The sequence below is a fragment of the Triticum aestivum genome, chromosome 3B (genome assembly GCF_018294505.1).
Source record: "Triticum aestivum cultivar Chinese Spring chromosome 3B, IWGSC CS RefSeq v2.1, whole genome shotgun sequence".
NCBI lineage: Eukaryota > Viridiplantae > Streptophyta > Magnoliopsida > Poales > Poaceae > Triticum > Triticum aestivum.
In genome coordinates this window covers 569,223,121-569,295,209 of record NC_057801.1, presented here as the reverse complement: position 1 = coordinate 569,295,209, position 72,089 = coordinate 569,223,121, and the positions used below count along the sequence as shown (strand labels likewise).

The following is a 72,089-nucleotide window of genomic DNA, read 5'->3' as shown; positions in this document are numbered from 1 at the left end:
TAGCCCCTGATACACTGTTCGGAGAGGACAGGAACCGGACAGGGGATCAACTTCCCGTCCGCAGGAGACTTAGCTAATGACATATATGTATTTTTGTGAATCAGATGTCTGCAGCAACTGCCTCCTCTCATACTACGGAAGTGTCCGGACTCAAGCAGAGTCTGGTGCAGGCCAAAGAAGAACTCGGCCGACTGAAGAAGCGGCTGGAGGAGAAACAAGGTATGTTTGGAAAACTTTTAGTAAGTTTTGCCACGAGTAAGTAGTTGTGACTATCTTAAAGTATATATATTGCACGCTCCAGGGGTAGATGCCGAAATTGAGGTGCTCAAGAAGGCTGTTACCTTGGCCGAAAAGAATGCTGCCGCGGAGCGGACTCTCTGTGAGAAACACAAGGCGAGGGTCATGGAAGCTGAACGAGAGCTTCAGGAGGCCGTAGGGAGAAACGAGAGCTTGGAGCAGAGTCTATCGTTGAAAGAATACGAACTTTCCCAAGCTCTCCGGACTGCGAGTGAGGCTCGAGAGGAAGCCCAGGCCGCGCTGAAGGATATTCAGGAGGCGCGGAAGATTGCGGCTGGTAAGGTTTTTTTTGTTTTCTCAAGGTGCCTTACGCTTTCGCAGGGAAGATTCATGGTGACCCATTGAATCCTAATTTTTTCAGGAGCATTCGCGGATTTTCTGCGCAGTATATCTGATGCTGCCCAATTCTGCCGAGCTGAGAAGAAGGAAACTGCGGAGAAGCTCTTCTGGTCGCAGTATTTGGCGCTGAACTATCTGGTGCCATTTGTCGACCAGCTAAAACAGTCGATCGAGCTGCATCAGGCGGCCGAACTAGCCATGAAGGATTTGGTTATCCGGCTGTGGCCCGCCGAGCCCATGCCGAGCAGTTTCTTTGCACTCGTGAAGCGGATTGGGAGGGCCTGCCCTCGGCTGGACGTCATTAAGCGATTAGTTTGCATAGAAGGGGCACGAATGGCATTTGCCCGCGCAAAAGTGCACTGGGGGAAGCTTGATGCTGAGAAGCTGATGACTGAGGGGCCACCGGAGGGGAAGGAGCACCGCAAGCCCAAACTGTATTATGATGGCGTCCTAAAAGGCGCCCACCTCGTGGCCGAGGAATGTACGAAAGACATTATTTTCCCCTGAAAGCAATTGTGCTATGCTTTGTAAGGCAAAACAGAGTCACTTATATGTAGGTGCCTGTTATGTGTAAATTTTATTCCTGCGCGGCTGTTTTAATATGTTAGTCTTGAGAGTTGGCCAGTCGTCGACTTCTGCCCCCATGTAGGAACTACGGGGGTGTTCGGGATACACCTGGACACTCTTTATCCCATTCTTGGGTCCATGAAGGAGGTGTTCAGCACAACGAACCAGGCAATCGGACTATAAGGCTTTATTACTCTCACTTAGCCATAGGATTTCGAGTATGGGCGGCGCAGCCCCTGGTGTTCGGAAGACCGCACGGGGGGCTCTAATAGCGCCTGATCGGTGGATCGATCCTTCGCACGCTGCATTTTATTATCGCATTATGCAGAATAAATACTTAAAGATTTGACAACCTCTCGAACAGCTGACCAGCTCTCGTGTATCATGACAGTCCGTTTTCGGCTTTCTCTACCGAGGTGTTCGTCCGGCAGAATTGGGACACAATCGTAGTAGTTCTCCCAGCGCTACCTTAGCCGATATTGCGGAACGTAAGGTACCAATACATGGGGGCCGGACAAACCCAACCAATGACCCAAGACATGATTCGGAGCTGATGCATATAGTGCTATAAGTTCGGGGTGCCAAACGACCGAGAAGGTGTTCAGGCTTTAGACGCCGTAGTATGGGTGCGAGGAATGTAGGGGAACGTAGTAATTTCAAAAAAATTCCTACGTACATGCAAGATCATGGTGATGGCATAGCAACGAGAGGGGAGAGTGTTGTCCACATACCCTCGTAGACCGTAAGCGGAAGCGTTAGCACAACGCGGTTGATGTAGTCGTACGTCTTCACGATCCGACCGATCCAAGTACCGAACGTACGACACCTCCGAGTTCAGCACACGTTCAGCTCGATGACGATCCCCGGGCTCCGATCTAGCAAAGCTTCGGGGATGAGTTCCGTCAGCACGACGGCGTGGTGACGATGAGGATGCTCTACCGGCGCAGGGCTTCGCCTAAACTCCGCGACGATATGACCGAGGTGGAATATGGTGGAGGGTGGCACCTCACACGGCTAAGGAACGATCCATAGATCAACTTGTGTGTCTATGGGGTGCCCCCCCGCTCCTGTATATAAAGGAGCCAGGGGGGAGGAGGCGGCCGGCCAAGGAGGGCGCGCCAAGGGGGGAGTCCTACTCCCACCGGGAGTAGGACTCCCTTCTTTCCTAGTTGGAATAGGAGAAGGGGGGAAAGAGGAGGAAGAGGGGAAGGAAAGGGGGGGTGCCGCCCCCTTTCCCTTGTCCTATTCGGACTAGGAAGGGGAGGGGCGCGCGGCCCCCTCCTGCCTCCTTCCCTCTTCTCCCTCGAGGCCCATGTAGGCCCAGTAACCCCCGGGGGGTTCCGGTAACCTCCCGGTACTCCGGTAAAATGCCGATTTCAGCCGGAACGATTCCGATGTCCAAATATAGGCTTCCAATATGTCAATCTTTATGTCTCGACCATTTCGAGACTCCTCGTTATGTCCGTGATCACATCCGAGACTCCGAACAAACTTTAGTACATCAAAACTTATAAACTCATAATAAAACTGTCATCGTAACGTTAAGCGTGCGGACCCTACGGGTTCGAGAACTATGTAGACATGACCTAGAACTATTCTCGGTCAATAACCAATAGCGGAACCTGGATGCCCATATTGGTTCCTACATATTCTACGAAGATCTTTATCGGTCAAACCGCATAACAACGTACGTTGTTCCCTTTGTCATCGGTATGTTACTTGCCCGAGATTTGACCGTCGGTATCCAATACCTAGTTCAATCTCGTTACCAGCAAGTCTCTTTACTCGTTCCGTAATGCATCATCCCGTAACCAACTCATTTGGTCACATTGCTTGCAAGGCTTATAATGATGTGCATTACCGAGAGGGCCCAGAGATACCTCTCCGACAATCGGAGTGACAAAACCTAATCTCGAAATACGCCAACTCAACATGTACCTTCGGAGACACCTGTAGTACTCCTTTATAATCACCCAGTTACGTTGTGACGTTTGGTAGTACCCAAAGTGTTCCTCCGGTAAACGGGAGTTGCATAATTCTCATAGTTACAGGAACATGTATAAGTCATGAAGAAAGCAATAGCAATATACTAAATGATCAAGTGCTAGGCTAACGGAATGGGTCATGTCAATCACATCATTCTCCTAATGATGTGATCCCATTAATCAAATGACAACACATGTCTATGGTTAGGAAACATAACCAGTTTTGATTAATGAGCTAGTCAAGTAGAGGCATACTAGTGACTATATGTTTGTCTATGTATTCACACATGTATCATGTTTCCGGTTAATACAATTCTAGCATGAATAATAAACATTTATCATGATATGAGGAAATAAATAATAACTTTATTATTGCCTCTAGGGCATATTTCCTTCAGTCTCCCACTTGCACTAGAGTCAATAATCTAGATTACATAGTAATGATTCTAACACCCATGGAGTCTTGGTGCTGATCATGTTTTGCTCATGAGAGTGGCTTAGTCAACGGGTCTGCAACATTCAGATCCGTATGTATCTTGCAAATCTCTATGTCTCCCACTTGGACTTGGTCCTGAATGGAATTGAAGCGTCTCTTGATGTTCTTGGTCCTCTTGTGAAATCTGGATTCCTTTGCCAAGGCAATTGCACCAGTATTGTCACAGAAGATTTTCACTGGTCCTGATGCACTAGGTATGACACCTAGATCGGAAATGAACTCCTTCATCCAGACTCCTTCATTTGCTACTTCCGAAGCAGCTATGTACTCCGCTTCACATGTAGATCCCGCCACGACGCTTTGTTTAGAACTGCACCAACTTACAGCTCCACCGTTTAATAAAAACACGTATCCGGTTTGCGATTTAGAATCGTCCAGATCAGTGTCAAAGCTTGCATCGACGTAACCATTTACGACTAGCTCTTTGTCACCTCCATATACGAGAAACATATCCTTAGTCCTTTTCAGGTATTTCAGGATGTTCTTGACCGCTGTCCAGTGATCCACTCCTGGATTACTTTGGTACCTTCCTGCCAAGCTTATTGCTAAGCATACGTCAGGTCTGGTACACAGCATTGCATACATGATAGAGCCTATGGCTGAGGCATAGGGAACATCTTTCATTTTCTCTCTATCTTCTGTTGTGGTCGGGCATTGAGTTTGACTCAACTTCACACCTTGTAGTACGGGCAAGAACCCTTTCTTTGCCTGATCCATTTTGAACTTTTTCAAAATTTTATCAAGGTATGTGCTTTGTGAAAGTCCTATTAAGCGTCTTGATCTATCTCTATAGATCTTGATGCCCAATATGTAAGCAGCTTCACCGAGGTCTTTCATTTCAAAACTTTTATTCAACTATCCCTTTATGCTATCCAGAAATTCTATATCATTTCCAATTAATAATATGTCATCTACATATAATATCAGAAATGCTACAGAGCTCCCACTCACTTTCTTGTAAATACAGGCTTCTCCAAAAGTCTGTATAAAACCATATGCTTTGATCACACTATCAAAGCGTTTATTCCAACTCCGAGATGCTTGCACCAGTCCATAAATGGAACGATGGAGCTTGCACACTTTGTTAGCACCTTTTGGATCAACAAAACCTTCTAGCTGCATCATATACAACTCTTCTTCCAGAAATCCATTTAAGAATGCAGTTTTGACATCCATTTGCCAAATTTCATAATCATGAAATGCAGCAATAGCTAACATGATTCGGACAGACTTAAGCATCTCTACGGGTGAGAAAGTCTCATCGTAGTCAACTCCTTGAACTTGTCGAAAACCTTTCACAACAAGTCGAGCTTTATAGACAGTTACATTACCATCTGCGCCAGTCTTCTTCTTAAAGATCCATTTATTCTCAATTGCTTGCCGATCATCGGGCAAGTCAACCAAAGTCCATACTTTGTTTCCATACATGGATCCCATCTCAGATTTCATGGCCTCTAGCCATTTTGCGGAATCTGGGCTCATCATCGCTTCCTCATAGTTCGTAGGTTCATCATGGTCAAGCGACATGACTTCCAGAATTGGATTACCGTACCACTCTGGTGCGGATCTTACTCTGGTAGACCTACGAGGTTCAGTAGAAACTTGACCTGAAGTTTCATGATCAATATCATTAGCTTCCTCACTAATTGGTGTAGTTGTCATAGGAACCGGTTCTTGTGATGAACTACTTTCCAATAAGGGAGTAGATACAGTTATCTCATCAAGTTCTACTTTCCTCCCACTCACTTCTTTCGAGAGAAACTCCTTCTCTAGAAAGGATCTGATTTTAGCAACGAAAATCTTGCCCTCAGATCTGTGATAGAAGGTGTACCCAATAGTCTCTTTTGGGTATCCTATGAAGACACATTTCTCCGATTTGGGTTTGCTCTTATCTGGTTGAAGTTTCTTCACATAAGCATCGCAGCCCCAAACTTTAAGAAACCACAACTTTGGTTTCTTGCCAAACCACAGTTCACAAGGCGTCGTCTCAACGGATTTTGATGGTGCCCTATTTAACGTGAATGTGGCCGTCTCTAAAGCATAACCCCAAAACGATAGCGGTAAATCAGTAAGAGACATCATAGATCGCACCGTATCTAGTAAAGTACGATTACGACGTTCGGACACACCATTTCGTTGTGGTGTTCCGGGTGGCGTGAGTTGCGAAACTATTCCGCATTGTTTCAAGTGTAGACCAAACTCATAACTCAAATATTCTCCTCCACGATCAGATCGTAGAAATTTTATTTTCTTGTTACAATGATTTTCCACTTCACTCTGAAATTCTTTGAACTTTTCAAATGTTTCAGACTTGTGTTTCATCAAGTAGATATACCCATATCTGCTCAAATCATCTGTGAAGGTGAGAAAATAACGATACCCGCCGCGAGCCTCAACATTCATTGGACCACAAACATCAGTATGTATGATTTCCAACAAATCAGTTGCTCGCTCCATAGTTCCGGAGAACGGCGTTTTAGTCATCTTGCCCATGAGGCACGGTTCGCAAGTACCAAGTGATTCATAATCAAGTGATTCCAAAAGCCCATCAGTATGGAGTTTCTTCATGCGCTTTACACCGATATGACCTAAACGGTAGTGCCACAAATAAGTTGCACTATCATTATCAACTCTGCATCTTTTGGTTTCAACACTATGAATATGTGTATCACTACTATCGAGATTCAATAAAAATAGACCACTTTTCAAGGGTGAATGACCATAAAAGATATTACTCATATAAATAGAACAACCATTATTCTCTGATTTAAATGAATAACTGTCTCGCATCAAACAAGATCCAGATATAATGTTCATGCTCAACGCTGGCACCAAATAACAATTATTTAGGTCTAAAACTAATCCTGATGGTAGATGTAGAGGTAGCGTGCCGACCGCGATCACATCGACTTTGGAACCATTTCCCACGTGCATCGTCACCTCATCCTTAGCCAATCTTCGCTTAATTCGTAGTCCCTGTTTCGAGTTGCAAATATTAGCAACAGAACCAGTATCAAATACCCAGGTGCTACTGCGAGCATTAGTAAGGTACACATCAATAACATGTATATCACATATACCTTTGTTCACTTTGCCATCCTTCTAATCCGTCAAATACTTGGGGCAGTTCCGCTTCCAGTGTCCAGTCTGCTTGCAGTAGAAGCACTCAGTTTCAGGCTTAGGTCCAGACTTGGGTTTCTTCTCTTGAGCAGCAACTTGCTTGCTGTTCTTTTTGAAGTTCCCCTTCTTCTTCCCTTTGCCCTTTTTCTTGAAACTGGTGGTCTTGTTAACCATCAACACTTGATGCTCCTTCTTGATTTCTACCTCCGCGGCTTTTAGCATCGCGAAGAGCTCGGGAATAGTCTTGTTCATCCCTTGCATATTATAGTTCATCACGAAGCTCTTGTAGCTTGGTGGCAGTGATTGAAGAATTCTGTCAATGACACTATCATCAGGAAGATTAACTCCCAGTTGAATCAAGGATTATTATACCTAGACATTTTGAGTATGTGTTCACTGACAGAACTATTCTCCTCCATCTTGCAGCTATAGAACTTATTGGAGACTTCATATCTCTCAATCCGGGCATTTGCTTAAAATATTAACTTCAACTCCTGGAACATCTCATATGCTCCATGACGTTCAAAACGTCGTTGAAGACCCGGTTCTAAGCCGTAAAGCATGGCACACCGAACTATCGAGTAGTCATCAGCTTTGCTCTGCCAGATGTTCTTAACGTCGTCAGTTGCATCAGCAGCAGGCCTGGCACCCAGCGGTGCTTCCAGGACGTAACTTTTCTGTGCAGCAATGAGGATAATCCTCAGGTTACGGACCCAGTCCGTGTAATTGCTACCATCATCTTTCAACTTTGCTTTCTCAAGGAACGCATTAAAATTCAATGGAACAACAACACGAGCCATCTATCTACAAACAAACATAGACAAGCAAAATACTATCAGGTACTAAGTTCATGATAAATTTAAGTTCAATTAATCATATTACTGAAGAACTCCCACTTAGACAGACATCTCTCTAGTCACCTAAGTGATCACGTGATCCAAATCAACTAAACCATGTCCGATCATCACGTGAGATGGAGTAGTTTCGATGGTGAACATCACTATGTTGATCATATCTACTATATGATTCACGTTTGACCTTTTGGTCTCCGTGTTCCGAGGCCATATTTGTATATGCTAGGCTCGTCAAGTATGACCTGAGTATTCCGCGTGTGCAACTGTTTTGCACCCGTTGTATTTGAACGTAGAGCCTATCACACCCGATCATCACGTGGTGTCTCAGCACGAAGAACTTTCGCAACGGTGCATACTCAGGGAGAACACTTCTTGATTATTAGTGAGAGATCATCTTAAAATGCTACCGTCAATCAAAGCAAGATAAGATGCATAAAGGATAAACATCACATGCAATCAATATAAGTGATATGATATGGCCATCATCATCTTGGGCTTGTGATCTCCATCTTCGAAGTACCGTCGTGATCACCATCGTCACCGGCGCGACACCTTGATCTCCATCGTAGCATCGTTGTCGTTATGCCATCTATTGCTTCTACGACTATCGCTACTGCTTAGAGATAAAGTAAAGCAATTACAGGGCATTTGCATTTCATACAATAAAGCGACAACCATATGGCTCCTGCCAGTTGCCGATAACTTCGGTTACAAAACATGATCATCTCATACAATAAAATATAGCATCACGTCTTGACCATATCACATCACAACATGCCCTGCAAAAACAAGTTAAACGTCCTCTACTTTGTTGTTGCAAATTTTACGTGGCTGCTATGGGCTTTAGCAAGAACCGTTCTTACCTACGCATAAAAACCACAACGATAGTTCGTCAAGTTGGTGCTGTTTTAACCTTCACAAGGACCGGGCGTAGCCACACTCGATTCAGCTAAAGTGAGAGAGACAGACACCCGCCAGCCACCTTTAAGCACGAGTGCTCGTAACGGTGAAACCAGTCTCGTGTAAGCGTACGCGTAATGTCGGTCCGGGCCGCTTCATCTCACAATACCGCCGAACCAAAGTATGACATGCTGGTAAGCAGTATAACTTGTATCGCCCACAACTCACTTGTGTTCTACTCGTGCATATAACATCAACGCATAAAACCTAGGCTCGGATGCCACTGTAGGGGAACGTAGTAATTTCAAAATAATTCCTACATACACGCAAGATCATGGTGATGGCATAGCAACGAGAGGGGAGAGTGTTGTCCACGTACCCTCGTAGACCGTAAGCGGAAGCGTTAGCACAACGCGGTTGATGTAGTCGTACGTCTTCACGATCCGACCGATCCAAGTACCGAATGTACGGCACCTCCGAGTTCAGCACACGTTCAGCTCGATGACGATCCCCGGGCTCCGATCCAGCAAAGCTTCGGGGATGAGTTCCGTCAGCACGACGGCGTGGTGACGATGATGATGCTCTACCGGCGCAGGGCTTCGCCTAAACTCCGCGACGATATGACCGAGGTGGAATATGGTGGAGGGGGGCACCGCACACGGCTAAGGAACGATCCATAGATCAACTTGTGTGTCTATGGGGTGCCCCCCCCGCCCCCGTATATAAAGGAGCCAGGGGGGAGGAGGCGGCCGGCCAAGGAGGGCGCGCCAAGGGGGGAGTCCTACTCCCACCGGGAGTAGGACCCCCTTCTTTCCTAGTTGGAATATGAGAAGGGGGGAAAGAGGAGGAAGAGGGGAAGGAAAGGGGGGGGGGGGCGCCGCCCCCTTTCCCTTGTCCTATTCGGACTAGGAAGGGGAGGGGCACGCGGCCCCCTCCTGCCTCCTTCCCTCTTCTCCCTCGAGGCCCATGTAGGCCCAATAACCCCCCGGGGGGTTCCGGTAACCTCCCGGTACTCCGGTAAAATGCCGATTTCACCCGGAACAATTCCGATGTCCAAATATAGGCTTCCAATATATCAATCTTTATGTCTCGACCATTTCGAGACTCCTCGTTACGTCCGTGATCACATCCGGGACTCCGAACAAACTTCGGTACATCAAAACTTATAAACTCATAATAAAACTGTCATCGTAATGTTAAGCGTGCGGACCCTACGGGTTCGAGAACTATGTAGACATGACCTAGAACTATTCTCGGTCAATAACCAATACCGGAACCTGGATGCCCATATTGGTTCCTACATATTCTACGAAGATCTTTATCGGTCAAACGGCATAACAACATACATTGTTCCCTTTGTCATCGGTATGTTACTTGCCCGAGATTTGATCGTCGGTATCCAATACCTAGTTCAATCTCATTACCGGCAAGTCTCTTTACTCGTTCCATAATGCATCATCCCATAACCAACTCATTTGGTCACATTGCTTGCAAGTCTTATAATGATGTGCATTACCGAGAGGGCCCAGAGATACCTCTCCGACAATCGGAGTGACAAAACCTAATCTCGAAATACGCCAACTCAACATGTACCTTCGGAGACACCTGTAGTACTCCTTTATAATCACCCAGTTACGTTGTAACGTTTGGTAGTACCCAAAGTGTTCCTCCGGTAAACGGGAGTTGCATAATTCTCATAGTTACAGGAACATGTATAAGTCATGAAGAAAGCAATAGCAATATACTAAACGATCAAGTGCTAGGCTAACAGAATGGGTCATGTCAATCACATCATTCTCCTAATGATGTGATCCCATTAATCAAATGACAACACATGTCTATGGTTAGGAAACATAACCATCTTTGATTAATGAGCTAGTCAAGTAGAGGCATACTAGTGACTATATGTTTGTCTATGTATTCACACATGTATCATGTTTCCGGTTAATACAATTCTAGCATGAATAATAAACATTTATCATGATATGAGGAAATAAATAATAACTTTATTATTGCCTCTAGGGCATATTTCCTTCAAGGAAGCCCCTGACGTTCGAAGGCATAACAAGATGTTCGGATGCCATTATGACAAAATGTCGTTGAAAAATAGCAGATAAGTGTCAAATGACTCCACATGCTGTATTTAAGTAATACGTCTATGCGTATGGGTACGGTGCATGTTATAAAAGAGAGGCATGACGGCAGAACCTGTTGGGGTCGGGCGGTGGTTGGCTGTGCGCGGGTCCGGAGGAATATCCGGATTGTGTTCAGGTGGGGTTGACATCCCCCCTATATGCGTCTGAGCTGATTCCAAGCCGCCGCTCCGGTTGTGCGCGAGGGTGAACCTGCAAATAGTGCTTAAGAGGTGTGTGTGAGCAGTGGCTGAGCCGTAGATGTGATCCATCCAGCTTATGCTGAAGGGTCTGTATGATCTATGATTAGGTTGGGGTATCCTGAAGCAGTTCGGACTCCCTTGTCGGTGTGCGGGAGTTCGGCTGTCGAATTTAGGTTCGATTAAAGAAACCGTGACTCGCTGCTTCAGTGATGAAAGTAGCCGAATATTCTTCAGCGCCGAGGCAAAGCTCGGTCTTGACCGCATTTGTGACTTCGTCACGTGGGTCTTGGGTGGTAATGCATCGAGTCGTAGTGTATCCTGTCGGTGCTGAGTAGCTCCTGCCTACGGGTGTTAGACCGAAAGTTGGTATGCCACTTTTGGCTATCCGGAGACCAGCTCCGGGGTGGCGGGGCCTGGATGGCCGTCATGCCTATTTATGATACTCTATAATGAGTTATTTGGTGAGTCTGATCCTCGAGTTATTGGTCCCTAGGCTTGATAATCTGGGCTTCTTCAAGCTCCTTCCGGTGCCGGCCTGCCGATTTGTTTAAAGACCTAGCATTCTCTATTTGTATGACTAGTTGACCCGTTGCGCCAAATGGCGCAGAGACCTGCTGAATACATGTTATCGATGAAAGTAGTTTCATGCTGCAAGAACCTTCAACTAAAGCCATGTTCGCGATGAAAATAGTTTCCTTTACTAAGGACATGCCATGTATATACAGTCGGTTTAGTTGTGGTCTGCTAAATCCATATGCGCCTTGGAAAAAAACATGGTTTAATTTGCAGAGCCTCACGTGTTTCAAGTATGAATAAGAACTACGAACTCTTTTTGTGCGATTCAAACACATTTCCAGAGTTTTTATTTCTTAGTACATGTTGTCTAAAGTAACATTTGCCCAGAGAGATAGAGAAGCATACCCCTCTCTCATTATGATTATTATTAAAAGGTATTAAATTCGGAATAAACAATTTCATTTACTTGAAGCACTTGAAGAAAGAGAACTTAGACATACTTTTACGCAATGCTCATTTAACCTATAAAGGACTAGGCAATGCTCATTTAACCTGTGAAGGACAAAAATATTCCATCATCTCTGAATGATGAACTAAACTAAATAAGAAATATATGCAGTAAATTCATTCAAAGTAGAAAAGGGATCTTACATCAAATAAGGCATTACAACAAACATGGTGTTATCTTAGTAAAAGAAATTACACCATTAGAAGAGAAAAAGGAAGAAAACTGAGGGAGTCCTGGATTAGGGGGTGTCCGGATGGCCGGACTATGACCTTTGGCCGGACTCTCGGACTATGAAGATACAAGATTGAAGACTTCGTCCCGTGTTCGGATAGGGACTTTCCTTGGCGTGGAAGGCAAGCTTGGCGATACGATATGAAGATCTCGTCCCATTGTAACCCACTCTGTGTAACCCTAGCCCTCTACGGTGTCTATATAAACCGGAGAGTTTTAGTCCGTAGGACGAACAACAATCATATCATAGGCTAGCTTCTAGGGTTTAGCCTCTCTGATCTCGTGGTAGATCGACTCCTGTAATACCCATACCATCAATATTAATCAAGCAGGAGTAGGGTTTTACCTCCACCAAGAGGGCCCGAACCTGGGTAAAAACATTGTGTCCCTTGTCTCCTGTTACCATCTGCCTAGACGCATAGTTCGGGACCCCCTACCCGAGATCCGTCGGTTTTGACACTGACATTGCTGCTTTCATTGAGAGTTCCTCTGTACCGTCACCGTTAGGAAGGATGCCGCACCCCGTCTTTAAAGACGACGCTGTCGCTAAAGGAGCTTTGGCTGTCAGTCAAACTCTCCGGCTAGGCAGGTTCTTGATGACCGCCTGTTCGGCCGTCGCGCCGACGATGACCTCTCAGGCCATCGAAAGCAATCTTCACATCAGCTCGGAACTCGCCGAGCAGTTAGATCCGACGGAGCTCTCTTCCTTGAATGAGCTCCTGGATCGCATTGCCGCCCTGGGAGTCGCTACAGATTACGGCCAGATCGGGTTTAAACCCAACCAGAGAGAGATCGACTCTCCCCAGATCACCCACCACGTTGAATTGGTGGAAGAACAATGCGGCGCATCTTCGCCCGCTCTAAGGACCAGATGTGTCCGGATTCCCGACCCCTCCAAGCCGGATACCCGCGGAGGGGAGGATGTTGCCCAAGTCCTGAACCTAAAGTCAGGCAGCAGGCCTGATTCATTGAACAATGTCCAAGAAAGCAAGCTTCCGAATTCGGAAACTTCTTGGCCCCTGAATCTCTTATCGGGCAGGGTTCCGGATTTAAATCCACCCGCCCACCCAACTATAAGGGATTTATCCCAAATACGGCAAGCGCCCGGGGAAACAGTACACCACTATTGGGCCAGATTTCTCCTGGTTATGAACAGGATAAGGGACTGCCGTGAGGAAGAAGCAATTTCATTCTTCTGTAACAACTGCACGGACATCGGAATCCTCAACGCCAAAAGTCGCCGCGAAATTACACGCTTCGCCGACTTGATATCCATAGTACGAAAGTACTGTGCGACAAAAAGCGTTCGGAAAACCAAAAATAAATTCTGGGACAATCCGGCCCTGAATTCAACACGAGTCCGAAACAAAAGGGCGCATTATCGCCAGGCACATGAGCCAAACATCAAAAAACAAAAACCCTCTATAGGGTATGGGACCGTACTGGAGGGATGGCTCAATGGACCCTGTAAAATTCATAGTTCAGGGAAAGTCACACCAACTCACAGCCTTAGAGCATGTTGGATACTCTGGCAGGTGGCCAGAAGTGGCGAGGAGCTTCTAGCTCCAGAATCCGAAGAACACCACCCCAGAAAGGCCAGTACGGTGTCGACAGTCTTCGAGACCTCCACATCAAACAATGCGAGGAAACGAACCCTCCGCAACCTTGCCGAAGTCTACCAAGTAGCAACAATAAACCCATGGAGTGACACGGCTATTACTTTTAATGCCAGTGACGAACCTAAATTCCGGACAGCCGGAGCACCAGCCGCATTGATCCTCAGTCCGATAGTGGACGACTTCTGACTTACAAAGGTACTCATGGACGGCGGTAGCGGACTTAACCTCATCTACGAGGAAACCCTGCGAAAAATGGAAATAGACTGGAGTCGCATTGAGCGAAGCAACACAACCTTCAGAGGAATAATACCAAGCCGGGAAGCGTGCTGTTCAGGAAAAATCACACTGGATGTGGTGTTCGGCACGCCGGATAATTACAGATCCGAGGAGGTCACATTTCAAGTGGCCCCGTTCAGCAGCGGATACCACGCTCTGCTAGGGCGAGAAGCGTTTACAATTTTTCAAGCCATACCCCATTATGGGTACATGAAGCTCAAAATGCCCGGACCCAACGGAATCATCACTCTTGCAAGTGATCCGGATACAGCGCTCCGCACCGAAAACAAGACAGCCGCACTGGCCCTGGAGGCATTATCCGAAGCCCTAGCGGCCGAGGAACTAACTGCGTTGCGCTCCATGGTGGACAGGGACGATGTGATACTAGATAAGAGATCCAAGTCCACCTCTTTCAAACCAGCGGACGAAATAGTCAAATTCCAAGTCCATCCAACGGACCCCACAAAAACGGCATCCATCGGGGCACAACTAAAACCCGATGTAGATGCCGCACTCAGAGAATTCCTGCGAGAAAATTGGGACATTTTTTCCTGGCACCCTTCAGACATGCCGGGAATCCCACGCAGGCTGGCTGAGCACAGCCTGAATATCCTAAAAGGGTTTAAGCCCGTTAAGCAGACTCTGCGGCGTTTCTCCGAACCCAAGAGACAAGCCATGGGAGAGGAGCTAGCAAAACTGCTGGAAGCCGGATTCATCAGAGATATAAAACATCCGGACTGGCTAGCAAACCTGGACAGTCATTGCCACATGGACAGAACCATTCCTAGCCTACCTAACTAGGCAGGAACTTCCCAAGGACGAAAACAAGGCCCGCTGCATAGTGCGGCGATCTATAAGCCTACAAAGTCCACGAGGGAGAGCTTTATAAGAAAAGCACAACCGGAGTCCTTCAAAGGTGTATCTCTGAAGAGGAAGGGCGAAACCTTCTGGCTGAAATTCATGCCGGACTCGGCGGGCACCACGCCGCAGCCCGGGCCCTCGTAAGCAAGGCCTTCCGTACCGGATTTTATTGGTCGACGACCCGGGCAGACGCTCAGGATTTAGTGCAGCGATGCGTCGGTTGCCAATTATTCGCTAATCAAAGCCACATGCCGCCTACCGCACTACAAACCATACCCATTACCTGGACTTTTGCGGTCTGGGGGCTTGACATGGTTGGACCCCTTAAAGGAGGAACCCACAAGAAAAAATATCTACTGGTTATGGTGGACAAATTCACCAAATGGATAGAGGCCAAGCCTGTAAAGACGGCTGAATCCGGACCGGTGATAGACTTCATATCCGGGGTTGTACACCGCTACGGCGTCCCCCACAGCATCATAACTGACAATGGCACAAACTTTATGGTCGACGAAGTTAAACTCTGGTGCAAAAACATGGGCATCAAGCTCGACTACGCTTCAGTCTATCACCCACAAACTAACTGTCAAGTCGAACGAGCCAACGGTCTTATTATGAGCGGCATCAAACCCAAACTAGTGCGATCCCTCAAGGAATCAAACACGCACTGGGTAGAGGACCTTGACTCCGTACTCTGGGGGCTGCGGACCACGCCGAATCGCACTACCGGATTCACACCATTTTTATGGTATACGACGCAGAGGCAGTTCTGCCCTGCGACATAATACATGACTCACCTCGACTGTGCATGTACGAAGAAAGAGAAGCCGAGCTTGATGGCAGGACAGCTTGGACGCATTGGAGGAGGAGCGCGACGTGGCAAAAGCTCGCTCCGCATTCTATCAACAGCAGGCTCGAAGATATCAAAGCAGAGAAGTACGGGCCAAAACTTACAATGTTGGCGAACTAGTTCTACGCCTCCCGGACAAGAAAAAGGACAAACTAAAGCCCAAATGGGAGGGTCCCTTCATAATCGACCAAGTACTGACTGGTGGAGCGTACCGTCTGCGAAACGCATCGGACAACCGACTCGAGCCGAACCCATGGAACGCAGCACGCCTACGAAGATTCTACGCCTAGCGCCGGATTCCGTGTTCGTCTCCTTCCTCTGTTCCCTTTTTTTTTCTTTTTTACATTAGCTGTCCGGGATTTCTCTCCTTCTCCCTACCTTTTTTTCTCTCCCACGCCCTTAGGGGCTTGCATGTGCACTGTTCGCACATACTTGACGCGCCACCCGCGCTCATCATACCTGGGGGCTTCTTTATCAGAAGTTTATATTAAACGGGCCTCATGCCCAAAACATGCGTGACACTTCCGCGTGAACCTTTTATACACCATTATATGCATCGATATGACTTAAGTTTTGGCCAAGCTGGGTTGCCTGGCTCCTGTGCTTACCCCTACGTTCCCGTTCGTTCGGCTAGGTGGTAAAGGGAGCACCTCTGCGATTGTTACTACCGGGTCAGCCGGATGTGTATCTCAGACTGGGTGAAGCCGAAAGCTAGCGTTCTTAAGGGAATATTCGGTCGGTGAAATAAAAGATGATTTTTCTTGTTTATTTATCTGCCCCCAGATGCTTTTCTGCTCTTTTTCGCAGTCCGGACATGCACTTTAGGGCATGCCTCCCAGGGAAAGGAACCCCTAACGGAACTGTTCTCCCTGGAAGATGTTTCTTACTAACCATGTAATATAACATAACTAGTTGGGCACTTATCTGCTAAAGCAATTATGACCCCTACGCCTTGTCTCCATGCATGCTCCGATTCTTACATAATCGAGAGGGTATTCGGACACACTCCGGACTATAGGGTCCGGAGGTCGAAGCGAAAAGGTCCGCAATGGCAAACGATCTACAATCCGGCTAGAAGGCATTTTTCATGTCATTTTAAATTATAGAGTCAATCCGACTCGGTATACTCTTCTTCAATACCATCCAACAGGCAGTCTAATTTACAGTCCCGTTGCGAATACTTTGCAGCCAGCTCTACCTGGCCATATACTAAGCTGACAGGGATCTCCTTTCCGTCAGACCCATAGGGCCGACCTCGGCCATGTGGTTTGGGTCAGCCTTCGTGTACCGTGTCTTCACCATGGCCCAGGCCTCCCTGGCACCTTGACGGCAGGCCGATATCTTCCACAACCGGAAGCGCTGCCGCACTCCCTCCAGCTTCTTTGCAAGCTCCCCAAGGTCTTGGGGGATGGACAGGGATGGCCACATAGCCTGAACGACGCTCTGCATTGCCTGCTGAATTCGTTCGTGCAGTTGCAACAGCTCGGGAAGAAGGTCTCCCGTTGAACCGGGCATTTCCTTCGCAGGACGACCTGTCAGCAGACCTACAGACATAGCTCTGTCAATCGATTTCTTCGCCGATTTTTTTTTCGAGAATTCCTCAAGCACTTACTAAAAATGCCGCGTCGAAGTCGCCGATTTTCCTTTACGGAAGCAGACAGCTGGATACGAACATCCTTTAGTTCCTCGCCCAGCTGGGTATTGGCATCTTGAAGTTTGTTCTTCTCTTGCCTCACCCTTGTCAGCACGCTCTCGCCAGCCTTTAATTGGCGTAGGAGTTGTTGCTTGTCCGGATTTACTCCGGCCTCATCTGTATTGTTATCGTCAGCATTGCACACATGCCGCACTTCGCAATGGAATTATTTTTGGGAGCATACATTACCTGAGGGGTTCTCCTTGCCAATAGCTGAAACGGCGAGTGCGGCCTCGAGTTGGGCCTTGCACTCCGCTAACTCCTGAGACAGTTGCGTGTTCTTCTCTGTAAGACACTGCATAACATATGATACTTAAAATAGTTATCTTAACTATTTCAAGTCTCGGGGGCTACTGACATATATAACTATCAGATTTACTCACCAGTATGTCTTTTACATACTGCTCCGTGGCCCTGGCTAGACCATTTTGAGCGGCACGGAGGTACGCATCTCCTGTATTAAAGGCGTTTAACGCCTCTGGGGAAAAACATGCGTCCTGAAGAACAGTCCAGCGATGCCTGTGGTTCATGGCACTCGCCACCTCTGAATTGGTGGCAGATAGCCCGTCTGCATCCTCTGTCGGAGGAATACCCGACGCGCGCCCCGTGTCCGCCTCCGCTTCCGGACCTGACCTTGAAGTCTGGCCGGTGGATATAGTCCGGCGGGCTCTCTTCTTCCTAAGGAGAACATGGGCGTTAAAATGACTTAAGGGCATAGACCCTAGGCGTGAAATTCGCACGTTGTACCGTTGCACCGGAGTCTTGATCTGGTCCGCACTTCCTTTTTGCCCGCCTGGCTTTAGCGGCCCTTGTTGGCTGCCCACCGCGGGCCCGGCACTCCGCCTCAAGGATTTCCCTTGCAAAACGAAACAATATTGGTCTACAACATTGAAAATAAGGCATGGATGGATCTCCTTCAAAGTACCAGGACTTCGGTCTCGGCTACCTTTGAGGCTGGAAGTAATCCGGGATAGTCGGCCGTAATGGCCACTAAGGTGTTGTCCTTACTCAATTGATGAAACACCCCATCAATTAACTCCACACATAAGTCCGGATCCTATTGGGAATCCGGATCGAGGGACCATTCTGGGTCCTCGAGCTGTGGGGAAGGGCTGTTGATCTCCTTCACCGTCTGGCGTAACTCCTGAGTTAATATCACCAGACTGAATCCTCAATCATGGGAATTTCGAAAGCGGGTAGATAAGTGAAATTGTTCGCTTACCCAACTTGGAGGATTGTACATGGAGAATCCGCCCTCCGGGTTGGCATAGAGGAATTTCTCTTCTTCTCCCTTGTACAAAGCGGATAAAATTCTCGTTAAGGTGGCAGCCGAATCTGGCCCCTTACGACCGCACCGGGTGGCGTCGTCCTCCCCGTTGAAATCCCACATGGGGTGGCCTCTGTATTGAGGCGGCTGCACCCCTGGCGTAATGCATATGGCCATGACCTTGATCATGGTCAGTCCGGAATGAGCCAACAACCTTATCCGGCTCATCAGGTAAAGGACGTCCCTGTCAGTTTCCCTCTGAGGGTTCCGCGGGCGCCATCTCAGGCGCTTCTTCAACAGAGCATTACTGAACTCAGGGAGGCCGATCTGTACAGGGTCCGGCAGGGGGACGTCATCTATATAGAACCACTCTGAGGGCTAGTCCTCGGACGTCCTATTTGGGGTACCGGATAGATATCCGGTCCCAGCGATGCGCCATAGTTCGGCTCCGCCCACTTAATAAATAGACCCCTCCTGAGAACGGGGCACGAGGCAGAACAACCTCTTCCACATCGCGAAATGGGCCTCAACGCCCAAAAATAGTTCGCACAGGGCCACGAAGCCTGCAATATGCAGAATGGAGGCAGGCGTGAGGTGGTGTAGCTGGAGGCCGTAGAAGTCTAGGAACCCTCAGAGAAACGGATGAATTGGAAATCTGAGTCCTCTTATTAAATAAGGGACTAGGCATACCCGCTCTCCTCGAGAGGGATGGGGGATGCTCTCTGCTTGCTCTCCGCCGCTATAAGTGGCGAGCCCAGCTCGAACTGGGACCATATATGCTGGGGGAAGGAGCCCCTTGGATTGAAGCACTACGAGTTCACTATGCGGGACCGAGCATCTCTCCCAATCCCCAGGCTTGGGGCTGGGAGCGCGAGAGGAGGAGCCGCGTCGGCTGTCCATGATGGAATGGATTTTTTGGTCAGAAGTGCTTCGATGAAAGCTTGCGAAGGGGAGATGGTGTGGTTCAAATCTAGATCCCCGTCTCTTTTTATAGACAGCTTATTTGAGTCGCTAGGGGGGGAAATGCAAAAATACCCTGGCTTTTCACATTCGTTCGACATGTGGAAAATGGCCTTTATTTGGTGTGGAAGCCAAGGAGCGCAACATTTATCAGAAGCCGGACACTATTCTACAAGCATATGAAGCTGGAGAAGAACCCGCCTTGCAATGCCGAAGACAATTTGCGCGCCGGACTCGTCGTCATTGAAGCCTGGTTCGGGGGCTACTGAGGGAGTCCTGGATTAGGGGGTGTCCGAATGGCCGGACTATGACCTTTGGCCGGACTCCCGGACTATGAAGATACAAGATTGAAGACTTCGTCCCGTGTCCGGATAGGGACTTTCCTTGACGTGGAAGGCAAGCTTGGCGATACGATATGAAGATCTCCTCCCATTATAACCGACTCTGTGTAACCCTAGCCCTCTCCGGTGTCTATATAAACCGAAGAGTTTTAGTTCGTAGGACGAACAACAATCATATCATAGGCTAGCTTCTAGGGTTTAGCCTTTCTGATCTCGTGGTAGATCAACTCTTGTAATACCCATACCATCAATATTAATCAAGCAGGAGTAGGGTTTTACCTCCACCGAGAGGGCCCGAACCTGGGTAAAAACATCATGTCCCTTGTCTCCTGTTACCATCCGCCTAAACACACAGTTCAGGACCCCCTACCCGAAATCCGCCGGTTTTGACACCGACAAAAACCAAACATGAGATTGAGATTAATACATCTAGGAGGAGGTCGTAGACATCACTGTGTCCATTTTGCGGCCTGGGGAGCAAGGATCCATGGTTTTTATATGCCCTGTCCGGCTGCTAGAGTAGATGACATGGAAACAACCTCTCTACCATCTCGATGGCTTAGACCCAGGAAGCCGGATGCTCATCTCGGCCCTCCTAGCTTCCATCAAGTTACAGAAGAAGCACCTGAAATACTATACTGACAGTTAGTCCGGCACAAAACCTGTACATATTTTAGTGCAATTCACATCCTGTAGGCCATCGTTCTCATGTACTTTGGCCTACTAAGTAGAAAGCATATACAAAGTATGAAAAGGGGATACATATTACACAACAAATAGTAGTTTCAGAGCTTTAGAAGGCCATTCAGTTTTTGTATAGTATGTAAATGGGATTAGTATTCTTTCTACTACCTATGCCGAACTGGACGCCGTACTACTTATTTCAGAGTCAGACCATATTTCGATCTCTAAAACAAACCTGACATGAATCATCTACTACTCTAGAAATTAGATTTATCATGGCTAATCAACATGAAACGATAGCAGAATAACAAACCCACGACTAAAGTATGGCATCTTACTTTGTGGCTAAACTAATGTGTAGATATTTGGCAGATATAGACTATAAACTACTATTTGCGAAAGCAAGGAACATAAACAATAGGTTGTTGTAGCTAGATATAGTACTTGTTCAAATTGATTGCCATAATTTTATTAGAAAGTGCATGCCTACGAATAGCACATCTCAGGGAATCCAAGGCCGGGAGAAATGTAAAACGTCGAGATATGATTCAGACATTGGCATACAGAGAAACTAATAGGAAAACATACACCATTAATCAATCACCATAAGGGCAGCAGCTGGACAGTAGCTGAGCTGCAGGAGATGGTTCCCAAATAATGAACAGAAGGAGAATCTCGACAAAATAACCATGTGAGCACCAAACTATCTGCAAACATGAAGAAGGCCCTTTCTTGGATAAGAAGAGACGAATACGCCATGATAAAGCAATAAGGCAAGCGATAAACCTGCAAAAATATCCTCCAAGTTTTTTCCTCAAAAAACCACTGAATATATCCTTGATCGCATATTTATCTCTGTCAAGGTAGCGACTCTACTGGAAGTTTCTCCCAATAACAAAGTAATGTCGTTTTTCCTTTTTGAGAGATTGATAGCAAACCTACAATGCATCACAAAGGGATTAGAATTGATAAGAAAAGAAATCCCTGCTATTTTATAGTCGAAGAATAGGCTTGCATCGACAAAAATACAGAAACACTGAATTTGGACGGTGGGAACCTGCAATGATATACTGAGCCATAAACTACTTTGCAATGATCTACATGGAAGAGACTTTCAAGCAAGAAGAAATAAATATGGAGAGAGGAGGAGAATGAGCAATAGTGGATCGGGAGGTAGGAGGAGATACCATGGGGCTCGTCAGCTCGACTCGGGCGTCAAATTCATCCGAGGGCCAATGCCCGGCAAGCAGCACCATTCTGCCACTGCTGCTCCTTGCGCCCCACGCCGGCCTCTGCTCCATCCCGTGGATACTCCTTTTGCTTATTTATTATTTCCTAGAAATGCATAGTTTTGGTCCCAATTATCGTTTTCACTTTTAGTCCCAACAAAAGTATAGATTTGTTCTGCAATTAGTCTACATGACTTGACGATGACATCAATACTTTACCCTTGAAATGAACAATATGCATAGGAACCTGAAGAAAACATGAGAAAACAGTATAGCTCAGTATGGGAAACTGTGATTTGCATGTAAAGATATCCTCAACACAGACATGATAAAATATTAGTAGATAAGTGACTAATTAGTGCGGTGATGAAACCAGGAACATACCCTCTTCAATCCCCAGGTCCTCACCCTCTTTCTCGGCCAGCCCTCCTGGTTTCCGGCCGCCGTCACCGACCCCATGATCTATCGCCAGAAAACACACACACAAAGATTATACCAAGCAAAAGAAAGCACATACCATCAATTGCAGAGGCAGCAGCATACGCAAAACTCATAAGAAATGCAAAGAAAAAAGCTAAGGAGCAGTGCATTACCAGAAGAAAGAAGCACCATCCAGGACGCCTCCTTGTACTGGCGCATGGCCGTGGACGCCACGCGCGCGTAGGGCAGCTCGTCCCACTTGCAGGCGCTCATGTAGACCACGGGGAGCTCGAGCACCTTGCGGAGAGGCACCTGTACCTCGCAGCGGAGCCGGTTGCGGACGCGGCAGGCGTAGTGCTTGTGGGGGATGGCGAGGTACTCGGGGCTCGAGTCGTGCGGGAAGACGCGACGCGCGATGGCCTCACTTGGCGGCGAACGCGATCTTGGCCGTGTCGCCCGCGCGCAGGTGCTCCAGGCTCGACTTGAGCAGCCCGGCGAAGAGGTCGGCAACGCCGTCGTAGAGGTTGCGGAAGGCCTCGTCAGAGTCGTAGCGCGCGGGCACGGCCTGCGCGTGCTCCGCCTCCTTCTCGCGCCGGGCCTTGGTGGCCTCAGCCGCGGCGGCCCTGCCGCCGCCGACGCAGCGCCGCTTGCCGCTCTTGCCCCCGGGGCCGCCACGGCGACGTCGTCCTGGTCCTTGCGCTCGTCGCGGGGGGCCGTGGAGGACACGATAGAGGATCTCGGGGAGGTCCTTGGCGGCGGCCCCCTGCGCGGCTCCAAGGCAGCGACAACAAACTACACAGAAAAAGGGTCAGCAAACTGTCATTTCATCGAACATCATATACGCATTTCATCGAACATCTTGTAGGAAATGCATGATCTAACCTCAAAGCGAAAGGTGGAACAATGCAGCCGCTCGATCAGGAGAGAACAGCAAACTGAATCGACCCCAAAGCAAAATCCCTCCATGGCCGACCCTGCCTCCTTGCTCCGACTGCTCCGTCCGGCGAGCCTCCCTCCACGGCCGACCCCGTCCTCATTTGCCGCTGCACCAACCCCCGCTCCTTTCCCCCGCAGGGGCCGGCCTTCTGCCCAGACCTGACCAGTGCGACCAGTGGTGTAGCCAGGCCCCAGGCTACACTGGCCATGGCCTGGGGCGTGGCAGCAAGCTCCTTTGTTAATTGTAGATATTGTAGCTACTATTCACCACCGTTTATCACTGTAGCACGAGCTCAGCCCGGGTCGTCGCTTGATCCTGAACTTCACCGGAAGGAGCACGTGCGACACCAGCAGCCTAAGCGACGGGCCAACGCTGGCGTCTTCCCTGTCTTGTACTCCCATCGGCCATCATTCTATGGTAGCCGGTGGAGGCGTCGCGGCAACAATGGGGAAGCAGGAGGAAAGGCGGTGACGAGCACGCACACGCAAGCGAGAGGGCTAGGGTTCGTGCCCAGAATTTCGGATTTCGTTTTTTGATTTTTACCGGTCCTGGACGAAATGGGCGAAATTCGGATTTTTCGGATTTTTTCGGAAAATCTCGGACGAAAATCATAAAACAAAATTTGAATTTTGGGACGAAAGTTGAACGAAAAATGGGCGAAATTTGCCTAAAATTTTGAAATACAACAGAACAACAGATGAGTATTCAGAACTTTTAGCAAAATATGCATGTAAAAATCAAACAGCTGAATCTATTCATCAAATCACTACGTATCAGACTGAACATCAACACTCTAGTTGCAACCATTCAGACAATAGCATAGTGGATCAATTTGGAGAGCAGCAACCATTAGAAAAGCAACATGATAGTCCAGATTAACATGTGACTTGCTAGTTCAGATACTAAGAGTAACATGCGACTTAATAGTTCTACCAAGAGTCGAAACGAACACCCATAACGGTTCAGAATTACAGTCCATAATGAATTTAACACGGCATTCGAAGTTCAATTATGCCGACCCCAAAATACAAACAAAAAGTTCAATTCAGACTTCCTGTTCTTCAACTCTTCAGTCTTGCACCAAAAGTATTGAATCGAACAGAGACCTTCACTTCGGACTTCCTGTTCATCCACCCGTTAGTCTTCATCAAACCAAAAGCTCTTTTGCTCCCATGCCGCTTAACCTTGCAATTAAAGCATTGTGAATTATATAAACATTACAAGTAGATGGCAGAAACAACAACTCAATGATGGCAACCGCAATTAGAACAACATATAAAATCATATGGGCAGAAACAATGTGAATTATATAAATATTACAAGTAGACGGAAGAAACAACTCATAGATGACAGCCCAAATTAAAACAACATATAAATTTAGATGGACTAAAGCATTGTGAATTATATAAACATTACAAGTAGATGACAACAATAACTCATAGATGGCAGCCCCAATTGAAACACCATATAGAATCATATGGACTAACACATTGTGAATTATATAAACATCAAGTAGATGGCAGAAACAACAGTTAATAGATGGCAACCCCAATTGAAACAACATATAAAATCATATGGACTAAAGCAAACACCACATGTTTATGACAGAATATAAGAAAGTGCATAAATGGGAAATTTTTGATGTCATCACAAGGAACTTACTTGTCAATTGTAAAGGCTGGTGACCTCCTTGACCTTCTTTGCTTGCCTAACCCGTTCAGATCTACGGTTCACCAAACTACCATCACTTGTTACCTCAACATTGTTTCCAACTTGGCTTGTTAAATCCTTTTCAACTTGCATTGGCGAATCTCCTCCATCAGATTGACTTGCACCATCATCATGGCTATCATCATCATCATCAATTTCCAGGTCCAGCTCCTCATTTTCTTCATCATCATCCTCACTATCATGGTAGTCATCCTCTTCTTCCTCTACCCTCTTTCTTTTCCTGCCATTGTCCTTCCTTGCAAGACGAGAAACTTTCCTACTTGAGATAAGCAAACGTATTTTCTCAAATACGACACTAGCAGCATCAACTCCATCCAAGATTGCATGCTCCTCATCCTCATTCAACCATTCCATCATAGGATTTGTTGCATCAAACATGGTTGTATCCATCATCATTGCACATGCATCAACTTCCTTCTGCTTATCATTCTCTCTCACCGGGTCTTCTTCTTCTTCAGCACGTATCTTCAAAATGTGAAAACAAAATCAGTCAATGACAACGAAGTACAAAGAATAAAATGGATAAAGTCGCTATGTATAAAACAATGCTTATTAGACACCAGCCTTTACTCTAAATATTGCTAAGTAAACATCAACATTTACTTTAAATAACAACCTAGTAACAGTCTTTAATAAATAGTAGCATTTACTTAGTAAACAACATCCTTTATTTCAAACAATGCTTAGTAAACAACAGTATGCAGGTGAATCATGGCATATGGGTGAATAATGGCATATGGGCAAAACATATTTCATACCTTCAAGTTGTAGCGCACAGATACAAGCTTGTGCAGCTTGCCATATAGAAGACGGTTTCTTTGCTTGGTGTGGACCAAAGCAAAAGCGCTCCAATTCCTCTCACAGCCACTTGACGAAACGCATTGTGATACAATCCTCAAGGCACACTTCTGCAGATTAGGAACTTCCCCTCCAAATTGGAACCACCACTCAGCTGCCAAGTTAAAACAAAATTCACATAGTGAGATGAACTGAGTTGCAAAAACTGGGGTAATAGAGAATATTACAAGTGGGGTATTGGAACTTACTTGGTGACATTTTCTCTGCAGAGGAACGTGCCAGCCTTGAGCCAAACCTCCCATGACATTCCCTATAAGTGCTGACTTCATCAATGGCCAAAACAGCGGTCTCAGGGTCTGCGATCTTCTCAATGGCATCTGTTAGTGCAAGAGCATAGTCCATAATCTTGCTCATGTTGATCTGATAATGTGTGTAAGGATCAAGAACAGCAACTGCATAGGAGAAGGAAGAACAAAAGAAGTTAAAACCATGAAAAGAGAGCGTCATAATACAAATTTAGTTAGTTTTGTAACTACCTGCAACCAATAGTGTGCCTTCTTGCATAGCATCGATCCTCTTGGACACCTTGCTCATGACTCTATGAAACATTTGTGATCCACCACCAAGATGACTTTCCAACTTTTGTATGGCTGTCATCATACTCTTCTTGAATCCAGATAGGGTGCATCTCTTTTGTGTATCAGCATATCTAAGGGCTTTATAGAGTGGCTCTAGCACAGCAAGAACCCACTCTAAAGCTGCCCACCACATATTACTAGATAGCAGCTCTTCAGCAAACACATAATCAGCAGCACCGTTCCAAGTACTTCCCTTCCAATCACCGGACACCATCCATTTCCTAAACTCATCTTTCTTACAATGGAAACTCTCCAAGAACATGAACACCGTTCCAAACCGGGCCGCATTCGATTTTATGAGTTCACCACCAATGTTCTTTTTCATGCTATCATGTAGGTTATTGTGATTGTAGAAAAATCTACAGATCTACTTAGCACTTTTAACTATCACGTCAATCTCACGAAACTTAGCAACATCCTTAAGCATGAGGTTAACAGTGTGGGCAGCACATGGCTGCCAAACAATATGACTAAACTCTGGTTGTTCTACTAGAGTTTTACATGCTTTCTTGTAATTTGACCCATTATCGGTTACGATTTGAACAACATTCTCAGAACCTATCTCTTCCACAACGACCTTTCTGATCTCTCTATAGATAAACTCTGCCAATTAATTGCAAGTAAATTTTTGTTTGAAACAAAAATGAAGCGAGTAATAACAGAAATAAGCATGAATAAACAGAAATAACATTTTTTACTCTAAATGCATCATAATATCATGTAAAAAATAGAAAAGGCATAATAGCCACATTTAACCATGAATAAACAAAATAGGAGATTTTCAACTCTAAATGCACCGTGATATCAAGTAAAATAGGATAAAGCATAATATATAGATTTAACAATGAATAAACAGAAATAACAGAGTTTCAACCATGAATAAACAAACATAACAGATTTTCAACTCTAAATGCACAATAAATGCATCATAACATCATGTAGAAAACTAACAAGCCATGGCTAGTCAGAATTAACAATGAATGATCATGCGTAAACATAGTTTCAATCATTGGAAAACTAACTTGCAGTCTGAGTTTGACCAGAAGCATCAATGGATTTATGAAAGAACATCCGTGCATTGCAATACACCATGAAATTGATGAGACTCATACCAGTAGGCCCTGTCCATGAGTCACACATCACAGTTACACCATAGTTCCTCCAGTCTTGCTTGAACATCTTCAGCCACTGCTCAGCTTCTTCATAATTCTTGTCCAAATATATCCCATCAATCTCCTTGGCAGTTGGAACAGGAGCTGGGCCAAGGTTTTGAGTTATCTTGACAGCCGCACGAAAATAGGGACAATTTGCTTTCAGACCAGCAATGTCATTAGCATGAAAAAACTTTGCCCAAGCTTGGCCAAGTACATCTTTTGACTCAACATTCAAAGCAGTGCTGATCTTTGGCTGCATTGGTACTTTGTTGCTCGACAATTCCTTGTCAAAGTATGTTGTGATACTCTGTTTCCCAAGAGACACACGAACACCACTGCCACTCCCACGCCTCCTCTCAACTGCGCGAGAGACATTCTTGTCTCTTAGTGTCTCCCGAAGTGCGGCCTGGATCTCTTCCTCATCATCTTCAATATTTATCACCCCTTCTCCATGGTACAACCCTTCCATGATATCCCTTTCCAAACGAAATCTACGATTTTTCTTTTCCCTCTTCTTCCGCATTGAGTCATCCCGGGATTCCCTCATTGCAGCACGAATATTTCTTGGAACATTAGGGCACTCCCTCACATCACCTGGTATACCTCCAAGGTGCTCCCTAAAGCGGGTTGCACCTCCTCCTCTAGTGATTAGGGGGTAGTACCGACAATCAAATCCCCCACCAAACTTCGGGCCATGGTTCCAAATATAATAGATGTCATTGCTTACAAGCCCTACATATCAAAATTTCAAGCACCATGTTAGCAATGCATCATGATATATAGCTACAACACACTAAACAACATTTCAACTCTAAATGCATCATAATACAAAATAAAAACTGAGTAAGGAATAAAAAAGAATGAACCAGGACAGTAACAAGAATTAGGATAATGTTTACAACAGAATAAACAACATTTCTACTCTAAATGCATCATACAAGGATTAGCATGATTATTACAACAGAATAAACAACATTCCAACTTTAAATGCATAATAACATCAAGTAAAAAGATAATAAGGCAGAAAAAAGGGAATTGCCACATTTTTTTACTTTTAATGCATAACAAAATCAGGTAAAAGCTAACAAACAGAATTAGAACCATTTTAACTTTAAACATAATTAATACATTTTTTATTTAAATGTTTCCTCTCTAAAAGTATCACAATATCCATACAAAAAGTTAAGCAAATTAAGAAAATGCAGATCATGGTATTGACCTTTCCAAGCTGTCTCTCTTGGAGCTGAACCATTCCCCATCAGAATGTTATCTTCATTGTCGGGGTTGACATTTTCCCTCCTTTTGGCTTCATCGATGCTCACCCTGCTAACATAGGGTGCACTTCCATCACCTATAAATTCAAGCATGAGAAGCAAGCATGCGATAAATATCAACTTTATTTGCAAAAAATGGCAATCTATTTTAACAATGGCATGCAACCAAAGTTGAGAACATATTATCATGTGTGGAAGATGGCATTGTCTAGCATGTTCAGAATCCGGATCAGCATTTGTAAATTTACCACTGATGGTAAAAGGGCTTGCTGTGTTTTGCAGAGATAAATGTTTGTACACATTGTTTGCGTCCTCATGTATGTCAGCACTTGAACAAAGAGTGAATCACAGAAAGAGAACCTTGATACAATACAAAAAAACTGTGGATTTATGGACCAGTTAGTGCTGTTGAAATTTTATTGGGATTTTTTTCTTCATCAAGTAATGTTGCAGGGTTGACGACAGCATGAATAAATCAAGGGAGATAGTACAAGATATTAGAAACAATGCTACTGAACAAGCTAGTAAAAGATCCTTCCTAGGTGCCTACGTGTGCTATCATCAACACTTGCTAAATAAGTATGCACGTACAACTAACTACAGATCATGGTAAGGTGAGCTATCATGCACAATTGTGCTCCTGTATGAAGCAAGTGTGCATGCTGAACCTAGCTACAGATCTTCACAAATGAAAAGCTAGCTACAGATCTTGCAAGATGAGCCAGCATACGTGCATGTACAAGATTAGAGGAACATAGTTACAGTATGTCAGTACCATGTCCAGCTTGCCGGAAACCAGCGCGTGCGTCTGGCGCCGGGGGACTACCCAAGCCCGACTGGATGCGCCGCATGTTGCTGCTCCCGTGGAGCCGTTCAACGCCCGAGCCCACCTGCCCCGACATCGAAGTTGTGCGGCCGTGCTCCATGGCGCTGCCACCACCGTCCATGGACGGGAAAGAGACTGGGAGGGAGGAGATTGGAAGGGAGGGAGACAAGGGAGGAGATTGGGAGGGAGGGAGGCGAGCTGGATGGGAGGAGGTGGCGCTGCACCGCGCCCCCGCCTCACTCGCTAGGGTTTCGTTGCCCACAGCCGCCGCTCAGTCGGATGGAGACGGGAAAAGTGAATTTTAGGGTTAGAAGGAGATGAATTCGTGCTTTTATACCACAGGGGGGTTTGTGTGGGCTTTAGTAGACCATGGGCTGGGATGTGAGTTTAAAAGTGGCTGAATTTTTTGGGCCGGTACACCCTATTACCGGGCCCTAACGAGATGGCCGAAAATCGCTGGAATTTCGGTTTTCTCGGACGAAATCCAAAACTTTGTTCGTGACTTCGTGCTGTGGTGGCTAGCGAGGAGAGAGATTGAGGAGGAAGGGAAGGGGTGCGGCGTGCGAGCAGCCGAGCAGGGATTGGGCGAGGGCACGGCCTGCCCACGCCTCCGCAAACGTCACGATGCACGACGCGGCCAACTGCTCCCCGTCTCCTTCAGCGCAGGACGCGGGCAGCGCGTGACGCGATGCGTCAAGAGTGCTTCACCCGAGAAACTGCAACCCAGCCAATAGAGGATCCGATGAGCGGGACCAGGAGTATCGGCGGCCCACCCGTCATCGTGTTCACGGGTGCACAAGCCGGGTGCACATGCTCTGGCCCAACCCTCAGCAACTGACGCTGGACACAACAACTCCTGCCGCATCACCCAGACCGCGCACGAGGAGCCAAGAACGGTTGACCGAGAAAACTCTGACCTACACCGCGAGACTTGCAGCCAGGGGCAGCTGATGAGCGGGACCATGGGTAGCAACGACCCACCCATCATTAGTAAAACACAGGCGGGGGTGCAGAAACTGTGTGCAAACGGAGAGCAGCGCACAACCCGCGCCCACGCAGCGGCCATGACGCATGCGACGCACGTGCACGGCGCAGCAAGAGAGGCTGCCCGCTCACCCAAAAATCTGGCACCCAGCCAATCAGATCTCACCCGAGCCCACAAGTCATCCCCGTCCACAATTCACTGCATGGTCAAAATGACACAGAACGATTTCTAGCGAGCATCCAACGGTCAGGAGCCAAAAAAAGACCATGTTGACCAACATCCAAGGGCCAACAAAGAACACGATCGGGGGAGCGCCCTGGGAGCGAGTTGGCTAGCTTCTATTTTGTTTTAAATTGGCTCCTGGGGTACCATGGATTTGACATGGTCGGTCAAGTATGCGGTTCAAACTGGAGGGGCCCGGAGTAAGATGTTGAAGTCTCTTCTCCCTCTCAACGGTTTGAGGATTATGGGCTCCTGTGTTGATCGTCGTTCCCCGGGCGCCATTCTTTGTCTTGGGACGCTTATATTTGTTGCACCAAGGTTTGTAGACTCTATTTCTGTCCGCTGATGCATACGGGGTACTTTCTATGTTGTTGTTTGGTATGTAACGCTGGTCTTGTGCGCAGCCCCTTGCCGTAGTGTGCTGTCGGTAGGGTGTAGGTGTCAGGACCCCGATCCTAAGTCACACCGATCTAGCATGTAACACATCATATCACTTTGCGGCCTCACGCACGGTATTCCCACGGGTGCCACCTTACCTGGCCCGGGACCGTTTGCGCCTTTTGGCTCACGTATATGATAGTGTCGCTAGCATCCATATGACAAAGAACCCGGGCTGACATGGCTAGTCGTGAACCCAAAGTGGCACTAACTTACAGGGACAGGCATACATGACCCAGCAACGAACGTGTCAGTCATCAGCGAGTGAATCCAGGCTGTAGCACTGGGCTAGCAGGACTCCGGTGAACCGGGCTGTAGCGGGCTAACAGGACTCCGGTATTCATCGCGTGACATTTCCCCGAAGGGACAGACACAGGAACGAAGAAGGACACATGCCGGCTAGCCTAAGTGTTCCGGAGCAGTAGCAAGCTACCATGGCTCAGTGGAAACACCAGGAGACATTTCCCGGTAAGAGAGGCTACTAAGGATAAACAACTAGACAGTCAGATCCCACACATACCAAGCATTTCAATAACATACACACAATATGCTCGATATGTGCAATACAACATGGCATCACAACATGACTCTACAACTCAAGTATTTAATCAATAGGCTCTGAGGAGCGAGATATTACAAACATGGGTCTCATGACCCAACAATCAGAGCATACAAGTCAAAGCACATGCGGAAGCTTAACATGTCTGAGTACAGACATCTATAAATGAAAAAGGCTGAGAAGCCTGACTATCTACCAGATCCTGCCGAGGGCACAAGATCGTAGCTGAGGTAACAAGCTAAACATCGAAGTCCACGCGGTACTACTAGCGAGACTGAAGTCTCTCTACAAAAACATAAATTAAGCAACGTGAGTACAAATGTACCCAGCAAGACTTACATCAGATCTAACTACATATGCATCATTATCAACAAAGGGGGTGGTGGAGTTTAACTGCAGCAAGCCAGCTTTGACTCGGTGGCTATCCTGAACTATGACTGCAATGTAACTCTTTGAGGTGGCGCACACGAGTCCACATATTCATCATATCAATACACCACTATGGATCCGCTCCCGTCTCCCTACGAGAACGCCATCCATAGCACTCACGCTTATCTTGCGTATTTTAGAGTATCCACTTTCACTTGTCTATGAACTATGCAAGGGGTCCAAGTTTCCATATCCGAGGAATCTGGCTATTCGAATAGATAATGATAACCCTGCAGGGGTGTACTTCTTCACACACGCTCCCGCCACTTATCGCCCTGTACACGTCATGTACCTCGGCAACCTTCAAGCGGAAGCCGGGCGAGGGAGTCGACCACGACCTGACTAACCATACAAGTCTCTAGTCCAGGTTTATCGCCTATTCGGGTTCCATCCGCAAGGAGATCCGGCCGGGGTGTCGCTCACGGCCCCAAACGATGTGAGCAGGGTTCCCAAGCCCACCATCCGGGTGCTACTTGGTACATCGGGCCACTGTGCCTAGTCTGTCCCAAGCCCACCTGTACCGGGTGCCACTTGGTAGACTACTAACACTACCTACAAACACCAGAAACTAGTTGCAACTCCAGGACAGAGATCAAGTTGATTAATAAGTCGAGAGGGGCACTTAAGCATTCCAATGTGTGGTAGTAGCTGGTCATGGATCACAAACACAGAACTCAGTTCCTGAGGACGGCTGCAATGAGACAACCCACCATGTACTCCTACATGGCCTCTCTCCGCTACCTTTACCAAATCGTGTTCACACACTTAGCTCTCACACAGTAGGACATGTTCACACACCTCTGATTCATCCCCGATGAATCAGACCTGACTCAACTCTAAGCAGTAGCAGGCATGACAAACAAGCATGAATGAGTAGGCACAACAAGGCTCAAACAACTCCTACTCATGCTAGTGGGTTTCATCTATTTACTGTGCCAATGGCAGGTCATGCAAAGGATAAAGGGGTTCAGCTACCGCAGCAAGTAGCAAATATGTCGTTGTTGTCCTAATGCAGTAAAAGAGAGCAGGAGCGGGAGAGTGGGATTTTATCGGAATGAACAAGGGGGTTTGCTTGCCTGGCACTTCTGAAGATAGTATAGTTCTTCATCGGTGTCACGATCACATCGCCGGTACACGTCTATCGAGAGGGGACAATTACCGGCAAACAAGGAAGAACACAATCAATGCAATGCGACAATATGATGCATGAATGTGACATGGCAATATGATGTGATTTGAGCTAATGCAACTAGCAGCAAGTTAAATGGAGTTGGTTTGAACCCTAGGTTCAAATTCAAACTCCACATGTGATTATTTAAATGCCATTTAATTGAATTGTCCTAAACAGCAGCTATAAATTGTTCTAACATGCATGAAAATGGTACAGATGGATAGATTGGATTTTTCTGATCATTTTTCATATATAATTTATTTGATTTGGAGTTACGGTTGATTTTATATGATTTTTAGAAGTTTTAGCTATTTTCTAAAATAAATAAATCATTTCTGATTTATTTAAAACTCCAGAAAACACTTACTGCATCAACATGACGTTGGCATGACGTCAGCAGGTCAACAGGGGCTGGTCCGGGTCAAACCTGACCAGTGGGGCCCACTGGTCAGTGACTCAGTTGGTTAACTGGGTTGATTAGGGTTAAACTAATACTAACGAAAATGTCAGCAGGGCTGGGCCCACATGTCAGTGGCTTAATTAATTAACTAAATTAATTAGTGTTAACTAATCTAACACCTAAACTAACACGGCAATTAGCACTAATTAAAATCCTACACTAATTCAGTCAAAGGCCGGCCCCACATGTCATGGACACAGGGGGGGGGGTCCCGCCGTGGTCAAAGTGGGTCAAACCCACCGACGACATGACGCCGGCGAGGCCCGAGACGGCGGCGTGATCCGGAAACGCGCTACAGGGCACGGGGGAGGCCGTGCTTGGGCTCGTTGGAGAGCCCTTGCTCCCGCGCGTCGAACAGTGCGGGTGCTGGGTCGTGGGGAGGCCAGAGCTGACGACGGCGAGCTCCAAAGCGGCGGCCGGAGTTCGGGCAATCTCGGGGTGGCGTTACAGAGCACGGGAGGAGGCGTTGTGGGTGTCTACGGGTTCATGCGATCGTGCTGAGCACGATGGTGGGCTCGAGAACGAGCTGCGGTGGCTGTGGCCACGGTCACGCCATGGCCGGCGGCGAGAAGCTCTCGGCCGCGGTGGGAGATGGGGCTAGGGGGCGAGAACGGAGGGGGCGAGCACAGGAGAAGCAGCGGAGGCTCACAGCGGATCCATTCAAGGCGGAGACGAGGCCGGGGACGGTCCGGAGCCGACGAATCGGGCGACGGCGACCGGCGGGTCCGAGGAGGGGAAAAACGTCGGGGAGGCGCTTCGGGGGCTTCTGGAGGGGCGTGGCTCGGTGAGGTGGGTCGAGGACAGAGTGGCGGAGCTTGTGGGCTAGTCGGGGAAGCGAGGGAGGCCCGGTGGCCGTGGTGGCACTGGACGGCGGCGACGAGCTCCGCTCGGTGGCTGCGTGCGAGAAACAGAGGAGGGGGAGGAGCGAGGAGAGTGAGAGAGGGAGTCAGGGGCTGCGTGGCGATGCTAGAAGGGCCGTGGCGTCGCAGTGGAAGCACGAGGTGGCCGGGGAAGCAGGAGGTGGCCGAGGCAGCGTCGGCGCCCGTCGGCCATGCGCGCTGCCTACTGGCGCGGGGAAGACGACAGGGGGGGGGACGCCTGGTGGGCTGGGCCGCACCGGTGGGCTGCCAGCACAGGAGCTGGGCCGGTTGCTGGCGCCAGGTAAGCTACAGGTGAGTTTCTGTTCTTTTATTGTTTTTCTGTTTCTGTTTTTATACTTTGCCACTGTTTTTTTCAAATTTAACAAATCCAAAACAGTGCCAAATATCCTCTGAATAATTTATGTTGCTAGATGGACTTTTCCAAAAGCTCATAAAATATTTCAGGGGTATTTGAAATTATATTCTAATTATATGAATATAATTCAAATTCAAATAACTAATGATTTAAATTCAAAGTCCCAAGATTAAGTCCTTAAAAATGTTCAATATTTTGGTTGGGACCAGAACCCTTGCCAAAAATTATCAAACATTTAAGAAGAGCATTTTGGAACAATGAATGAGATTTTAGGGTTTTTGCCCTTCTTTTATTTAAGTTTTTGAGGCTTCCAAATTTCCTCAGTTCAAGTTTCAAAAATTTAAACATGATGCAAACACTAGGCAGCACCAGAAGCTAGGGATGTGACAACTCACCCCCACTAAACAAGAATCTCGTCCCGAGATTCAAGCGTAGGGTAAGATGAAAGGGGAATGCAAACTAACACAATCTTCATGATCCAGGGTGCACTTCATAAGAACGTTGATTCGACCACCATCATTGTCTCGATGTCTTGCTCCAGGAACTCCTACCAACATGACAACGAGAGAGAAGGATCTCTAGAAGGATTGATCTTCTCGAAGATCGAGCAACTCAGGGAATGAGACATAGAACCATCTCTCGGGTTGAGACACGAGATACACATCAAGAGGGGTGGAAAGAAACGGATGACGAAGGTTCACTAGGTGGACAACAATTCCACACTTAAGAAGGTGGTGAACGATTGTCAATGTAGCGAGGAGTTGAGTTGCCACGATACCATAAAGGGGCACCTTAGGGAAGGTGACTTGTGGAAATATCCCCTTAAGTGGCAAAAAGAATTACCTTTGATTCAGAGATCATTGAAACTCTTTATACCAGCCTAAGGAAAATCTCGAGCGATCGTTTGGAGGGCTTCAGTAGAATGGCATACTCGAACCAGAATGGATGATGTGGATTACCTTGTTGAAGACAATGTCATAGATGATTTTGCTTACCACCGGAAATGGAAGGGACCCATGGTAGAATGGCACATTGGCGGTGCAAGCTGGGAACAAAACACAAATGCTAGGAATGATTCTGGTAACTGGGAAGGAACCCAATAGTAGAGAGTGAATCCACTGTTTGAAAGGGTCATAGCATAATCAAGGAAACTGAGAGCACTATGTAATTAATGCCGACGATCAAACCTAGCACTTGTGCGTGCTCTCAAGAACTTGAGCATTTCCATAATCATCAAGGTTTTACCAACATCCGTGTCAAGGATCCTGGCAACACAACATACTACCATGATGGATAGTGATGGACGATGCAGATGCATAGGAAGATAACAACTTCTCAGATTTCACCTTAACGAGGCCAAGGAAACAGAATCTGGATGATCGACCGAGAGACATTTAGCACTCCGCTTCTAATGTTCTCCTTGATGTGCTAGTGTATCCCATTCATAAGGTTTGATATCTAGAACATCAAGTAAGGTCGGACTTCAGGAACACAAAAATCATAAGGCACAACTAGGGAGTAAATCCTACGAAGTCCTTATGGGAAGGTGGCCAACTTCTTCAATCAAGATACTACAATAATAGGTCTTCCGGCTGGGTGTGTTGGCCATGACATCCACTTTACCGGTTATCGAGGGACCAATATTATAGTTCTTGGGAAATGTTCCAACCATCATATCTGCCTGAGATTCAGATCTGGTTGGTGTCAGGATATTCCAGACTCATCGCGTCTAGGAAGAAAAATGAAAGTTTGCAACACAAATCGACGAAATGACGTTGCGAGATTCTCGGGAAATGAACTACGATAGCAAGCTCCAAAACATGAGCTGGTTCTGCTACACACGTGTAAACACGCTGTCACAGACAAACATGCACACATGGTAGTCTTATAATAAAACACTACCGAGTTCAGGGGGGGAGGGGAAACCATCATCGAGGATATCGAAGTCCTGTGCACTTAAATTAGACTTCTTTACCTAGAACAAGTCAATCAGTGGCTTGGTGTGCTAAGAACACATATATAATGGAGGCGGCCAACCTACCAAACCATAGAATGCTTCGCACATATGCATGACCAACTTGGGATGATTCCAGAGGAGCAAAAACAAACTTTCTCGAATTCACGGCGGCAACTTACATCAAATGCACGTGAATCAAAGGAAGTCACTTATTTTGTCCAAACATATGCTACATGAACGGGGCATGAAGAAAATGCTTATACAAGTTTCCAACACTAGCTTAATGTTCAAGAAAAACATGGAGGAGATAAGGATGTTGTCAATGGACTCAACAACAATTCCTCCAGGTTTTCCATATAAAAGGATTTCCATAGTTAAGTGACCACGGTGATAGCATTGGCCAGACCAAAGAATATAATGGTGTATGCTCGAGGAAAACCACGAGTAAGACAACATTACGAATATCGTTGGTTCTGATTTGATTTGACGATAGCTCATACTCAAATCAATGATTGGATAAGATAATCGATCTAGCAATTGACCACGAAGATCAACCAATGAAGATATCATCTTTCTTGAAAACACACCAACACTAGGATATCCCTTTGAAATGAACTAAGTTAGGTAAGCTTTTATCTTCCAACTCTCCAAGTTGTCGTTTAGCTTAACCAACTAGCTCAGAGGTATCCAACACGAATTCTTGGAGAAAGGGTGGTTTACAGGAATAAACCAACTTGATCACGAACTCAACATAGCGGTCAGGTGACAACCTGGTAATACTTCCGAGAAGATATACGGAAAATCACGAACCACCGATATGTTACTAAGCTCGAGAACAATCTTGCTTTTCAGGGCAAGATGATATGATCAAAAGAGCGAGGGATTGACGAAATCCTAACTCACCGATCGAAAAGTGCACCAACAATAAGGACTAGGTAGCACAATCTATCTTAGAATGATGATTCAAGAACCAACACACTAAGAATAAAAATATTGTCCATTTACTACCAAGCAACAAGTTGCTCGGAGTATTGATTTCACAAATCACAATTCACTTGTCGGCATTCCGGTTACAACAACACGAGGACCGAGGAATGAATGATGATGGTGAGAAGTATCACTATGTCAAGAATTCATAAGAGGGTGTGCAATTCTCACGATACTCTTGTGATGAAAGAGGGTGATACTCCGAGGTGGAACAGAACAAAAGTTGGATTGGCATTTTGATCTGTGGAATACAACTGCTTTGACCAAATCCTAGAAATGGATAAGGTACTGAAGTTTGTTTCTCCTAGTCATTCCGGAATAGAATGGCTTGACAGACCACAAGAGTGACAGGCATCGATGAACAAATGCACGCATAGTCTTGACTACCAATTGATAGATGAAGGTCGGAAAACAACTAAAGAGGGACAACTCAAAAGAACATATGATTTTCTGAGTTGTGAATGTATAGATTAGCATGTCGAACGAGTTCAACATATTTCTTCCGGACAATCCATGCGGAAGGGTAGAACTGGCAGAGTCACAATATATAATGGAGAACTCATCAAGAGCACTCTGGTTGTGATTGTTCAGTTCAACGTGGAACTTCTGCCATAAGTAGTTCATGGTATTTGGAAGAAGAAGATACCACGGACTTCAAGGACTAATGCAAAGTTACTAATATCCTAAAGGGACTAGCAAACACTATCAACATGAAGTAAGTAGGGTGAATCTCGGGTTCAAAACCCATAAGTAAAATACCTACTACTAAGTGGCATCACGGGATGCTTTCGAGAATAAAGGCCAGAATCATCACACTGGGGACACAAAGCATGGCTAGATTACTAAGTGATACTCTAGACACCTAGGGTCATAATAATAACTCCAACATATACGTCGAGGCAATAGAGTACCTCAACTCACCGTTTAGTGTGGTTAACCTGGCCTAAAAGGACATCAGAACGAAAGGAAGGGATTTGCAAATGCATCAGATTATTTAGAAACATGGGATGACTCAGACAGCATAACGGCTGTAAAAGCTCAGAAAAGATTTGAGACATTCACAAAAATGGTGGCATAACCACTCGGAAGCACAATATCAAGGTTTTGAGATCATTAGTTAACATACAGAAGTAGTAGGAACTGAACCGAGGCTTAAATCCAACAATCCTATAAGTCTACAGATTGGTAACATGTCATCCTGATAGATAGATGAGAAGGCCTAGTTCTTAGTCCCCGTAGAAGAGAAGAGGATGACTCAGATTAGAGGGCCATGAGGTATAAGGAGTAAAAAGAGCCTTACGTTCCATCCCACAATCAATTCCCTTATATAACTAAAGCATTTCTAGACTCAACTTCGACCAGTTTGGCTTGGTAATCCTACAGGCAGTCAGGCTCTGATAGCAAAGCTGTCAGGACCCCGATCCTAAGTCACACCGATCTAGCATGTAACACATCAAATCACTTGGCGGCCTCACGCACGGTATTCCCACGGGTGCCACCTTACCTGGCCCGGGACCGTTTGCGCATTTTGGCTCACGTATATGATAGTGTCGCTAGCATCCATATGACAAAGAACCCGGGCTGACATGGCTAGTCGTGAACCCAAAGTGGCACTAACTTACAGGGACAGGCATACATGACCCAGCAACGAACGTGTCGGTCATCAGCGAGTGAATCCAGGCTGTAGCACTGGGCTAGCAGGACTCCGGTGAACCGGGCTGTAGCGGGCTAACAAGACTCCGGTATTCATCGCGTGACATTTCCCCGAAGGGACAGACACAGGAACGAAGAAGGACACATGCCGGCCAGCCTAAGTGTTCTGGAGCAGTAGCAAGCTACCATGGCTCAGTGGAAACACCAGGAGACATTTCCCGGTAAGAGAGGCTACTAAGGATAAACAACTAGACAGTCAGATCCCACACATACCAAGCATTTCAATAACATACACACAATATGCTCGATATGTGCAATACAACATGGCATCACAACATGACTCTACAACTCAAGTATTTAATCAATAGGCTCCGAGGAGCGAGATATTACAAACATGGGTCTCATGACCCAACAATCAGAGCATACAAGTCAAAGCACATGCGGAAGCTTAACATGTCTGAGTACAGACATCTATAAATGAAAAAGGCCGAGAAGCCTGACTATCTACCAGATCCTGCCGAGGGCACAAGATCGTAGCTGAGGTAACAAGCTAAGCGTCGAAGTCCACGCGGTACTACTAGCGAGACTGAAGTCTCTCTGCAAAAACATAAATTAAGCAACGTGAGTACAAATGTACCCAGCAAGACTTACATCAGATCTAACTACATATGCATCATTATCAACAAAGGGGGTGGTGGAGTTTAACTGCAGCAAGCCAGCTTTGACTCGGTGGCTATCCTGAACTACGACTGCAATGTAACTCTTTGAGGTGGCGCACACGAGTCCACATATTCATCATATCAATACACCACTATGGATCCGCTCCCGTCTCCCTACGAGAACGCCATCCATAGCACTCACACTTATCTTGCGTATTTTAGAGTATCCACTTTCACTTGTCTATGAACTATGCAAGGGGTCCAAGTTTCCATATCCGAGGAATCCGGCTATTCGAATAGATAATGATAACCCTGCAGGGGTGTACTTCTTCACACACGCTCCCGCCACTTATCGCCCTGTACACGTCATGTACCTCGGCAACCTTCAAGCGGAAGCCGGGCGAGGGAGTCGGCCACGACCTGACTAACCATACAAGTCTCTAGTCCAGGTTTATCGCCTATTCGGGTTCCATCCGCAAGGAGATCCGGCCGGGGTGTCGCTCACGGCCCCAAACGATGTGAGCAGGGTTCCCAAGCCCACCATCCGGGTGCTACTTGGTACACCGGGCCACTGTGCCTAGTCTGTCCCAAGCCCACCTGTACCGGGTGCCACTTGGTAGACTACTAACACTACCTACAAACACCAGAAACTAGTTGCAACTCCTGGACAGAGATCAAGTTGATTAATAAGTCGAGAGGGGCACTTAAGCATTCCAATGTGTGGTAGTAGCTGGTCATGGATCACAAACACAGAACTCAGTTCCTGAGGACGGCTACAATGAGACAACCCACCATGTACTCCTACATGGCCTCTCACCGCTACCTTTACCAAATCGTGTTCACACACTTAGCTCTCACACAGTAGGACATGTTCACACACCTCTGATTCATCCCCGATGAATCAGACCTGACTCAACTCTAAGCAGTAGTAGGCATGACAAACAAGCATGAATGAGTAGGCACAACAGGGCTCAAACAACTCCTACTGATGCTAGTGGGTTTCATCTATTTACTGTGGCAATGACAGGTCATGCAAAGGATAAAGGGGTTCAGCTACCGCAGCAAGTAGCAAATATGTCGTTGTTGTCCTAATGCAGTAAAAGAGAGCAGGAGCGGGAGAGTGGGATTTTATCGGAATGAACAAGGGGGTTTGCTTGCCTGGCACTTCTGAAGATAGTATAGTTCTTCATCGGTGTCACGATCACATCGCCGGTACACGTCTATCGAGAGGGGACAATTACCGGCAAACAAGGAAGAACACAATCAATGCAATGCGACAATATGATGCATGAATGTGACATGGCAATATGATGTGATTTGAGCTAATGCAACTAGCAGCAAGTTAAATGGAGTTGGTTTGAACCCTGGGTTCAAATTCAAACTCCACATGTGATTATTTAAATGCCATTTAATTGAATTGTCCTAAACAGCAGCTATAAATTGTTCTAACATGCATGAAAATGGTACAGATGGATAGATTGGATTTTTCTGATCATTTTTCATATATAATTTATTTGATTTGGAGTTACGGTTGATTTTATATGATTTTTAGAAGTTTTAGCTATTTTCTAAAATAAATAAATCATTTCTGATTTATTTAAAACTCCAGAAAACATTTACTGCATCAGCATGACGTTGGCATGACGTCAGCAGGTCAACAGGGGCTGGTCCGGGTCAAACCTGACCAGTGGGGCCCACTGGTCAGTGACTCAGTTGGTTAACTAGGTTGATTAGGGTTAAACTAATACTAACGAAAATGTCAGCAGGGCTGGGCCCACATGTCAGTGGCTTAATTAATTAACTAAATTAATTAGTGTTAACTAATCTAACACCTAAACTAACAGGGCAATTAGCACTAATTAAAATCCTACACTAATTCAGTCAAAGGCCGGCCCCACATGTCATGGACACAGGGGGGGTCCCGCCGTGGTCAAAGTGGGTCAAACCCACCGGCGACATGACGCCGGCGAGGCCCGAGACGGCGGCGCGATCCAGAAACGCGCTACAGGGCACGGGCGAGGCGGTGCTTGGGCTCGTTGGAGAGCCCTTGCTCCCGCGCGTCGAACGGTGCAGGTGCTGGGTCGTGGGGAGGCCAGAGCTGACGACGGCGAGCTCCAAAGCGGCGGCCGGAGTTCGGGCAATCTCGGGGTGGCGTTACAGAGCACGGGAGGAGGCGTTGTGGGTGTCTACGGGTTCATGCGATCGTGCTGAGCACGATGGTGGGCTCGGGAACGAGCTGCGATGGCCGTGGCCACGGTCACGCCATGGCCGGCGGCGAGAAGCTCTCGGCCGCGGTGGGAGATGGGGCTAGGGGGCGAGAACGGAGGGGGCGAGCACAGGAGAAGCAGCGGAGGCTCACAATGGATCCATTCGAGGCGGAGACTAGGCCGGGGACGGTCCGGAGCCGACGAATCGGGCGACGGCGACCGGCGGGTCCGAGGAGGGGAAAAACGTCGGGGCGGCGCTTCGGGGGCTTCTGGAGGGGCGTGGCTCGGTGAGGTGGGTCGAGGACGGAGTGGCGGAGCTTGTGGGATAGTCGGGGAAGCGAGGGAGGCCCGGTGGCCGTGGTGGCAGTGGACGGCGGCGACGAGCTCCGCTCGGTGGCTGCGTGCGAGAAACAGAGGAGGGGGGGAGGAGCGAGGAGAGTGAGAGAGGGAGCCAGGGGCTGCGTGGCGATGCTAGAAGGGTCGTGGCGTCGCGGTGGAAGCAGGAGGTGGCCGGGGAAGCAGGAGGTGGCCGAGGCAGCGTCGGCGCCTGTCGGCCACGCGCGCTGCCTACTGGCGCGGGGAAGACGACAGGGGGGGGGGACGCCTGGTGGGCTGGGCCGCACCGGTGGGCTGCCAGCACAGGAGCTGGGCCGGTTGCTGGCGCCAGGTAAGCTACAAGTGAGTTTCTGTTCTTTTATTGTTTTTCTGTTTCTGTTTTTATACTTTGCCACTGTTTTTTTCAAATTTAACAAATCCAAAACAGTGCCAAATATCCTCTGAATAATTTATGTTGCTAGATGGACTTTTCCAAAAGCTCATAAAATATTTCAGGGGTATTTGAATTATATTCTAATTATATGAATATAATTCAAATTCGAATAACTAATGATTTAAATTCAAAGTCCCAAGATTAAGTCCTTAAAAATGTTCAATATTTTGGTTGGGACCAGAACCCTTGCCAAAAATTATCAAACATTTAAGAAGAGCATTTTGGAACAATGAATGAGATTTTAGGGTTTTTGCCCTTCTTTTATTTAAGTTTTTGAGGCTTCCAAATTTCCTCAGTTCAAGTTTCAAAAATTTAAACATGATGCAAACACTAGGCAGCACCAGAAGCTAGGGATGTGACAGTAGGCCTGCGTTTGATTTTTGGTGCCACCTCTTCAAATTGAGGTAGTAGCCTGCGCTTTGGGTAGTATTTTGTTCGACGCTCGAGTCCGTATTCTTTGGCTGCCCGGTCCTTAGTCCGTCTATCTGTGAGCGGATCTTGGTCGGCTTGCTCGAAGGTAGGTTGATCAGGATCATATTCCTCTTCGGCACCATCTGGATTTTCTCCTCCAGTACCGGTATTGTTGTGGCGAGGCTTGGAGCGGCGCTGATGACGCCCATGTTTTGCTTTCTTCCCTGAGGGGTTATCTCCCGTTGGTTCATCGCCATTGGTTTCTTTGGGAGTATCCACCGTGTATATATCATATGAAGAGGTGGCTGTCCAGCACCCTATGGGTGGTGGTTCCTGTTCTTCTCCCACATCGTCGTCCATACCGTCGATGTCTTCGAAATCAAAGTTAAGCATGTCGGTTAAGTCATCGACCGTGGATATTAAGTGGGTGGTGGGTGGGTAACGAATTTCTTCGTCGCCAGCTTCCCACTCGAGCCGGACATAGTTCGGCCAGGAGTCTCCTATCAAAGAGAGAGACCTTAATGAATTCAGCACGTCTCCGAAGGATGAGTGCTGAAAGATATCCGCGGCGGCGAACTCCATGACTGGAGCCCAATTAGGTTCGATGGGCACAGACGCGCGCGGTCCGGAACACACTACTGGAGATGAGTCCGGGGGTCCAGAGGTACAGATTTCCTAAGGAGAGGAGTCTGTGTTCGGCTCCAACGCCGATGAGGATGCGGCCTTCAGGGCAGGGTCCATCCACTCGTCCTCGGAAGGCACGACCTGCTCTGGAACAAAGTCCGGAGCGGTGGCAGGTGCGATGTTCCGAATACTGTCCGACTGCAGATTTAGGTCATGCTCGTCATGATTGTTTGATGCTCCTGACACTGGCCCGAATCCGTCGAAGATCAAGTCTCCATGGATGTTGGCAGTGTAGTTTAGGTTTCCAAACCTGACCTGATGTCTAGGGGTGTAGCTATCGATCTGCTCCAGATGGCCAAGCGAATTGGCCCGCAGTGCGAAGCCGCCGAACACAAAGATCTGTCTGGGGAGAAAAGTCTCGCCCAAGACAACGTGGTTGAAGGTTGGAGAAGCCATCTAGCCTTGCAGCGACGACACAGAGGAACTCTCAATGAAACCACCAATGTCAATGTCAAAACCGGCGGATCTCGTGTAAGGGGTCCCGAACTGTGCGTCTAAGGCTAATGGTAACAGGAGACTGAGGACATGATGTTTACCCAGGTTCGGGCGTTCTCCATGGAGGTAATACCCTACTTCCTGCTTGATTGATCTTGATGATATGAGTATTACAAGAGTTGATCTACCACAAGATCAGAGAGGCTAAACCCTAGAAGCTAGCCTATGGTATGATTGTTGTTAATGATGATGAGTCCTACGGACTAAACCCTCTAGTTTATATAGACACCGGAGGGGGCTAGGGTTACACAGAGTCGGTTTACAGAGGAGGAGATCTACATCCGGATCGCCAAGCTTGCCTTCCATGCCAAGGAGAGTCCCATTCGGACACGGGACAAAGTCTTCTGTCTTGTATCTTCATAGTCCAACAGTCCGTCCAAAGTATACAGTCCAGCTGTCCGGATACCCCCTTATCCAGGACTCCCTCACTCTCCAATCCCACTTTTATCAATTTTTTCATCAATATTTAAAAACTATGAATCATTGGGACACCTTTTAACTAAAGTTGATTCATCTCCAATCCCATCTTTATCAATATTAACATTGGAAACAAAGATTCAATAGGAGTCACATCAATCACTTTAAAATCTTCATCATTATTTTCATGAAAACTAGAAGAACACGCTTTTATAAACCAATCTTTTTTAGCATGCATCTTAGTGGTTCTTTCTTTGCACTCATTAATGGAAATTCTCATGGCTTTGAGAGACTCATTGATATCATGCTTAGGTGGAATAGATCTAAGTTTCAAAGAATCAACATCAAGATAAATTCTATCCACGTTCCTAGCCAAATCATTAATCTTAAGCATTTTTTCTTCAATCAAAGCATTGAAATTCTTTTGCGAACTTATGAATTCTTTAACACTATTCTCAAAATCAGAGGGCATCTTATTAAAATTTCCACAAGAATTGTTGTAGGAATTACCATAATTATTAGAGGAATTACTAGGAAACGGCCTAGGATTAAAATTACCTCTATACACGTTATTACCAAAATTGTTCCTACCAACAAAATTCACATCCATATATTCATTATTGTTTTCAATAAAAGTAGGCAAAGGCATATCATTAGGATCAATAGGAGCACTCTTGCTAACAAATAGTTTCATAAGCTCATCCATCTTTCCACTCAAAACATCTATTTCTTTAATTGCATGCACTTTTCTACTAGTGGAAGATCTTTCGGTATGCCATTGAGAATAATTAACCATAATAATATCTAGGAGTTTAGTAGCTTCTCATAAAGTAATTTCCATAAAAGTACCTCCCGCGGCCGAATCTAAAAGATTTCTAGAAGCAAAATTCAATCTGGCATAATTGTTTGTATAATCATCCACAAATTCAAACCATGAGTAGGGCAATTTCGTATCATCAATTTCATCCTCTCCCAAGATTGTGCAACATGTTCATGATCAAGTTGCTTAAAATTCATAATACCGTTCCTAAGGGAGATGATCTTAGCGGGAGGAAAATACTTGGAAATAAAAGCATCTTTACACTTGTTCCATGAATCAATACTATTTTTAGGCAAAGATGCAAAGCAAGTTTTAGCACGATCTCGGAGTGAGAATGGAAATAACTTCAATTTAACAATATCATTATCCACATATTTTTTATTTTGCATATCACACAAATCAACAAAATTATTAAGATGGGATGTGGCATCGGAAGGCCAGAAAATTGATCTTTCATAACAAGATTCAGCAAAGCGATATAATTTCACAAGACTCTGCATTAGCATCGGGACCAAATGGAGTACTAATAAAATCAGTATTGTTGGTATTGGAGAAGTCACACAATTTGGTATTATCTTGAGCCATCATGATAAAGCAAGCAATCTAACACACGAGCACACAAAAAGCAAGCAAAGAAGACGAAGAGGGGCAAAGAAAAGGCAATTTTTTTCGAAAATCATTTTAGAAGTGGGGGAAAGGAAAACGAGAAGTGAATGGCGAATAATGTAATGCGAGAGATGAGAGTTTATGATGGGTACTTGGTATGTCTTGACTTGGCGTAGATCTCCCCGGCAACGGCGCGAGAAATTCTTCCTGCTACCTCTTGAGCTTGCATTGGTTTTTCCCTTGAAGAGGATAGGGTGATGCAACAAAGTAGAGTAAGTTTTTTCCTCAGCTTTTGAGAACCAAGGTATAAATCTAGTAGGAGATGACGCAACAAGCCACCGAATACCTGTACAAACAAACACAAACTTGCACCCAACGCGATAAAGGGGTTTTCAACCCCTTCACAGTTATTTGCAAAGTGAGATCTGATAGATATGGATAAACGGTAAAGTAATATTTTTGGTATTTTTGGTTTATGGAACAGAAAGTAAAATATTTCAAAGAAAGTAAATAGGAAACTAAAGTTGTAGATCGGAAACTTATATGATGGAAAATAGAAGATTATATGATGGAAAATAGAAGATTATATGATGGAAAATAGAACAAGGGGCCATAGATTTCACTAGAGGCTTCTCTCAAGATAGAAATTATTACGGTGGGTGAACAAATTACTACCGAGCAATTGGTACAAAAGCGCAAAGTTATGATGATATCTAAGGCCATGATCATGAATATATCACATCCGTATCAAGTAGACCGAAACGATTTTGCATCTACTACTATTACTCCACACATCGAGCGCTATCCAGCATGCATCTAGAGTATTAAGTTCATAAGAACAGAGTAACGCATTAGGCAAGATGACATGATGTAGAGGAATTAACTCAAACAATATGATGACAACCCCATATTTTTATCCTCGATGGCAACAATACAATACATGTCGGTTCCACTTGTGTTAGTAGGATCGAGCACCGCAAGATTGAACCCAAAGCTAAGCACTTCTCCCATTGCAAAAAAAAACCAATCTAGTTGGCCAAACCAAATCGATAGTTCGAAAAGACTTGCAAAGATATCAAATCATGCATATAAGAATTCAGAGGAGATTCAAATAATATTCATAGATAAGCTGATCATAAATCCACAATTCATCGGATCTCGGAAAACACACCGCAAAAGAGTATTACATCGAATAGATCTCCAAGAACATCGAGCTTGGTATTGAGAATCAAAGAGAGAGAAGAAGCCATCTAGCTACTAGCTATGGACCCGTAGGTCTGCGGTAAACTACTCATGCTTAATCGCAGAGGCAATGTTGTTGATGTAGAAGCCCTCCATGATCGAATCCCCCTCCGGCAGGATGCCGGAAAAGGCCCCTAGATGGGATCTCACGGGTACAGAAGGTTGCGGCGGTGGAAAAGTGGTTTCATGGCTCCCCTGTTAGGTTTTGGGATATTTGAGAATATATAGGCAGAAGAATAGGTCGATGGAGTCACAAGGGGCCCACAAGGTCGCAGGGCGTGCCCTACCCCCTGGGCGCACGCTCCAGCCTTGTGGCCGCCTTGCGGCTCTTCTGACTTGCACTCCAAGTCTCCTGGGTGTCTTCTGGTCCAAGAAAAATCATCGCAAAAGTTTTATTCCTTTTGGACTCCGTTTGGTATTCCTTTTCTGCGAAACTCTAAAACAAGGAAAAAATAGAAACTCGCATTGGGCTCTATGTTAATGGGTTAGTCCCAAAAATCATATAAAATAACATATTAATGCATATAAAACATCCAAAACAGATAATATAATAGCATGGAACAATCAAAAATTATAGAAATGTTGGAGATGTATCACAATTATTATGAAATATAGGTATCACGTTCGTGTCAAGTAGATCGAAATGATTCTGCATCTACTACAATTACTCGACACATCGACAGAGTCCTGCCTGCATCTAGAGTATTAAGTTCATGAATAATAGAGTAACACATTAAGTAAGATGACATGATGTAGAGGAATAAATTCAAGCAATATGATGTAAATCCCATCTTTTTATCCTTGATGGCAACAATACAATACATGCCTTGCTACCCCTACTATCACTGGGAAAGGACACCGCAAGATTGAACCCAAAGCTAAGCACTTCTCCTATTGCAAGAAAAACCCATCTAGCTGGCCAAACTAAACCGATAGTTCGAAGAGAATTACAAATATACCAAATCATTCATATAAGAATTCAGAGAAGATTCAAATAATATTCATAGATAATCTTGTTCATAAATCCACAATTCATCGGATCTCGACAAACACACTGCATAAGAAGATTACATTAGATAAATCTCCAAGAACATCGAGGAGAACATGGTATTGAGAATCAAAGAGAGAGTAGAAGCCATCTAAGCTACTAGCTATGGACCCGTAGGTCTGAGGTAAACTACTCATGCTTCATCGGAAGGGAAATAGAATTGATGTAGAAGCCCTCCATGATCAATCCCCCTTTGGTAGGATGTCGGAAAAGGCCCCTAGATGGGATCTCACGGGAACAGAAGGTTGCGGCGGGGGAAAAGTGTTTCCGTGGATGCCTCTGGTGGTTTGGGGATATATCTGAGTATATAGGATGAAGAAGTAGGTCGGTGGAGTCACGTGTGGCCCACAAGGTAGGGGGCGCGCCCTACCCCCTGGGTGCGCCCCCCCCTTGGCGTCGCCTCGTGGATCTTTTGACTTGAACTCCAAGTCTCCGGGGTGTCTTCTGGTCCAAGAAAAATCATCGCGAAAGTTTTATTCCGTTTGGTATTCCTTCTCTGCGAAGCTCAAAAATAAGGGGAAAAACAGAAACTGGCACTAGGCTCTAGGTTAATAGGTTACTCCCAAATATAATATAAAATAGCATATTAATGCATTAAGACATCCAAAACGGGTAATATAATAGCATGGAACAATAAAAAACTATAGATATGTTGGAGACGTATCAAGCATCCCCAAGCTTAATTCCTGCTCGTCCTCGAGTAGGTAAATGATAAAAACAGAATATTTGATGTGGAATGCTACCTAACATATTTATCGATGTAATTTTTCTTTAGTGTGGCATGGATGTTCAGATCCATAAGATTCAAAACAAAAGTTTAATATTGACATAAAAACAATAATACTTCAAGCATACTAACAAGGCAATTATGTCTTCTCAAAATAACATGGCCAAAGAAAGCTTATCCCTACAAAATCATACAGTCTGGCTATACTCCATCTTCATCACACAAAATATTCAAATCATGCACAACCCCGATGACAAGCCAAGCAATTGTTTCATACTTTTGGTGTTCTAAAACCTTTTCAACTTTCACGTAATACATGAGTGTGAGCCATGGACATAGCACTATAGGTGGAATAGGATATGGCGGTTGTGGAGAATACAACAAGATGGAGATAGTCTCAAATCAACTAGGCGTATCAACAGGCTATAGAGATGCCCATCAATAGATACCAATGTGAGTGAGTAGGGATTGCAATGCAATAGATGCACTAGAGCTATAAGTTTATGAAAGCTCAAAAAGAAAAACTAAGTCCAACTTGCTTGCTCATGAAGACCTAGGGCGATTTGAGGAAGCCCATCACTGGAATATACAAGCCAAGTTCTATAATGAAAAATTCCCACTAGCATATGAAAGTGACAACATAGGAGACTCTCTATCATGAAGATCATGGTGCTACTTTGAATCACAAGTGTGGAAAAAAGGATAGTAACATTGCCCCTTCTCTTTCTTATTTTGGCTTCTTTGGCCAGCCTTTTTTTTATTTAGGCTTCATTGGCCTCTCTCTCTCTCTCTCTTTCACATGGGACAATGCTCTAGTAATGATGATCATCACACTTTTATTTACTTACAACTAAAGAATTACAACTCGATACTTAGAACAAAATATGACTCTATATGAATGCCTCCGGCGGTGTACCGGGATGTGCAATGACTCAAGAGTGACATGTATGAAGGAATTATGAAAGGTGGCTTTTCCACAAATACGATGTCAACTACATGATCATGCAAAACAATATGACAATGATGAAGCGTGTCATAATAAATGTAATGGTGGAAAGTTGAGGGGCAATATATCTCGGAATGGCTATGAAAATGCCATAATATTTAGGTATGGTGGCTGTTTTGAGGAACTTATATGGTGGGTGTATGGTACTGATGTCTGCTAGAACTACATTGGTATTTCCCCAAAGAGGAAGGGATAATGTAGTATATCGACGGTAGGTATTTCTATCAGTGATGAGACCAAGATTATTGAACCAGAAGGAGAACCTCCTCACACCACGTAAACAACACCTACACACAAATAACAAATACTCGCAACTCGACATGTTAAAGGGGTTGTCAATCCCTTCCGGGTACGGGGCCTCAAGATAGGCAAATAACGTGAGGTAAAAGTGGTAGATAGGATAAATAGATCGCGGACCAAATAAATTGCAGCGAGGTATTTTTGTATTTTTGGTTTAATAGATCTGAAGATAAATGCAATAGAAAATAGATCGCAAAGGCAAATATGATGAAAAGAGACCCGGGGGCCGTAGGTTTCACTAGTGGCTTCTCTCGAGAAAAATAGCAAACGGTGGGAAAACAATTACTGTTGGGCAATTGATAGAACTTCAAATAATCATGACGATATCCAGGCAATGATCATTATATAGGCATCACATCCAAGATTAGTAGACCGACTCCTGCCTGCATCTACTACTATTACTCCACACATCAACCACTATCCAGCAAGCATCTAGAGTATTAAGTTCATGGAAAAATGGAGTAATGCAATAAGAATGATGACATGATGTAGACGAGATCCGTTTATCTATTGCAGAGATATACATCCCATATTGTTATCCTTAGTAGCAACCATACATACGTGTCGGTTCCCCTTCTGTCACTGGGATCAAGCACCGTAAGATCGAACCCACTACAAAGAACCTCTTCCCATTGCAAGATAAATAGATCAAGTTGGCCAAACAAAACCCAAATATTGGAGAATAAATACGAGTATATAAGCAATCATGCATATAAGAGATCAAAGAAGACTCAAATAACTTTCATGGATAAAAACATATATCTGATCATAAACTCAAAGTTCATCGGATCCCAACAAACACACTGCCAAAAGACTTACATCATATGGATCTCCAAGAGACCATTGTATTGATAATCAAGAGAGAGAGAGAGAGAGGAAGCCATCTAGCTACTAACTACGGACCCATAGGTCTACAAAGAACTACTCACACATCATAGGAGAGGCACCAATGTAAGTGGTGAACCCCTCCATGACAGTGTCTAGATTGGATCTGGTGGTTCTGGACTCTGTGGCGGCTGGATCAATATTTCATCGCCTCCCCTAGGGTTTCTGGAATATTGTGGTATTTATAGAGCAATGAGGCAGTTCGGGGGGCACCCAAGGTGGGCAGCACCCACCTGGGCATGCCTGGGCCTCCTAGCGTGCCCTGGTGGGTGCTGCTCCCCTCGAGGAGTCCCCCAGGTGCTTCCTTGGCCCACTGGCTTTCTTCTGGCCCAAAAAATCCTCCAAGAGTTTCGTTGCGTTTGGACTCCGTTTGATACTGATTTCCTGCGATGTAAAAAACATGCTAAAAACAGCAACTGGCACTGGACATTATGTCAATAGGTTAGTACCAAAAAATGATATAAAATGACTATAAAATGATTGAAAACATCCAAGAGTGATAATATAATAGCATGGAACAATCAAAAATTATAAATACGTTGGAGACGTATCAACATCCCCAAGCTTAATTCCTGCTCGTCCTCGAGTAGGTAAATGATAAAAATGGAATTTTTGATGTGGAATGCTGCCTAACATGTTCATCACATTCTTTTCTTTATTGCATGGACATATGGACTTTTATATGATTCAAAGCAATAGTCTAGTTTTGACATGAAGACTTTAATACTCAAGTATACCAACAAGCAGCCATGCCTTTCAAAATATCAACACTAAAGCAAGTTATCCCTAGCCCATCATGCTCAATCATTGATCCATTCATGAAACACACTCAAATATTAGACACACCCAATGCTCAAATACCATCATAGTGCCCCTTAGTCGGTGCTTTATAAGAGAAGATGGAGACTCAAATTCAAAATAAAATTTGCATAAGTAAAAGAAAGGCCCTTCACTGATGGAAGTAGTGATTTGTAGAGGTGCCAGAGCTCAAAGCTTAAATTGAGAGCTAAAATTATTTTTGAGAGGCATACTTTTCCTACCAATGAAAATGACTTGAGCATCCCAACACTTTCCATGCTAGATACATCATAGGCGGTTCCCAAATAGAAAATAAAGTTTATTCCTTTTTCAACCATAACTTTCACTTTCCATGGCTAGCCATATCCACGGGTGCCCTCCGTACCAACACTTTCCAAGGAATTTATTATTTGACAACATAAAGTAAATTCATTTATTCATTTCAGGACTGGGCATCCCTAATACCTTTGCCGTACTCTCGTGCAATGACAAGTGAATAAACAATCATCGTGAGAATAACATATCTAGCATGGAAAATATTGGCTAACCTTTACCGCCTCGCGAGTAGTAGAGCACACAAAAGAGAAATCTATTTTGAACATTAGAGATGGCACATGCAAATTTGCTTAGAATGACATGGAAATACCACATATAGGTAGGTATAGTGGACTCATAAGGCAAAACTAGTTTAAAGGGTTTTGGATGCACAAGTAGTGATCATACTTATTGCAAAATGAAGGCTAGCAAGAAGATTGAGAAGCGACCAACCAAAAAGTGAAAAATCTCATACCCAATCATTAAGCATAAGTAACACCGAATAATGCACCATAAGTAGGATATAAATTTCATTACATAACTATTTACTTATGTGCTTGCATAGGGAATCGCAAACCTTAACATCAATATTCTTACTAAAGCACAATTACTCATCAACATGACACACATACCATATCGTCATATCTCAAAACCATTACTAAGAATCAAGTTTATTTTGTCCAATGATCTTCATGAAAGTCTTTATTATATCCTCCTTGGATATCTATCACTTTGGGACTATTTTCATATGTTGCTTTTGATAAGCTCAAACAAATATAAGTGAAGATCATGAGCATAAATTTTTTTCTTTCTCTCAAAATAATTTAAGTGAAGCAAGAGAGAATTTCTTAAAAATTTACTAACTCCCAAATAAATCTAAGTGAAGTATGATACCATTTCTTCAAAATTAACAAAGCACATCGTGCTCAAAAAGATATAAGTGAAGTACTAGAGCAAGTCCATGGCTCTAAAAATTTAAGTGAAGCATAGGAGCAAGCATAGTATAATTTTTGGCTCTCTCAAAAGGTTGTGTCCAGCAAGGATTCAACACTTAAAACACAAAGCAAAACAAGCAAATACACATATCATGTGACGAATAAAAATATAGTTTCAAGTAAAACACCGATGGTCATTAGAAGAAAGCGGGGATGCCACTCGGGGGCATCCCCAAGCTTAGTTGCTTGCTACTTCTTTGAATATTATCTTGGGGTGCCTCAGGCATCCACAAGCTTAGCCTTTTGCTTATCCTTATTCCTTCATCCATCGTAAGATAACCCAAAACTTGAAAACTTCAATCACACATAACTCAAACAAAACCGTCGTGAGATCCGTTAGTATAAGAAACCAAACCACTACTATAAGTACTGTAGAAAAACCTATTCTTATTTTGTTTTTGCATTATATCTACTGTATTCCAACTTTTCTATGGCAAAAACTCATCAAATAAAACCATAGAATCATCAAAACAAGCACACAACGCAAAGAAAACAGAATCTATCAAAAACAGAACAGTCTGTAGCAATCTGAAATTCCGAATACTTCTGTAACTCCAAAAATTATGAAATAAATTGTAAGGTGCGAGGAATTTGTCTTTTAATCTTATGCAAAAAGAATAAACTTAAAATCACTCTTCTGTAAAAAATGACAACGAATCTCGTGAGTTTCAAATTTCTGTTTTTCAGCAAGATCAAATAAACTTTAACCCAAGTCTTACCAAAGGTCTTGCTTGGCACAAACACTAATTAAAACACAAAAAACACAATTATAACAGTAGCATAATTGTTCTAACACTCAAGAACAGAAATCAAAAAGTAAAAATAAATTATTCATTGGGTTGCCTCCCAACAAGCACTAACGTTTTACGCCCCTAGCTAGGCATAAGAGTTTAATGATGCTCACACGAAAGATAAGAATTGAAACACAAAAAGAGCATCATAAAACATGTGACAAACACACTTAAGTCTAACATACTTCCTATGCATAAGCATCTTATAAGCAAACAAATTATCAAGGCAAGCAAAAACTAGCATATGCAAGGAAGAAGAAAGAGACGATAGCAATCTCAACATGAAGAGAGGTAATTTAGTAACATGAAAAATTCTACAACCATATTTTCCCCTCTCATAATAATTACATGTAGGACCATAAGCAAATTCAACAATAAAGCTATCACATAACATATTCTCAACACGATCCACATGCATGCGAAGTTGACACTCTTCCAAAATAGTGGGATTAACATTAACTAAAGTCATGACCTCTCCAAACCCACTTTTACCAAAAATTTCACAGGATTGATAATTCTCCAAAGTAGTGGGATCATTAATACCTAAAGTTGACACTCTTCCAAACCCACTTTCAATATTATCGCAAACATATTCATCATGAGGCTTAAATAAATTTTCAAGATCATAAGAAGAATCACCCCAATCATGATCATTAGAATAACTAGCGGACATAGCAAAATTAGCATCCCCAGGCTTGGGGTTTGTATATCATAAACACAATTGACATTAATAGAATGTATAATAACATCATTGCAATCATTTTTTTCATTCAAGGAGTTATCATGAATCACTTCATCAATTTCTTCTTTCAACACTTCATGACAATTTTCAGATTCACAAATTTCAAGCAAAACCTCACAAAGATAGTCAAGTGCACTCAAATCAGCAGCAACTGGTTCAACATAATTAGATCTCTTAAAAAGATTAGCTAGGTGATGAGTATCCATATCAATAGATTTTTAGCAAGCGAAGATGCAAGCAAATAGAAGGCACATGGGAACACAAGCAAACATACCAAACAAGAGATCTGACGGGGAAAAGGCGAACGAAAAAGAGGGCGAATAAAACGGCAAATTTTTCTGAAGTTGGGGAGAGGAAAACGAGAGGCAAATGGCAAATAATGTGAATTGCGAGGAGACGAGATTTGTGAGTAGGAACCTGGTTGATGTTCAAGATCCTCCCCGGCAACGGCGCTAGAAATTCCTTTTGATGTCTGCTAGAACTATGTCGGTATTTCTCCAAAGAGCAAGGGATGATCCAGTATAGCGACGGTATGTATTTCCCTAAGTGATGAGACCAAGGTTATTGAACCAGTAGGAGAACCTCCTCACACCACGTAAACAACACCTGCACACAAATAACAAATAATCGCAACCCGACATGTTAAAGGGGTTGTCAATCCCTTCTGGGTACGACGCCTCAAGATAGGCAAATAACGTGAGCTAAAAGTGGTAGATAGGATAAATAGATCGCGGAACAAATAAATTGCAGCAAGGTATTTTTGTATTTTTGGTTTAATAGATCTGAAAATAAATGCAAGAGAAAATAGATCACAAAGGCAAATATGATGAAAAGAGACCCGGGGGCCGTAGGTTTCACTAGTGGCTTCTCTTGAGAAAAATAGCAAACAATGGGAAAATAATTACTATTGGGCAATTGATAGAACTTCAAATAATCATGACGATATCCAAGCAATGATCATTATATAGGCATCATGTCCAAGATTAGTAGACCGACTCCTGCCTACATCTACTACTATTGCTCCACACATCGACCGCTATCCAGCATGCATCTAGTGTATTAAGTTCATGGAAAAATGGAGTAATGCAATAACAACGATGACATGATGTAGACGTGATCGGTTTATCTATTACGGAGATATAGATCCCATCTTGTTATCCTTGGTAGCAACAATACATACGTGTCGGTTCCCCATCTGTCCATGGGATCAATGTAACACCCCAGTGTCATGCTACAGTAACTCTCTGTGATTAAGCTAATCATTTTCCAAATAGTGCTTAATCACCTTTGTTCAATCTCCCATTTGAAATTCCAAGTAATTCAAATTCAAGTGAAGTTTGAAGTTGCTCAAAACTTGTTGGAAAAATATTCATCATTTATCAAAAATTCCATAACAATTATTTGTTAAGGAACACAACATCACTTTTGTGCAAAGATGAGCATTAGCAATTATAACAACACCAATTCAGCATTTTTAAATTCTATCCTAATTATATAAAATACCAAATGAATTCTTCCGGTCTCCAAAATATTTGTGGCACTGTCTAAGATCACCAGGGAATAAAAGGGGCACTTCCCATATTTTTCCTAAGTAAATAGCATGCCCAATATTTTCTTACCCATCTTTGTTTATTAAATAAAAAAACAGAAAAAAGGAGAAAAGAAAAAGCAGAGGGGAGAGAAAGCCCCTGCCCCACTTGGGCTGTGGCCCACCGGAGTCGGCCCACTCCCCAGTCCTTGTCGTGTTCTCTCCCTGCGCACTGCTCCACCGACCGTGCCCGAACAGGGGTGCGTCCCCGTCGAACCCACCTCGCCAGCGCCACCCCAAGGGGATAAGGGCGACGCCTCGGCCTCCCCCCTGCCACCTCTCCCACTCGCCCCCTCCCAGATGCAATCCCCTCTCTCCCTCGCTCGCGCTCGCCCTTTCTCCCCACTGCCCGAGCATGCCCGCCGCCGTCCTCCGTCGTCACCGCGGCCACCATCGACCCCGAGCTTAGCCTGCACATCCACGAGCTCCGCCATCCTCCGCTCCTTCGACCTCGAGTAGGAGCTGACGTGCTCTATAGAGACCGCTCTCCTCTGCCCCCTTGCGTCCCTACCACCGGCGAGCCTCTCCGATTCTGGCGCCACTGCTGCTACTAATCTATCAACGGGCCTCCTTGCGCCTTCCCGGTGAGCCTCTCCCCCTTTCCCCTCTCTCTATGAAGCTTTTCACCACCCGTAGCCGCCGCTCCACTAGCATCCGCACGCGTTGCTGCCGACGAGCTCGTTGCCGTCGCTGTGGCCGTTGACACGCTCGCCCGAGCTCACCGTTGTGCTCTTGGGGCTCCCAGGAGACCAACGCATGTGCACGCGTCTTCCCATGCCCCCTAAGCAACTAGCTCAACGAGCTCCTGAGAACGCCGCCACCTCCGCTCGTCGCCAGCGCCGATTTCGGCCGATTTCGGCGAAACCACCACCACCATTGGATGCGGCACTCGCTGCTCGTTCGAACGCGCCCAAGCGCGCGCGAAACCACTCATCATAGATGAAATCCGCCATGTGCCAGCAACGTGCCGCCATGTTTTGGGTCACCGGAGAAACTACGGCGCCGGCCGCCGACGTGGCTTGGTGGGCCCCACCCCTGGGTCACGGCCAATGGGCCATGGGGGCCCTATTGACTGGGTTGACCCAGTCAACGTGCTGACCGGGCAGCCCAGTACCTCTGACATGCAGGCCCCACCGCATAATTAAGCTAATTAAAATGTTTTTATAATTAAAAGTAGTTAGTAATCTAATCTGCTACTGACATGTGGGGCCCAGTTGTTAATTAACCTCGTTTTAGTTAGTTTAAACTTCTGTTAGTCCACCGTCTATGACAGGTGGGACCAACTGGTCAGTCTGACCTAGTCAATCGTCCTGTTGACTACTGACGTCGCAATGATGTCATGTTGACATAGTAATTCTTTTATGTCAATTTAATTAATTCTAGAGAATGGTTTAATATTTGAAAATTCATAGAAAATAAACCGTAGCTCGGATGGAAAAACTTTCTACATGAAAGTTGCTCAAAAAATCAAACGAATCCAAATATGCGGTACATTCATCTATCACATGCCCCTAGCATGCTGAACATGGAACTTTCCCCCTCCGGTCATCTACCTGACACAGGTCCGGAACCGGGAAAGCATTCCCGGTTGAATTCCCCCTTCACCTTTATCGTGTAGCCATACGTTAGGTCACACGCGACACATCATATTGCCATGTGATGCTTTGTGATGCTATGTATGCTTTATATTTATTGTTTCTTCCCCCTCTTCCACTAAAAAAAATACACTTCCGTGATGATACGTGTTTGTCATAGCAGGTCGCGTTTTTTGTCATGCATGTACATCCATGATGATTTCATGACAGAATCAAAATATTCATACATGTGTTGTCATAGAAGTGTTCCATGAAATTACCAAAATTATCATCACGGAAGTGTCCACTTCCATGACGATAAATCGCGCGTCACAGAAGTGCTTTCGTCAAGGGTGACCGACATGTGGCATCCACCATAACAGAACACCGTTAAGATATTGGCGGGTTTTGGATCCCATAACCTGTTAACAACCCCGACCAATGGGGATTTTCCACGTGTAAAATCATCATTGGCTGGAGGAAACACGTGTCGGCTCATCATTGGGACAGATGTCATCCACTCAGTGGACAGAAGACTCCTATGATACGTGGACACGTGGCACGGCCCAACAAAGGCCCATTCCTGTGAAAAGGCCGGCCCGTTTGACTTGGTTAGAAGGTGGCGGGCCGGCCCATGGAAAGCCTGTTAACAGCTTGTTCGCATATAGCCCATTTACAGCCCGCTAACCGAAGGCCCTTTACGCCCTACCCGAATTAGGCCCAGTAGCATCTTCTGGGCCATCCAATATGATTCCATCCCATTTCACTTCTGGCCCATGATGTCTTTTCGGCCCATATGAGGCCCTTTGTAACTCTTGGCCCATTAACGACCCGTGGTGAAACTGGCCCGTAATGAACAGTGTATCACTTTACACCCATTAACGACCCGTGGTGAAACTGGCCTGTAATGAACAGTGTATCACTTTATACCCATTAACGGCCTGTTATTCCGTTGGGCCATTTCCAGCCCATGTTATCTTTCGGCCTTCTCAGAGCCCATTAATTCTTGGGCTCATTTCCAGCATTCGTTTACTTACGGCCCGTTAGTGTCATTTTCTGCTTGTGTGCCAAATTCAGCCCGTGGTTATAGTCGGCCCGTTTGTGGTCTGTTAATTTGTTGGGCCGTTTTCATAGCGTCATCAAATACGGCCTATTAACGATGGCCCGTTATGGTCGGCCCATGAACGGACGATTCCAACTCTAGCCCGTTTATGACCATAATGCAGTCTATTATTGGCCCATGTTTGGCCAATCGATCATACGGCCCGTATAAGGCCCATTTATGATAAGACCCGTAGAAGGCCCATTGTTTCTACGGCCCATAGAAGGCCCAGTGTTTCTATTGTCCGTAGAAGGCCCATTGTTTCTACGGCCCGTAGGAGGCCCAGTGTCACAAAGTAAATATTAGTCCATGGTTATTGTGGCCTAGTTTTAAAAAATAGGTTATTGCAGCCACTGGCAAACCGCGGAAAAAGAACTGCACTAACTACAAGCAAAAAAATAAACAAGACAACAAGGAAATAAATAAGCAAGCAACTTATGCTAGGCTATCACGGCTATTACACATATTACATCCACTGGGCATCAAAGTTCGCCACCAGTGCAAATATAGGGAACAAAGCAGCATATAAACACCGCAGCAAAACAAGTCCAGAACTGAAACCACTTCAGAAGAGCTCAAGAAACAATATCCTGGGTACCCATAATGCTGGCAAGATGCTTAGCAAGCTTATTAACTTTCTCTTGTTTTTCTCTTAAATCCTTTGGCGCTTGCTGTTGCACAAGAAAGTACACATCTGAATTCTGCAGGGACTTCCTCAGTCCTTCGGCTTCTTGCTGCAGCACAGCTGACTGATGCCTTTCAGCTTGTAGCTGAGACTAAAGAAGCTGAAGTGATTCAGGCAGCGAGTTCAAAGAGCTTGTGCAAGCGGTACTGGCCAGTAACTCGAACACTAAATCAACGCAGGACTGTGGGGTTTTCTCACTGTCTACAAGATCGTTTTTTCACCTTTCTTGGAGACCAATAGGGTTGTCTCACTATCTTGAACCTTAGTTGCATTACTTTCTCTAGCATTGCATAGTGGGGTGCTCTTCTCCAATATTCTGTTTGCATACTACAAGAGAAACAAGCAGACACATCACATGTTTAGCTTGTAGTATACAAAACTCATTTTGGTAAACCGGTTCAGTAGTAAGGTGGACAGGATAACAACATGAAACAAACATATATCTATGTACTATGGTCACCATATTGTCCATATCATTCTAGTTTATGTTGCCTAATCAAGATAGAGACACAGTTCAACTCATATATTTTTAAGACACATCAGCATAGACAGAATATAAGTGTGAGAAACTACACAACATTGGCAGCACTTGTAAAGTGCATCACATGAGAACATAACTGTTTATACAACTTAAACTGAAATCAACATAGAGAAAGAAGTTAGAATAGCAATCCAGTTAAAGAAATAGGTTTGAATCATACCTGTTGCGCTATTGGAGTTTCAATTGGATCCTTCAAATTCGAAAGTAGTTGGTATGAGTAAATACAGTGATGCAACAACAAAGGAGTATGGACCATAGCTACGGAATCTGACCTAAGAACAGTTGCTCTTCTGCTTTAAACGTGGAGTTTGGGTTAGCTGTGGTGGTCTTCATGCTTTGGGCACTGCATTAGCTTTATAAACTGCTCGTGTGGGGGTACTCTGTGGTGGACATGGTGCTTTTTCAACTAGAAGTGGGTTACTATCCGCTGGGGTTGCGGTTAGATGGGTTGTAGCTGGTTCTCTGCCCAATGGTGTAAGTGTGCAATTTGGAAGAGTCTCGATTATGTGTGGTGGGGCTAGTTTGTGGGCCAGTACAACCATGGTTCTATCTGCATCGACGGGTAGCACTGTCTTTTGTGAAGAATGGGTTTTTGCTCCCTTAGATACTGCCATCACCCCCTCTAATTCAAATGGCTGATAAACAAGAAAAGAAATTGAACGTACATACATTGTATGATAGACAGATGTGGTAATTCACATATATGTTGTCTAACCAAACATGACAGCATGACACAATTTCACATATATGATACCTAATTAAACAGGATAGCATGACACACTTTCAGATATATGATGGATAACTGAACATGATATAATGGCATAATTCAACATATGATGAGTACCTAAATAGGATGACATGACAAAACTATATGATGTCTTTCTAAAATAGGTTGGGATGAAATAATTCACATACATGTTGTCTAAGTATACAGGATGTCATGATATAATTGACATAATTGATTCATATACTAAGCAGCTGGCACTCATGTATGATGTCTAAACTAAGTAGATGGAATTCAATATTGTGCATATGATTTCTAAACTAAGCAATGCAAGACACCATTTGCAGCATATGAGAAATATACACATTGCAACTTAGAGTATACACCTCAGGTGGGATATAGGACTGGCCATCTATCTCTGAATCCTCCTCTGAGGAGCTCCCTGTAATCATCAAGATATATGCTTCAACAGGTACCATTGCCTTCTCTAAAGACCTTGTTTCACTCCAGATTTTTCCATAACCGGCTCAAATGACTGATACACATGAAGAGTAGTTCAATATACACAGATTGTCAACAAATGGAATATGTAATTAAAAAAAGATGGCATGAGATAATTCACATATATGATGGCTAGCTCCATGGCGGTGCATAATTCACATATATGATAACTGGCTGAAAAACATGGCATTGCATAATTGACATATCTGATATAGAAAGCAAATAGGAGGCATTCACACAAAGCATGTCTAATCTAAGAAGATGGCATGGCAATGCAAGACACCGTATGCATGATATGAGCAATATAACCCAGCCAAGTTAGAGCATGCACCTCGGGGGGGGGGGGATACGACTGGTCATCTGTCTCTGAATCCTCCTCTGAGGAGCTATCTGTAACCAGCAAGAAATCTGCATCGACAGGTAGCACTGGCTGCTCAGAAGACCTTGTTTTCACTCCGATTTTCCCATGACCGACTCAAATGGATGATGCACAGGAAGAGTAGATGAATGTATAAACATTGTTGATAAATGGAATACATTATGGAAAAAATATGGCACGATACAATTCACATATACGATGACTGGCTAAATAGGATGGCATTGCATGATTCACGTATATGATGCCTGGCTAAAGAAGATGGCATTGCATAATTCCCATATACTCCCTCCGTTCCTAAATATTTGTATTTTTAGAGATTTCAAATGGACTACCACATATGGATGTATATAGACATATTTTAGAGTGTAGGTTCACTCATTTTCCGTATGTAGTCACTTGTTGAAATCTCCAAAAAGACAAATATTTAGGAATGGTGGGAGTATGATATAGAAACCAGACAGGTGGCATTCACACAAAGCAAATATAAACTAAGACGATGACATATAAGATGTATAATGTAAGCAATGCAAGGCGCCATATGCATGATATGACCAACATCAGCATGCCAGGTTAGAGCAAACACCTCAGGTGGTAAACAGGCGTGGTCGGCTCCTTCTGAATCCCCATCTAAACAGTTATCTTCCTTTGGAATACAATCTGGAAATGCAGGAGGGGGGCCCCACTTCGCCCACCATGGAGCAGCGTCTGCATGACATTATATTCCCACGCAACAGTCTTCTCTTTTTCTCTACATGTTCAGTATGATTGTGTACAATATCTGACATGCATAATAAAAAAAATAGTTAGATTTTGTAAGGCCTAAGAGGTGCATGGAAAAATCAAGACTGATGGTAGCAAACGAGTGGATGGATCCAAAACTAATGATAGCAGGTAGATTATAGCTTCAGTTTAAAAAGATAGACAATGGATCATCTATTGTTTATTGCCCATCCAACATGAACCACAAAGAAGACCCCAGACAAACCAGATAGTAGACAGATACTATTTGTTGCTGGCTCGATATGAGACCCATGGGCATTTCAAAACTCAAGTTTGAACGATAAAGTAGCAGGTAATAATAACCTATGTATAACGTAAGCAAACACGAAAGACTGCGACCTCTCTTCAGGAACTGTGTAGTCCTCAGGTTCATCTGCTCAGTCAATGATGGTAATGCAGTTGGCGTGGCTGCCGACAACAGGGAAGATGATCTGAGGCGGCGAAAGAAAGTTTGCAGGGGGATCTCTACTGCAGTGAACACTTCTATCGATGGTGCACCTCAGGTGGGGTGGATGACAGCACGGCAGGAGCAGGACATAACACACAGAGTTTTCTTTGACGCCTATCTGAAAATGAAGTAAATCTGTAAGGGCTCCTTAGAATTGGAGGATTCTATAAATGGAGGGACAGGAAAAACACAGGAATAGGATAGGAATGCACGTGCAAAACAGAGCATTTGGAAACATAGGATTTCAGTCAACCTGGGTGTTTGGTTCACATGAATTGGAAGAACACATGAATGGAGAAACGTATTCAAATGAAAGTCAAACCACTTGAAAATGAAAAATATAAGAATGTTATTATGCCAGTAATGCAATTAGTTCTGTTCTTCATGCATATTAATTTGAAAAAGACGTCCAAGTGAATAAAATTCCTACGTTTTTTCTTCGAAAGAGACACCAAAGGAAAAAATCCTCTAGTTTTTCTTTGCTCCGCTCCTTCTAACAGATTTGCATGAATAGTAGTTCCATAGCAAAGGATCCCTGAGGGATCAACATGAATGAAGAGTAACAAAGTGATGCGACGAGTGTACAACCTCTTTGGCATAGCCTTGTGGACCTCAGCATCATTAGGTTGGACGTGGATGATGGTGATGATGCTGGTGTGACTGTCGGAGGTGGGGAAGAAGATCCGAGGCCTCTGGAAACGGCGCCGAGGGTACTTCTCCGCTGTGATGGACGGTTCCGTTGTTGGAGCAACTCCGGTGAGGTGTACGGCGACGAGGCTGAAGCAGGACAAGACAGACAACATTAATCTGAAATGGGACCCTAATATCATCTTCAATAGATGATGTAAAATACATCACCAAAAAGTGGTAGATGTAAAACGCATCAGCCGCGCCACGGCCGCTCCAACAGATGCTGTAAGTACTGTTCACTCTGAACTTAACTAAAGAAAATGAACTTTACAGTCGAAACTGAATTTTACTGTAGAAACTAAATGAACTAGTAGCGGAGCATTGCAATAGATGTTTAGGGTGTTCGAGCACTAGTAGCAGAGAAGAAGTGATCTAAATGAGCAGACGCTCGAGTAGGGAACGCACTAGCAGAGATCAAGTCATGTAGTAGCACCGCGAGCGAGTGCTAAAGCAGCAACTCCTGTAGCTGCCGGAGGTCGTGCAACAGCAACAGTAGCGCAAGCGAGAGCAAGAGCAGAGCAACAACACGAACGAAAGCAAGAGCAGTGCATCAGCGCGACCGATAGCAAGAACAGAGCGGCAGCACGAGCGAGAGCCGGAGCAGCTACAGCTAGTGTCGTTGTGGAAGTCGCCGTTGAGGAAGCAACGACATGGTGGAGAGACACCGTGGATGATGTGTCCGCCGACGGCGCCGTCGATGGAGACCCGCCATGTCTACTCGCTATCGAGCACCGGTAGCCCCGTGAGATTGAATAAAAGATAAAATGCAGCGGTGAGTGCAGAACCTCCTTGGTGGTGCCGAGTTAGCCTCGGCTTCATTGAAGGAATTGGTGAGGGTGCTGCGGTTTCGGTTGATATGAATGATTTCATACTATGTTCATCCTACTTTAAACCATGTCTCTTTATCCTTAGATGCCAACGAATGTGAGGAAATAGACAATACAATAGGCATGCTACATGGACATATGTTCCGCAAGTGATTTTATTACATAGTTGGCAATACAATACATGCTAATGTATTACAATAGTTCACCAAAATAAGTTATGTATAAACATGTAACCTACTTTGTTTGTTTTTGTCTCATTAGTAACTTATCTGGTACACTAATCTACAAGTTCAAACTTTCAGGAAGCTATGGAGCAAATGATTGAACAGCCACAACCACCTGAAGGTGACGAGGCTACCACAGGCACAATGTCACCTCTTGCTGCAGTGCGTCAGTATCTCTCCACTAACAGTGCAAAAAGCACCTTCCAACGTAATTCTGGGTTGGTTGTCAAGGTAACCTCATCCAAATCTCCTACTGAACAAAATCTTCTGGCTAGACAGGGTGATATATCTGTGCTCCAGACACAAGTCCAAGCCCTAATGGACGTCATTTCGGAAACAAGAATAGTGCTTGACAAATGTCGTCAAGATATGAATGGTTTTGAAACCAGACTATCAGACATTCGCTTCATTGTTCAAGAGCAATGGCGGAAAAAGGTGAAGATCATGCTGCTCCATCAGATTCTACAGCCTTAAACATTAGCACTCAGGTCAAATGATCTGTGCTTCTATACATCTGATGGTGCTTTTTTCTGCATGGACTGTAAACTTTATGCCAACAGGCCTTTTGTTGTATGGTTGGAATTTATTTTGTTGTGATACAACATTTATGATGCCGCCAAAGGCTGTAGTAATTACGACGCTATTTTTGCATAGTGTAGGCTTATCTTAGTAATGTATTCGACCGAAAGCTTCGTAGGAGCCCAACATGCCAACATTCGTCGGGCCCATTCCAATTGGGCTAAAAACGATTATGGGCCAAAATTTGCATGTAGCCCACTAAAAATATCTGGGCCTAAATCAGCATAAGCTTTCATATTTTTCTAGTAGGCCTCTGCCCATAGTGGGACTTTAACATGCCTAAACATAATTTGGGCCCTCAGTAACAATAGGCCGTTTACAGGTGTAAATATCTCGAGCCCATAAAAAACATGGGCCTTTAATAGGCTGAAAGTGAGATTGGGCCCTGATTGTGCCAAATAACCCACTAGTCTGAGCAAGCCGAAATGGTGGCCCATTTACGATGTAGGTCTTTCACAGGCCGAAATTCGGACGGGCCGTAAATGCACCGACCTAATACATGTCCTTTAACAGGCCGGAAGTTTGGTCGGGCTTGATTAGCGTAACTTTTATATGGGCCGTTAATGGGCCCGATGTGACATTGGGCCACATATGGCCCATGGATTTCGTCCGGCGTTAACAGGCCGAAAATAACAACAGGCCGAAAGTGGCCCAAATCTATAGTAGGACTCTAACAGGCCGAATGTCTAGCCGAATATGACCCAAATCCTTCATGATCATTTATGGGCCGAAAGTTTCAATGGCGTGTAAATGGGCCCAAATGAAGCAGGACCTTTAACAGGCCGGAAATACACCGGGCCATAATTTGGCCGAAATACTTAACAGACTGTTAACGGGGCAGAATTGACCATGTGCCACGATGATGACAAGTTTAGGACAGGCCGTTGACGGGCCAATTTGACACTAGCCGTACGGGCCTTAACTGAGAATGTTGGGCCTTTAGCTAGGCCGGCCCGTTATGGTCTACAAAATCTTGTGGGCCTTTAGCTGGGCCGACCCATTGTGGTCCGCTAAATCTTGTGGGCCTTTAGCTGGGACAACCCATTATGGTCCGCAAAATCTTGTGGGCCTTTAGCTGGGCCGGCCCATTATGGCCCACTAAATCTTGTGGGCCTTTACTTGGGCCGACCCATTTAAACTTTATGGGCCACTTTTGGGCCCGTCCATGTGTCAACATATCATAGGCCCATCTCGACCGTTGGATGAGTGACACCTGTGCCAACGCGGAGCTGACACGTGGTTCCGTCGGCCAATGAGAATTTTACACGTGGAAAATCGGCATTGGTCGGGGCTGTTAGCGGGTTATCAGATCCAAAACCGGACCCGATAGCTTAATAGCGCTTAACGGCATCCCGCTACGATGGATGCCACGTGTTGGTCACCCTTGACAAAAGAACTTCTATGACGCGCGATTTATCGTCATGGAAGTGGACACTTCCGTGATGATAATTTTGGTAATGTCATGGAACACTTCTACGACAACACATGTATGACTATCTTGATTTTTTCATAAAATTGTCATGGATGTACATGCATGACAAAAAATGTGACCTACTGTGACAAACACGTATCATCACGGAAGTGTATTTTTTTGTAGTGCATTTCCTTCTGCTCCCTGTTGGGTTCGACACTCTTACTTATCGTAAGGACTACGATAGATCCCCTACACTTGTGGGTCATCAGTCTCCTGAACGCAAGACACCCTAAGTCAATAAGGGCTGTCTAGACGGACACATAAGGCACCACCACTATGGAGAAAAGTCCAGGGAACCGGCTAGCGAAGGGGTGATCCCTAGCCTGTTTGTCGAACCAAAATAGGGTTGGACTCTAGTTATCAGTAGAATCAATACCTATTGATGACTTCTTATAAAAAGGACGCTGATAATGCCCACACATGTGGCATACTAGACATCTGTCCACACACCGTGTGTGGCATAAGCAGGAGGCACTACTGTAGGATGCTGCTAACGCGACACTACGATCAGAGACCCTTCGATGAAACTGTGTGCGATGCAATAATCACAAACAATGGTGTAAAAAACTCGTAAAAAGGTGCAAAACGTTTGCGATGACGGATGCATCAAACACGGTTCAGATTTTGGTTGTGTGTGCGATGCAGGGCATACAGTTCAGTTCAATTAACTATTTGCGATGAGGAGGAACAAAAGAAACGGGCTACCAGATGAAGGTGTGTGCGATATGCATCATATGGTTCACTCGGATGAACTGTTTGTGATTAGGCAACACAAAAGAAACGGCCAGCCAAATCAAGGTGTGTGCGATATACGACATGCGATTCACTCGGATGAACTGTTTGCGTCGAGACAAGAGAACATAAACGGTTCAATATAACAAGATGTGTGTGATATGCGGCAAACATGCATGTAATCAGAAATGCGAGCGAAGACAGATAATAACACAAACGATTGCTTCTAATAAGACGTATGTGATATGCTCTATCTACACAACATCTATTGGCCATTGGGGGACATGCGGTCATCCTGGTACGCCATAAGGATGCGAAGAGGCATCCTATATCAGCAAGGACTAACTATTCCACCAATAGCTCATCTAAGAGAACTCTCAAGTTAAGTGTGCTCAGGCTGGAGCAGCATCAGATGGTGGACTGGATGGGCAGTTGTCTTGATGTTAAATTAACGGATGGGATGGGTCATAAAGGTCAAATTAAATGACCTCTATGATCCATCCCATGAGTTAAATTAACCTCGAGGTCCTTGTTTTTTAACACATGTTAAAGAAGGTCTACCGCATTACCTTTTGACAATGTGTGATATGTGGGATACAGTTAATCCATCTGACCTGTTTGTGATGGAATAAGTCGTGTGTGTTGTGGGCAAACGCTTGCTAGTATACAACCGTTTGCGATTAATGAATTCATCACCGACGGGTTCCCTAGTGTGGTCCGTGTTCATATCATCATCATCTACTTCTTGTGCTAGCTCAATGTTCCTTATATGCTAAGTTTCCATTAATTGATGGCGTTTTATGAACACGCCACCGTTTCCCACCATTTCCTCACCTGTTTCCCGCCACCCAGTGATATTACGCATAAACCTAGGAGGCGCGCGACGCACGGAGGCAACAAGCGCAGCCTGAGACGTCTCCAACGTATCTTTAATTTTTATTGTTCCATGCTATTATATTATCCGTTTTGGATGTTTTATATGCATTATTATGCTATTTTATATTAATTTTGGGACTAACATATTAACCTAAAGCCCAGTGCCAGTTCCTGTTTTTGAGTTTTGCGGAAAAAGAATACCAAACGGAATAAAACTTTCATGATGATTTTTCTTGGACCAGAAGACAACCATGAGACTTGGAGATGAAGTCAAAAGAGCCATGAGGCGGACACAAGGATGGAGGGCACGCACAAGGGGGTAGGGCGCCCCCACCCTTGTGGGCCCCTCATGCACCTCCTGACCTAATTCTTTTGCCTATATATTCCCATGTATCCCCAAACCAACAGAGGCATCCACGTAAACACTTTTCCACCACCGCAACCTTCTATACCTGTGAGATCCCATATAGGGGCCTTTTCCGGTGTCCTGCCGGAGGGGGATTAAATCATGGAGGGCTTCTACATCAACACCATTGCCCTTCCGATGAAGCGTGAGTAGTTTACCTCAGACCTACGGGTCAATAGCTAGTAGCTAGATGGCTTCTTCTCTCTCTTTGATTCTCAATACCATGTTCTCCTCGATGTTCTTGGAGATCTATTCCATGTAATACTTTTTTGCAGTGTGTTTGCCGAGATCCGATGAATTGTGGACTTATGATCAACTTATCTATGAATATTATTTGAATCTTCTCTGAATTCTTATATGCATGATTTGATATCTTTGTAATTCTTTTCGAACTATTGGTTTGGTTTGGCCAACTAGATTGGTTTCTCTTGCAATGGGAAAAGTGCTTAGCTTTGGGTTCAATCTTGCAGTGTCCTTTCCCAGTGACAGTAGGGGCAGCAAGGCACATATTGTATTGTTGCCATCGAGGATAAAAAGATGGTTTTTTTATCATATTGCTTGAGTTGATTCCTCTACATCATGTCATCTTACTTAATGCATTACTCCGTTCTTTATGAACTTAATACTCTAGATGCATGCTGGATAGTGGTTGATGTGTGGAGTAATAGTAGTAGATGCAGAATCGTTTCGGTCTACTTGACACAGACGTGATGCCTATATTCATCATCATTGCCTTAGATATCGCCATAACTTTGCGCTTTTCTATAAATTGCTGGACAGTAATTTGTTCACCCACCATATTATTTTCTATCTTGAGAGAAGCCTCTAGTGAAACCTATGGCCCCCGGGTCTATTTTCCATCATATAAGTTTCTGGTCTACAATTTTAGTTTCCGATCTACTATTCTTGCAATCTTTTACTTTCTAATCTATGAACCAAAAATACCAAAAATATTTACTTTATTGTTTATCTATATCTATCATATCTCACTTTTGCAAGTAACCGTGAAGGGATTGACAACCCCTTTATCGCATTGGGTGCAAGTTTGTTTGATTGTTTGTGAAGGTATTCAATGATTTGTGCGTTATATCCTACTGGATTGATACCATGGTTCTCAAACTGAGATAAATACTTATCTCTACTTTGTTGCATCACCCTTTCCTCTTTAAGGGAAAAACCAACGCAAGCTCAAGAAGTAGCAGGAAGAATTTCTGGCGTCGTTGCCCGGGAGATCTACGCCAAGTCAAGACATACCAAGTACCCATCATGAACTCTCGTCTCTTGAACTACATTATTCGCCATTAGCCTCTCATTTTCCTCTCCCCCACTTCTAAAATAGTTTTTGAAAAGATTTGCCTTTTCTTCGCCCCACTTCCGTTCGTCTTTCTCGCTTGCTTTTTTGTGTGCTCGTGTGTTGGATTGCTTGCTTTGTCACGATGGCTCAAGAGAATACCAAATTTTATGATTTTTCCAACATAAACAATGATTTTATTAGTACTCTGATTGCTCCCGCCACTAGTGTGGAATCTTGTGAAATTAATGCCGTTTTGCTGAATCTTGTTATGAAAGATCAATTTCCTTGCCTTCCTAGTGAAGATGCCGCATCCCATGTAAACAATTTTGTTGATTTGTGTGATATGCAAAGAAAGAAAGATGTGGATAATGATATTATTAAATTGAAGCTATTTTCGTTTTCACTTAGAGATCGTGCTAAAACTTGGTTTTCATGTTTGCCTAAAAATAATATTGATTCGTGGAACAAGTGTAAGGATACTTTTATCTCTAAGTATTTTCCTCCTGCTAAGATCATCTCCCTTAGGAACGATATTATCAATTTTAAGCAACTTGATCACGAACATGTTGCGCAATCTTGGGAGATGATGAAATTGATGATACGAAATTGCACTACACATGGTTTGAATTTGTGGATGATTATACAAATTTTTTATGCCGGATTGAATTTTGCTTCTAGAAATCTTTTAGATTCGGCCGCAGGAGGTACTTTTATGGCAATTACTTTAGGAGAGGCTACTAAACTCCTAGATAATATTATGTTTAATTATTCTCAATGGCACACCGAAAGATCTTCCACTAGTAAAAAAGTGAAATTAATGTTTTGAGTGGAAAGATGGATGTACTTATGAAATTATTTTCTAGTAAGAGTGCTCCTATTGATACTCAATATGCGTTTATCCAGTTTGATTAAGAATAATAATGAATCTATGGATGTGAATTTTGT

General features: G+C 44.8%; 2 protein-coding genes across 11 annotated transcripts; both read right to left on the bottom strand.

Moving 5' to 3' along the window:
* Nucleotides 1–20,413: 20,413 nt before the first annotated feature.
* On the bottom strand, nt 20,414–23,904 carry LOC123065751 (uncharacterized). Of its 3 annotated transcripts, none has more exons than XM_044488973.1 (8): nt 23,231–23,904; nt 22,522–23,140; nt 22,313–22,390; nt 22,148–22,175; nt 21,887–22,034; nt 21,486–21,637; nt 21,288–21,406; nt 20,414–20,648 (listed from the first exon to the last, which is right to left on the bottom strand). In XM_044488973.1, the coding sequence occupies exons 1-5, from the start codon at nt 23,312–23,314 to the stop codon at nt 22,028–22,030; spliced, it is 816 nt and encodes a 271-aa protein (XP_044344908.1). In that variant the 5' UTR covers nt 23,315–23,904; the 3' UTR covers nt 20,414–20,648; nt 21,288–21,406; nt 21,486–21,637; nt 21,887–22,027. The 3 variants fall into 3 exon arrangements, with proteins under 3 accessions (XP_044344908.1, XP_044344909.1, XP_044344907.1); XM_044488974.1 differs by having other exon boundaries at nt 20,414–20,640; XM_044488972.1 differs by having other exon boundaries at nt 20,414–21,406.
* Nucleotides 23,905–23,989: 85 nt separating this feature from the next.
* On the bottom strand, nt 23,990–30,003 carry LOC123070962 (uncharacterized). 8 transcript variants are annotated; one of them, XM_044494398.1, is made up of 6 exons: nt 29,656–30,003; nt 28,826–28,957; nt 28,117–28,338; nt 25,775–25,944; nt 24,948–25,481; nt 23,990–24,469 (listed from the first exon to the last, which is right to left on the bottom strand). In XM_044494398.1, the coding sequence occupies exons 1-5, from the start codon at nt 29,825–29,827 to the stop codon at nt 24,951–24,953; spliced, it is 1,227 nt and encodes a 408-aa protein (XP_044350333.1). In that variant the 5' UTR covers nt 29,828–30,003; the 3' UTR covers nt 23,990–24,469; nt 24,948–24,950. The 8 variants fall into 8 exon arrangements, with proteins under 8 accessions (XP_044350333.1, XP_044350330.1, XP_044350332.1 ...); XM_044494395.1 differs by lacking the exons at nt 28,117–28,338; nt 28,826–28,957; nt 29,656–30,003 and adding exons at nt 26,063–26,266; nt 26,351–27,067 and having other exon boundaries at nt 25,775–25,968; XM_044494397.1 differs by lacking the exons at nt 23,990–24,469; nt 25,775–25,944 and adding an exon at nt 26,954–27,055 and having other exon boundaries at nt 25,193–25,481; nt 27,475–28,338.
* Nucleotides 30,004–72,089: the final 42,086 nt, after the last annotated feature.

Coding starts and splice junctions, on each gene's coding strand:
- LOC123065751 (XM_044488972.1), bottom strand. CDS start 23,314: ATGGAGGGATTTTGCTTTGGGGTCGATTCAGTTTGCTGTTCTCTCCTG. Junction 23,141..23,230: donor GTTCCACCTTTCGCTTTGAG/GTTAGATCATGC, acceptor TTTTCTGTGTAG/TTTGTTGTCGCTGCCTTGGA. Junction 22,391..22,521: donor GATGGTGCTTCTTTCTTCTG/GTAATGCACTGC, acceptor TTCTGGCGATAG/ATCATGGGGTCGGTGACGGC.
- LOC123070962 (XM_044494394.1), bottom strand. CDS start 29,827: ATGGACGGTGGTGGCAGCGCCATGGAGCACGGCCGCACAACTTCGATG. Junction 28,958..29,655: donor TTTCCGGCAAGCTGGACATG/GTACTGACATAC, acceptor TTGAATTTATAG/GTGATGGAAGTGCACCCTAT. Junction 28,339..28,825: donor AAGAGAGACAGCTTGGAAAG/GTCAATACCATG, acceptor TTTGATATGTAG/GGCTTGTAAGCAATGACATC.